Source organism: Pteropus vampyrus, unplaced genomic scaffold, assembly GCF_000151845.1.
Source record: "Pteropus vampyrus isolate Shadow unplaced genomic scaffold, Pvam_2.0 Scaffold40, whole genome shotgun sequence".
Taxonomy (NCBI): domain Eukaryota; kingdom Metazoa; phylum Chordata; class Mammalia; order Chiroptera; family Pteropodidae; genus Pteropus; species Pteropus vampyrus.
The window spans coordinates 6378461-6440213 of NW_011888821.1; the positions used below are offsets into that span (position 1 = coordinate 6378461).

Consider the following 61753-nt stretch of genomic DNA (forward strand, 5'->3'; position numbering starts at 1 on the left):
AATTTGGAGAAAATGTCAAATGTCTACATTTAAGTCCCCTTGTAAATAAGATGCCCAGGGAAATAGCCCCCTATCACCACTCCAACTTTCCCCTCCCCACCAAGAGCCTCTAACTCCAAATCAGGCAAACGTTTATAGCAATAGCATCATCAGTGCCTACTGACAAAGACAACTCTTAGAACACTGTAATGTGTAAGGTCAAAGCTCTTTGTCAGGACCAGCTTCCAGGCCTGTGTAGTCACACAGGGCCTCATGCTCAGAAGGGTCCCAGGCCTGGCTGACGGCTCTGCAGGCCCCATCTGGAAATTCTCCCTCATTATTTGAAAAAGATGCCCTGCATTTTCATTTTGCACTGGGCCCCACAAAATTTTCATTTTGTAGCTGGTCCTGTCCTCTTCCCCTTCTTAGAAGACACTCTGAGAGAAGGGATGCATAAGGGGAAAGAAACGTCTCCAAAAATAAGAACAGACTTCGCAAAGCTTGCTTGGCTTAAGTATTATTTTCCCCATGGGAGAGCCTCCTTGGGCTCCTCAGAAATCCCTACAAAAGGTTAATCCATAAGAACAACATCTAATCCATAAGATCCACTGTCATTTTCAGAAAAGCCTACTTGTCGTTGCAGAGGGGCACATAATTGGTTTTTGTGTTCAGCTTTGGTCTTACTTTTTTCTTTTTCTGTTAATGATGAAAAGCATGTCAAACAGTAAAAATATTTTTATTTTAATTATAGTCATCAAAAGTCCTTATTTTCAAGAGAAAAGATTAGTTTAATGATTAAATTCCCTCTGCCACCATGAGTAATAATTAGTTAACCAAATACGAAGTCTTCTCTCAGTGGAGTTATGACACAGCATTGGAACGCAGCCGACTTCATTTTTAAAGAAGCAATGTGAGTGATACACACCAGCGGATCTGCTGTGGACCTCAGATTCCAGGAGGAGCTCTGCAGGTTACACAACTACTTCTCCGGTCCTGTGTGACCAACCACTGCCTGCAGAGAGATCAGTAAGAGACCTCTCAAGGTCACATGCTAAAGCTTTTCAAATGTTTGTAGATGCTGTGGAATTAATAAGTCACAAATCTATATGAAAATGTTGCTGAATTCATAGTGACCTTTTACTATTGTTGCAAATAACAGACACAAAACTCTAACTTCCACCATGAGGGACTGATCCAAGAGTATTTTGAGTTTATGTTAAAGGATGGGGACCAGCTGAGCCACATGTTCAAGCCTAATTGACTCAGGATGGCATTCAAGACTTTCCAGAATCAGGCAACTGAGAAGGCAGTCATGGTCGGAGTGAACAACACAGGTTCAGAAGTCAGATGGACTGTGCTCTGTGCTCCACACTTAGCTGGTTAGCCTTGGACAAGCGACTTAACTTTTCTAAGTCTTAGTCTCTTCACTTGTAAAACAAGGAGAATAACAGTACCTACCTTATCATCTCAGTGGATATCACCCCATTATACCCCAGGACACCTTGATCACAAAGGAGGGGGATCCTGGTGGTAGAGGATTCTTCACTCCATAGAGGGGGAGGAAGATGCTGAGCAGAGCAAGCTGGCTCCAGGACAGTGGTGAGCAATGTGCCCTGCACATGCTTGTAAAAGTCTAACTTTAGTGTCTGCATGTTGTAAGTCTGCAATAAGTACTACTTATTTATTCCTACAATGGTTAAGTCACTTGCCCACCTGTCCCTAGCTGGTTAGCTGTCCTAACCTGTGATCATTGAAAAGCACACTCTGGCCCAGTGTTTCTCAATCTTTCCGCTCATTATCTTTTAAGATATTATTTTTCCTAATTGCCTTCCCTACTGAAATTTTATTACCACAGATATATTGTCATTCTATTTGTGATGATTAATTTCACACGTAGACTTGGCTGGGCCATGAGGTGCCAGAGTTGTAAACTCTACCCCTGACATACAAACTGGGGGGTGAAGGGGTTTTAGGCTCCAGATGAGAGGTTCTTGGGCAAGTGAGACCATGGCACGTGGCCTCTTGAGGCCTCGTCTCTCAGTCCTTCCCTTCCAGGCAGGGCTGGACATTCAGCCCCACCTAGAAATCTCTTTCTTTGCTCCTTCCTCATTCCCTGCAACCTACATCTTCCCTCAAGTTCTTAACCCAAACTCTTTTCATTCCTCTGCATAAAAACCTCTAATTTCCTCCTTTCCTCTCACAATCATCTTTAAGACATTTTTAAAACCAGAGCTCAACGGATTCGCAGCCACAATCTACTTTTGTCTTCATCGAGGGCAGAGAGGATCCAGGCATCAAACGCTCCTCAGAAGTAAGGGGCTGTGTTTGGTTTCTACCCTTAGAGATGCCTCATGTCCCAGAATGGGTCGGACCATGTTAAAGCAGTTGTCATGATGTTTCTGAATTAAAATTGGTGGGATATCTGTACCCTGCTCTATTCTTCATCTCGACCCTATGAGGTCAGTTCTATTATCAACCCCATTTTAAAGATGGGGTGACTCAAGCACAGAGAGGTTAAGTAACTTGGATGAGGTCACACAGCGAGTAGGCAGCTGGTTGCTAAGAGAAATTACAGTGGCCTACCTATGGCAGTCCAGCTAAGGGGAGCTGAGGTATGCTGGGGTCTGCCTTGGGTCAGGAGAAAAATGATGCTTCATCTCACTCCCAGCCCAATGCCAAAGGCCTAAGGATGACAGTCTGCCCTGTGTCCTTGTGGGCAAAACTGAAACTTGCAAAGTGACCTGGAGGGGAAATAGCTCTGGTTAACAGAATATTGAAAAGCTAAGGAAAGGTTTAAAACTCAGGAGAATTATTGTGACAGTGACATGGGGGAAAAAATACACTTTGAGCTGAAAATCTTTCTCCAGGGACAAAACTAAAATATTTAAACACAGTCTGTTAGAATCTACAAAAGTCTGCTTCCCCAGATACTAACTTTTGGCATTAAGTATTACCCAACACACACACAGTAAATCTAGAATGCACAAAATAATATTTACAGATGATGAAGCATTTATATAGTACCTGGGAAGTTTTTTTGTTTGTTTTTATCATAAAGCAATATAAGTTCAGAGTATGAAAGTCAAACAGAACAGAAGGGAATAAACTGAAATGTAAAGGTCTTACCCTGATGCCAACCACACATTTCAACTCCCCAGAAACAATTGCTTTTCTATGAAGTCACAAGAAAATATTGTGTGCTGATGTTTTTAGACAAATGGGATGACACTATAAATTATTGTTTTGCAATCACTTTTTTCAGTATATTATAACGTATAGTGTATATCTTGCCATCTATAGTTTTTAGTAGTTGTATGATATTTCACTTATTTAGGATGCGTAAAGAAATTTTGACAAGTCTAGTAATTAACATTTCATAGAAATGCCTGAGAAATGATAATTCACAAAATGATATGATAAATAAACATCTTCATATACAAGCTCCCCACTAGAACATAAGACCTCTTGGTGGCAAAGGTTTTACTTGCTTTGTTTACTGATGATCCCCCAGCACTTAGTACGGTGTCCGACTCATAGCTGATGCTCAGTAAACATTTGTTGAGTGAATATTTCTTCATGTATTTATGTATCTATACAGATATTTTAAAATTCTATATATACATATTGACCAATCACCCTCCAAAATTATTGCTTCACTATATACTCCCATCTGTTTTGTTTTGATCAGCTGAGGCCTTCATCTTTAGAGCTCAGAGTACTATAGTGAATACTTGTGTCATAGTTTCCTGTTGCTGCTGTAACAAGTTACTGCAAATTTAGTGGCTTAAAACAACACAGATTATCTTTTGGTTCTGGAGGTCAGAAGTCCAACATGGGTGAGTAGGGCTGTGTTCCTTCTGGAGGCTTTAGGGGAGCATTCATTTCCTTGCCTTTTCCAGCTTCTAAAGGCTGCATGCTTGGCTCCTGGCCCCTTCCACATCATTCCAACCTCTGCTTCCTCGTCACATCTTCTCTTACTCTGACCCTCTTGTCTACCTCTTTCCCTATGATTACATGGGACACATCTTGATAATCCAAAATAACCTCCTCATCCTGAAATCTCTAACTTAATCACATCCTCAAAGTCTCGTCTGCCACGTAAGGGACGTTGTCACAGGTTCCAAGGATTAGGATGGAGACATCTTTGGGGAGCCATTATTCTGCATACCACAGCTTGGGAATCAACACTGCATTTCAGGACTGTCACTTTAACAGGCACATCCTAACGAGGAGTTGAGTTCCTACTTACCATGTCCTGAACTAGATCTAAGAAGTACATTAACTAGCTTGGTGGTCTAGCACCAGTTCCATAACCTCCCTGGGCCTCAATTCTCTCACTTGCAGAACTGGAAAGAGTAATACCTGTCTTATAGGTGTCCTGTGAGCAGAATATCTGCAGACATCTCTTTCCATTAGCCAACACTCAGGAATTATTATATGCTGTTTTAATCTTGACAAAATATAAATAAAATACTAGATTAAGCAGTAACGAGGTAGAGAAACAGATGCTCTTGTAGACTGCTGGTGTAAATGTAAATTGGTACAGGTATTCTAGAGGATAATGTGCCACTATGAATGAAATGAAAAAAGCCTTATAAACGTTCTTTTTACGCCAGTAATTATCCATTTCTAAAGCGTGTCTTAGGGGCATGGTTAAATTTATGTACAAAGATGTTCAGTGAAATATTATCCATAATCCTGGGGGAGGGGTTCGTAGAAACTGTCAACCCCAAGAAAGAAGATACCTACTAAGAAGAGCTTAGTAGGTGACTAGGCTCAAGTTTAAAAACAAAGCCTAAAATATTTTATTAAGAAACTAGGTAATTTTTTGCCCTTCACACTCTTATGTATTATCAAAGCTAGACTTCAAACTCAACTTGATCTATGTCCAAAGCACATCATCTTTCCCCTCTGTCACATTTGACCTCACTGAGTCTCATTTTCTCTTAAGTACAAGTGAAATAAAATATCTACCTCAATGAGTTATTGTGAGGGTTAAATGAACTAATTTAAAGACCTTAAATACCAACATAAATAAAAGTCATTATTTTCTCTCGTATACATAAAAAATGAAACTGTAAAACAAACAAAACAAAACTAAGCATATCAGTAGTTTCTAAATAGGGGCCTCTCACCCAAGCCCGGTTTCAGAGAAAAGCCTGCTCTAAAGCACCTGAACTATTTGTCTGCACTGTACTCTGGCTGCTTGAGCCAACCCTTATGAACGAGTTCCTGGAATCGTACTTCCACCAATAGGACTGAGACTGTCCTTGGCCAATCAGAGCCACAGAGTTGCATCTTCATTAGCACCTTCACTGACCACTCAGAGCAGCTCCATTCTGATTAATCAGGATAGTGCTTTTTGGACTAATCAAACTGTGAGGTCCCCTCAAATTCACTTTTCTTTTGCACTGAAGATTGTGTTTCATCTGCTGGGGCTGAAACACCAGTGTTGAGGAGCCATGGAAGGCCCTTGCCAGAGGGCCACCTGGCATTGAATAAAAGTGTCTTCCTCACAGCACCCCAGGTTGGGGGCTCCTGTTGGCCTTGAGTTCACAGGAATAACCATTAGTTGACAAAACAAACTGAGTGTCCACTGATAAAGGATTAGGTAAACAAGTACAGTACACCCTCATAACAAAAATCTCGCCATACAAAAGGATTTCATGAAAGGATATTAAACACCATTTTCAGAGGTTTGTCAAATGTTGGTGACAAATTTGAGGTTTAAATCAAGGTTACTTATGTCAGTAAAAGAACTGTTGGGAAAGTGTGTATATATATTCGTATACATTTCATGATGTTACAGTGGTTATTTATGAGAAATGCAATAAATGATTCTTATTTCGGCTTATTTTCTCTATTTTCTAATAATGAAGGTTGGGGAAAAGGGTTTTCCACATAGATTGACAGGCATTTCTAGGTGTAGAACAAATACTACCTATCCAAGGTGGCCCTCTAGAGGAAGGCGAGATGCAGCTGTTGTGGGGACACCTGGTTGTGACTTTAAATAGCTTATTGTATTTAAAACCTTTCAAGAAAAACAAGAGCCCTGAGATTAGTAAACTATTCTGCTTGTTCAAAGCATTTTAATTCTAGTAGTACTTAGAGGTGTGACAAAACTCTTAAAATTGTCAAGATCAGGAAACTAAGACCCTTGGGTTTAATTCTCTCCTGCTTTTTGGTAACATTTTGGTAGGTCCAGATCCCGGCAGCCCGACTCAAATCGATGCTACCAGACAGGATGGAATAATTGAGGGCTTGGAGGACTTGAGCCTAGTCACCTACTAAGCTCTTCTTAGTAGGTATCTTCTTGGGGGTAGAACCTGAGGCGTGAAGGCGACACCTGTCTAGAGCACCTTCCAGTCACTACGAATCTTCGGCCTTACTCGGCTCCTCTTCGGCTCTGTTCGGTGAGCGCGTAGCTTCTTGGCCTCGGTTTTCTTCGGCTACGTTCGGCCTACGCTCTCCTCGGTCTCGGCTCTATTCGGCTAAGCTCCGCCTACTCTCGCCCTCTCGGGCTCGGCTCTCTTCGGTTACGTTCGGCCAACGCTCGCCTTCTCGGGCTCGGTTCTCTTCGGCTACGTTCGGCCTACGCTCGTCTCGGCTATCTTCGGCTTCCTTCGGACGACGCTGCTCTCGCGGTCAGCCTCTCTTCGGCTGAGCTCGGCTGAGCTCGGCCGACGCTCGTCTCGGCCTCGGCTCTCTTCGGCTACGTTCGGCCACGGCCCCGGAAGGGCGCCCATGGAGCCGGGACGGTCGGCTCGACTGACAGCTATGGCGCCGCTGCTGGAGTATGAACGGCAGCTGGTGCTGGAACTACTCGACACGGACGGGCTGGTAGTGTGCGCCCGCGGGCTCGGCGCCGACAGGCTCCTCTACCACTTCCTCCGGCTGCATTGCCACCCGGCATGCCTGGTGCTGGTGCTCAACACGCAGCCGGCCGAGGAGGTGCGGCCGCCCGCGCGGGGCTGAGGGGACCCCGGGAGTGCTGGGGGCTTCCTGAGCGGATGCAGGCCCCGGCGCGGATGCGCAGCCTCTGAGGGCGATGCAGGTCCCTGACGCGGTGGGGAGGGCGTGGAATGGGGGTCCCTGAGGCAGATGCAGGTCCCCGGCACGGTTGCGAGAGGTCCCGAGGGAGATGCCGGTCCTTGACAGGGGTGTGAGGACACTGGGAGGGGTGGGAGGGGTCCCGAGAAAGGTGCAGGTCCCTGACATGAGTACAGGGACAGTGAGGGGAATGGAGGGACTCGGAGTTGTAGGGGAGTCATTCGAGGAGGATGGGACCGAGAGGGAGACCTCTGGAGAACGGTAGGAATAGCGAGGGAGTCCCAAAGTTGACTATATAAAGGGCTTGCTGAGGTCCAAGGGGTGGGAGCGGGGATGGCGGAATCTCAAGGTAATGGGGGGACGTGAAAGGAGATGCCGAGGCTGGAAAGAACCGTGTGGGGAAAAGGAGACTGGGGGGCGGGGGTTCACCAGGGCTGTGGAAGAAGGGGCATAGGATCTGAAGGGAAGGGAGCTGGAAGTGACCCCGGGGAAGATACCTGGGGTTAAGGAGGAGGGAGGACACTGAGGAAGACAGAAGGGAAATTACACCTGTGCTGGGGATGTTGAGAGGCAGTACAGCCTGGTCTGACAAGTTTGGTGAGCCCCTAGATAGAGCGGGTGGCCAGGAGGAAAATGTCAGTCGAGAAGAGTGACCGCAGTCTCCTTGAGGGCAGGGACCCTGTCCAATTCATCTAGGTATCTCTGAGACTTGGCGACATGGGACTTAGCACAACACAGGTCCCCAGTAAAGGTAGTATCAGAATGGAAGGAGTAAAGGGCCAAGGGCTCCATTGACATGATGAAAGCCCCTCTAGGGTGGATGGAGACGGAATAGGCTAAACATTGCCTGAGGAAAGGGTCCGCCTGTTACCTTCTCACACAGTACAATGCTGGCTTTGGTGAGAAGTATTTTCTAGGTTGCAGAAGTCTTTTAACTCAGGATTTTAAAAGCCTTTTTTTTTCCTGTTGTTAAAATGCTGTGACAACTCAAGTGCAGTGATATTTTGGTATAAACCCCAAAACAAGAAAACCTTAGTTGAATGTAGATTGGCTGGTTGATCAGCATAAAGTAGTAAAGTCTGTGTATCTCTGAGAAAGGCAGCATATCATTTTAAATACAAATACCTGTAACCTATTAAGAATTGCCTTGTATTCAACAGCCTCCTAATCAAGTTTGGTTTCATTTAGGAGTATTTTATCAATCAGCTGAAGATAGAAGGGGTGGAACACCTCCCTCGCCGTGTGACAAATGAAATCGCAAGCAACAGTCGCTATGAGGTTTACACCCAAGGAGGTGTGATATTTGCAACAAGTCGAATACTTGTGGTTGATTTCTTGACTGATAGAATACCTTCAGATTTAATTACTGGTAAGATTTTGAAATCTTATCGTGTATAATTTTGCACTTTTTTCTGTCTGCCCCATCTGCTAAACTCAACTAGAACCTTCTTGTGGATGATATTGGATGTTTTTGCTCAACATTGTGCTTCTAGCCATTAGGACAGTATCTGACACATTTTAGATGCTAAATAAATATTTGTGGCCTGAATAAGTAAATAAACGTAAGATTGACCTTGTTTCCTATTCCTATTTAGTAAATACATGGTAATTGGGTGGCATTTGCTTCTAGAATCTACTCAAATTTGAAATGTTTATAAATATATATTTCCTAAAATATTTGGTTTTCCTCTTTAGAGAGCATTTAATTTCATGATCTGAAATTAAACCAAGTTGCTTAATTATTTTGAGGAGAATGGTTTAATTTTAGCTAGAATTAATAGAGAAAAGGAATTTTTATTGTTATTTGTTTTTTTAAAAAACCTTTTCTGATTTCCCCAAAGCCAATTTAGGGGCCCTATGTCTGTGCCCTCAGGTTACCCTGTGCTTCTCATCGCACTCAGAACACATTATATTTGCCGAATTTTTGGTCTCTCTCACTCGTTAAAAACCAGCTTCATAAGCACAAGGAATAACTTGTCATCCCAAGCTAAGTAACTGGGAATTGTAGGATGAATGATGCACGGATATACTGTGACCTGTAGTGAACTTCTGGAAGGCAGAGGGACTTAGAGTATTCATAATTGTACTTCCCACTGTGTCTATCATATTGCCCTGAACCTAAAAGACCTTCAAGAAATAGTTTATGAATAAATGTGTTAATGAATGCTTTATGTGGTTCATGGTGAACTGATTGAGAAAAGTTTTATTATAATTTTTTTACACTATTTTTTTAATTGAGATACAGCATATAACATATTAGTTTCAGGTGTACAACATCACGATTCTGTATTTGTATTATTATACTTTCGCAACATTCATAATTGTTGTAAGCACTACCACACCCCGTGCAGTCAGAATCACCTGACTTTGAATGGTAATGCCACCGCTTACAAGAAAGTTACTTAATTTTTCATTAGTTTTTTTCACGATCCCCAGTTTTCTTATTTCTTAAATTGAGGAAATAATCCCTCCTAGAGTTATTGTAAAGATGAAGATAAAATAATTTGCTTAATATAGTGCCTGGTACATAATAAACAGATAATAGCAAAAGTAGTAGTGGATTTTTATAACCAAAAGTCTTAATACATCAGAAAGTTTTTTACTATTTGCTGCTTTTTTATAAGTTTAGTTTTATTTTTAAGTCAATAAAATGAAAAGAATATGTCTTGAATCTACCACTAGATGTCAGTATTGCTCTTTCAGTAACAATTCAACCTAATTAGGCAGAGCAATCTGAATCAAAGAAATGTCCAAGGTAGAGTTTGTAAATAATTCCTAATTGAAAGTTAATTTCTGTCTGACTCAGTTTACTCATCTGTAAATTGGAGACAGTAGCTTCTTCATAGGTTATCGTGAGTGTGAAATGAGATGATGTATGTAAAATTCTTAGCGTCATGCATGGCACGAGGTAAACATTCTGTTAGTTTAGTGCAGAAGACAGATGTAAAGAAGTAATTACAGTACAGTATGAGGTACGAAACATTAAAGAAGCATAAAAATTTAAGTAGGCTTTTGTGGGACTAAAATTACCCCAAGAAATATGACCTGCTGTTTGTTTTGTTTTTTTATTAAAGGAAGAGCAGGCCTCAGGTGGGATCACTGAGTAGGAAAAACCTGTCTTTGTTCTCAGACACACAGGACTTGGAACCTTTGGTTTCCTATTACTTGCTGGATGACCTTGATCAAGTTGCTTCCCTTTCCTGGTCTCATAATAATACCTACCCCTTAGAATTATTGTGAGGATGAAATTTTTAAAAACATAAAAGTACCTAACCCCAGTGCCAGGGATATAATATTAGTTCTTTTCTCCTTCCTCCTTCTGAGTTCCAAACAAATGACCTTTTGGAGCACAACGTTTTCTTAAATTGAGATTTACCTTTAGAAGTCAATTTTTATTATTTTTATTTGTATATAATGTTTCAATCTAGGCCAGCAAGTGTGGCCCAGTAGAGCATTTGGAAAAACCTGCCTACTAGGTACAGAATCTCTTCCAAGTGGTAAATTAGTTATGTACATGTGTCGGAGTGATTAAAAATTCTTTGTCTACAAATTCTAGAATAACACTATTAACTTTTACTATATTTGAAAAACAATTTGCTTTAAATACCAAAAATAGTAGAATCTGAATTGAATTTATTGACCTATTAAAAGGGGTCATAAATTATTATTAATGTCATTTTCTAGACACAGAGTAATGAGAACTGAAGCAAAAACAGGCAAGTACATTTATAACAAAAATATGATTTATATATAAGGTAACTGGCTTGATTTAGGTCTAAAAGACTGAGAATCATCAAAGAATAAAGTTTTGGATCTAGAAATGATATCTGTACACTCATGCCATCTCATGTCGCTCCCTAATTTATCACTAATCACACTGCATCAAAACAACATACATGTATGAAAGATAATCTGATCCAACATTCGTTTTATAAATAAACTTTTTAAAATAATTGTCCTTGTTTTTGTGATTCAGAGTCATCATCATCACACCCCTGCCAAAAAACATATGTACTAAACATATTCATTAAAAGTTTTTATTTTAAATGGACTGATTTACCTCTCAATTGAATATACTCTGATTCTGAAAATTGAATTCTTCTAATAGGTAAAATAGATAAAATGGTGCCCAAGCTTCTAAAAAGCAGCAATTTTGTGTTGTCTACATCTGATTCACATATATAAGAATTGGTGACCCACTTAGCTTTCAGAAATACTTCCTCCACTGCGCCAGACACATCCCAACTCAGGACCTTAGCTCAAATCACTCCCTCTGCGTTGAACATGGTCACAGAGCTCACCTCCTCACCTCCATCAGTCTTTACTCAAAGATAGCAAAGCACTACCCCTCACATACGCTCCCTCTCTTCCTCTGATTCATTTTTTTCTCCTTAGCACTTACCATCTTATAACCTACTAAATATTTTACTCACTTATATTGTTTATTGTAAGTGCCATGAGGACAGGGACTCGTTCGTGTTCTTTAAGGCTATATCCGCAGCCCAGACCAGTGCTCGCCCATGCTCAAGTAGGCACTAAGAAAAATGTGGTAAGTAAATGAAAGGGAGCCTGAAAATGCCATGTCAATTTTGTAATCAAAATTATAATTTCCTTCCTCAGGCATCTTGGTGTATAGAGCTCACAGAATAATCGAGTCTTGTCAAGAAGCATTCATCCTTCGCCTCTTTCGCCAGAAAAACAAACGTGGTTTTATTAAAGCTTTCACAGACAATGCCGTTGCCTTTGATACTGGGTTTTGTCATGTGGAAAGAGTGATGAGAAATCTTTTCGTAAGGAAGCTATATCTGTGGCCAAGGTAAATAGCATCATGTGATAAATTTCTGAAAGAGGATCTCCTGTTATTTAATTTTTCACTTTAATGTAATGTAAAATGTACTACAATTGGACTTGATACATGCTAGTCAGGTTCATAACAAGTATATCCAAATATAAATACTGTATGGTCACCACATTTATGATTCATTTAAAAGGAGAGAGATTTGATTGTTATCTTTCTAGTAGCCCATTAAATCCATCCAAATGCAGCCAGTTTGTCCTTTCTTGTCCACTTAGCGAAACCCCCAGGGATCTATCTAGCGACTCACATACATAGCAGCTGTAGGTGGACTACAAATTTATTGGCTAAGATGCTCACTTCCACTTTGAAAATTACCCATCAGGGAAATAAAGCACAAAGATTTTGAAGAATTACTGTAAATTTCTAGGAAAAAGAGAAAGTTTCCATTTTTAAACATTTAACAACCTATGCTAATAGGTATTGTGGTTAGACTATATGGTATTTAAGAGTTGTAATGATCTTTTTCTTTTCTTAATTATACCTTATTTCGAGAATCAACATACTTTTCTTAGAAAGGTCCAGATTGTGAAGATATAGGCTTTGCAGGCCATGTGGTCACAGTTAACTCTGCTGTCATAGCATGAAAACAGCCAAAGACACTACGTGAACAATGGGTGTGGCCGTGTTCCAATAAACTATTCCTAAAAACAGGCCACTGGGTTTGGCCCAGACCATCATTGGCTAACCTCTGCCTTAATTTGAATAATTTCCACTCATTGAGGTTAAAAGTATTCCTGAAAACATTGTCATTTTGCTTTCCATTTCTTAATTCATTTACAAAAAGCTATTAGAGTATTAAGCCAAGACCAGAAATACGTACCTGTTGAAACTCTAGAAAATATTTGAAAATTATTTGTCTCTTTAGGTTCCATGTAGCAGTAAACTCATTTTTAGAACATCACAAACCTGAAGTTGTAGAAATTCATGTTTCTATGACACCTGCCATGCTTGCCATACAGACTGCTATACTGGACATTTTAAATGCATGTCTAAAGGAGCTGAAATGCCATAACCCATCACTTGAAGTTGAAGATTTATCTTTAGAAAATGCAATTGGAAAACCCTTTGACAAGGTACTCTATTTCTTCTCATTTTTAAGCATGGTTTATGTTATAATTTTTAAGAATGCAGGGTATTTTAATATGTACAGTGTTCTTAAAAGGAATTTGCTGTTATTTATATTTATTTTGGAGGTGATTTAAAATTTAGCTTATTTGGTTTACTGGAGAGTAATAATTTGTAGTGAAATATGTGAATTGACATATAATGCAACTCTGATTTTTACAGTGATTACCTCTTAAGTATAATTTAAAAAGAGGAAAAATAACCTTTTTGCTCTGAAATGACATTTGGATATCTACAGGTAGAAGATTTTTACATAAGAATGCTTCAGAATTTATGATCTCTTGTTTGGAATAAAAATAATTTGGACGAGTTTTCATTACTGAGGAATATGAAACTTGTTCTGTCTTAAAATTACTTTCTGAATTGAGAAAATGGTAAGACTTTAGTTCAAGGAATTTTTATTCTAATTTTTTTCATCAAAGATTAATATTAATACAGATACATAAAATGTCTAAGATTGAATTATAGACCCAGAAAATGCTGACTTTTTAAGAATTCCAGGCAGCTTTTTTGTTTCTTTTATATTTTGTTAGAATAAGTTGCTGTCTTTTAAACTCTGAATCAATCTTTTTGTCACCAGAAATAATACAAAGTGATTATAAAGGAAAAATTTAGCTCCTCATTTCTCTGATTCTTCCAAAAAGTTATTTTAACATGAAATAATGATGCATAAAACTAATTTCATGTGTTTCACTCCTCATTCTTAAAAATAAAGTTTATTGTAATTTAATACATGGTGAAGCCAAAAAAGAAAAAAACAAAAAACAAAAAAACTTCACGTTCTTTTAATAGAATGTGTATGTCCCCAGAGAAACAAAATATAGCCTAATATGTTTTGTACGAAATCTCTGTTTATCATCCCCTGGCTAGTAAAAGTCAAAGTATTGTTTTAAGTATTCTCTTAGTAACCAAATCTAAATATAGATGTAATTTACATCTTTTTAGAAAATTGAACTTTTGCAGATGATTTTACAAAAGAGGCATGTAGTTATATGTTCCAGTTTGTCTCAGGGCAGTCTGCCTGTTGACGATCTGCCTATTGTCCTGGAGTAATTATGAACAGTATCATTTCATTTTCACAAGATTCTTGGTTTAGACAATAAATTATATGGTCATCCAAATAGTACTTCTGCTCAGTATTAAATTTGTTAGGTAAGATGGATATAGTGATACTGCTTCCATATCATGCTACAGATAATATCCTTTTTAGTTACGGAATCAGTTTGTGAAGTAAATGGGTATATATAGCTGTGGATATGTGGATACTTATGTAGTATATACATAAAGTTGTTCTGCATTTTAGGATCATAAAAAATATTCAAAGTTAGTCAATTTATTAACAATTTAGTCGATTAACTGTTAATTTAACCAATATTTTTCCATCCTTGAATAACACCTTAAAAAAACTAAACAGATGTTTTATACCAACAAATTAAGATATATTGTTATTTAATTTGATGTCATGTAGTTTCCCTGGTTTTCTGCTGAATCATCCAAATGGGTCCCACAACTTCATCTGTCTAGGATAGGGTCACAGCTAAACTTGGCAGAAATTGAATGTGTCTGAGCTACATGCTTCGGCTCTTCCTAAAAACAAATATTTGATTATTTGATGTTTATCAGGCCTTTTCTCTTCTGACTAATAATGTAAATATGGATAATTATGAATTGACTCTACCTGATCACAAAGATTATAGTGATAAGACATTCTCTGTATTTGAAAAATTAAGCATCATTATTAGAACCTTATGAACTGAAATTTTCTATCCACTTTCTTGGAAGATAATGTTTTGGATTTTCTTTTATTGTAGTAAAATAGACATAACATAAAACATACCACTTTAACCATTTTTAGGTATACAGGGGACAATGTTTATTGAAAGTATAATCTATATTATTAATACTATATTGAACATATTTTAGCAGTACTCAATTTTATTCTTGTTTTAGACAATCCGCCATTATCTGGATCCTTTGTGGCACCAGCTTGGAGCCAAGACGAAATCTTTGGTTCAAGATTTGAAGATATTACGTACTTTGCTGCAATATCTCTCTCAGTATGATTGTATCACATTTCTTAATCTTCTAGAATCTCTGAGAGCAACAGAGAAGGCTTTTGGTCAAAACTCAGGTGGGAGAAAAAATAATAATATTATTTTATTCTAGGAGCCGATTTGAATAATGTTCTAGTTCTGTTGGAGAATCAGATGGGGGGAGTTCTATATTCACCTACATGGTATACTAAGGTTTAAAATGACGTTTTATGTTCATAGCACAAGGATGTAGATTCTACTGATAGCTAATGTTTCTGCCTACTTAACTTCTATATAATAATAAATACTCACATCCATTCTGAGCAGTTTTATTTGTAGAAAAGACTGACTATATTACAGGCATTCCCCAAATAAGTCGTGTGCCAGAAGTTTAGTTGTTAAGAACTTAAAATTCATTTTCCCCAAAGAAACAGCAAGTTAGCATGGGATTTCATCAGCTAGAGTGTGAAGACTAAAGAGAAGAGGTTTGTAGGGAAACATGCACATGTAACTGGCCACCATCTTGCTTTCATACAGCCATGTCCGCCTCCCACTGTTGTGGCCTCTCTCGGTGTTTGGCTAGGTCAGTGATTTTCAAAGTGTGGTCCATGGGCCCCTGAGGCCAAAATTTAAGGTGACTAATAATTTTAACTGCTTCGACAGGGACATTCTTAAATACTAAACTACAGATGCATAGAAATGAAGCATACGTTGACCGCTAGTACACTTTGGTTCCACTGCCTGATTGTGCTCAGGCACCAGCAATGTCATCCACTGGTGCTTTTGCACCATCAAAGGAAAAGTCACATAATGAGTTAGTATTATTATGAGAATAGTTTTGAGGTCACAGACCCCCCTGAAAATATCTTGAGACCAAGGATCTGTAGCCCACACTTCGAAAACCACCGATCTAGCCCAACAGTGACAGAGGCCACAGTAAGGGAGAAGGTATGGCTCGGAGGAGAACAAGATGGCCGCCAGGTGTATATAGAGCTTGTGTGACCATCAGAGAGTCTTGAAAATTAACTATAAATTGAAGGTTGGTTTTTTTTTTTAACTTTTCACATTAGGTTGGCTATTTCTCGACTCTAGTACCTCGATGTTTGTAAATGCTCGAGCAAGGGTTTATCGTGTTCCAGATGCCAAAATAAGTAAAAAAGGCAAAACGTCTGAAAAAGTGGAGATTAAAGAAGAGCAAGGTATTTTATGGGCTTGTCTTTAAAAGTGTTTTTTATGGAATTGCTTATGAAATTACACTATAATTTTAAATATCTTTTTGGCCATGTGAAAAGTGTGTGCCTGTAGGTTATATGTAATACATGTAATGTACGTTAGAAAGTTTCACCATATGAAGCCTTAGAATTCATTACCAAAAGATTCCAAATAACAAGTGCCAAGTATCGATCGAGATATTCTTACTGCTACATAAGAACTGTAGTTTTGTTTTTGGTTTTGGTTTTGTTTTAACTTAAGAGTAATTGCTATTTGGGGCACTTAAAGTCTTAGTGGAACATCCCTTTAGCTTTTAAAGAACATAAGTATACTAGAATGAAGCAAATATAGATTTTTATTCCAACAACACTCATCTACTAGATATAATAAATATTATTGTTTTTTAATTAAATTTATTGGGGTGACATTGGTTAATAACATTACATAAGTTTCAGCAGTACAGTTCTGTAATACATCATCTGCATATTACATTGTGCACTCACCACCCAAAGTCAAGTCTCCCCATCACCACATATTTGACCCCCTTCACCTTCCTGGTCCTCTCCCCACCCCACTTCCCCACTGGTAGCCACCATACTGTTGTCTGTGTCTATCAGTTTGTTTGTTTGTTTTAGTCATTTATTTGTTGCTTTCTGTTTTATATCCCACATATGAGTGAAATCATATGGTTCTGTCCTTTTCCATCTGACTTATTTCACTTATCATGGTACTCTCAAGCCACATCAAACCAAAAGGCTTCTGCACAGCAGAAGAAACTATCAACAAAACAAAAAGGCAACCAACTAAATGGGAGAAGATATTTGCAAATGATACATACCTCTGATAAAGGGCTAATATCTAAAAAATATAAAGAACTCATACAACCCAACAACAAACATATCATTGGTTTTTTAAGGCATAGGATATGGTTAGTATTTACTCTCTAATTCAAAAGTCTATTTCAAAACTTAATTAAATATATTAGTGATGTAAATAAAAGTTTAATTGTTGTCTACAGCTATTTCATGTTCAAGATTGTAAAAAAAATGGGGATTTTTGAAAAAATGCTGTCGTTTTCTACTGATTCCTTTATTTTGTATAGCAAGTGGTATATAACATCAGAGTTGACAACTAACACGAAATCATCTCTTATTAGTGACTGTGAATATCAGTTTCTATCATGGCATTATGAAACCTGTATTACTGTTAGTTTGAAGTGTCTTTTCTCTTTCTTTCATTTCTACCATAAGGATACCTTTTTCAAGAAAGCAAATTCTATGTGGCATTATGAAGGAAGCTCAAAGGAATGAGCTTATGGAATGATGCTTGTGTTATCTGTTGTTTTAAAAGCCTTTGCAATACTTTATGGATAAAGATTATCTCATAGAATGAGATCACCCTCTATTTCTATACAGAAAAGGAACTGGTCCTAGAAAGCAGCCCAAAGTGGGAAGCGCTGACCGAAGTACTGAAAGAAATTGAGGCAGAAAATATGGAGAGCGAAGCCCTTGGTGGTCCAGGTAGGAAAAAGGGGATGATGACATCTGCTTTCAAAACCAAGAAAAGGAGTCTTTTTGAATGGCTCTTTAAAAATAACTTACTATTTTGTTTATAAAATATAGATAGATAAATGCCAAATGAACAGAAATCCTAGCGGCAACCCCCTTTTTATTTAGTGTGATTTTCTCCAAGGTGAATCATTGTAAATCCACGAAAGCAGATTTTTTTACTAGTTGCATTCTCAGAACTTCTATTTAAAGATGTTGCTAATCTCCACGTACATATTCACCAGGCTTAAAATCTGGAATCCCCAAGGAGAAAGCTAGAGTCTTATGTTTTATGTTCTCAGCAAGTTACCTTTTAAAGAAGCCTAAACTATTCTGTGGAGTAACATTGACTGAGTCCTAAAATAATTGCAAGTTTTAAGCCTACTCCATTTAAATATGAGTAGACCAATAAATTAGCACAGTAGACTAAACCTGCACTAAATTTAAAAAATAAAGCCAGATAAAAAATAAAAGAAAATAGTTTTTAAATATCTATTGAGTCTTTGAACTATCACAAAGCAGTAGAGGCAGGCACATAATCCTTATGTTAATAAATATGCAGGGGATATCATTCCAGATCTTATGGTGCTGTGATTTTTGTTTTTAAAGCCTACAGCACCCAGTATTCCTAGGTGGTCTCCCATCCAAGTACTAACCAAGCCCAACTCTGCTTAGCTTCCGAGATCAGACAAGATCGGGCACATTCAGGGTGGCATGGCCGTAGACTGGTGCTGTGATTTAAGACCCAAAATCATACATGCTCATCTAGAAAAAATAAAAAATATAAAGAAAAAAGAGAGGGAAAAAAATGATGACTAGTAGCCACTGTTAACACTGGCATATTTCCTCCTATTTCTTTTTGATGTATTTTCTATTTCACATTGGTGAAGTCATAGGTAGATATAATTTCTGGATATAGAATTTAATGAGTCAAATGATATTAATATTTTTAAAGCTTCTAAGACCTATTACCACATTGATTTAGAGAAAGTTTTTATCAACTTTCTTTCTAGCAGTATAAGAGCTTATCTCTTTCACTTAGCTAACAATGACTAGAGTCAGTTTGTGTGTGTGCATGTACATATATGTATAACAATTTTATTAATTTGATTGGAGAAAAATATCTTGTTTTAAATCTTAATGTTTGATGAGCTTGATATCTTCTCAAGTGCATTTCCTCTTTTGTGAATTTAGTTTCCTTTGCCAATTTAGGCTGAGTCCTCAGTTTGTATCAGCTTTTTATATATCAGAGATACTAACATTTATCAGAGCTGTTGCATAAAGAGTTGTTTTTTGTCTTTAGTTTTTTTAGGCACAATTTTTATTCTTAAAGAATCAATCCTAGCTTATAGATTTAAATCTTCTCTGAGATTCCTTTCATTGCTGAAGCTTGGAAAATCATCTCTAGCAAGAAAAATGAAAAATAGTCACCTTTTTTTTATAAGTTAATATTTAACATTTGACTCTGTAATCCATTTGGAATTTATTTTGGTGTATAAGATCCTCTGGAAAATTATTCATTAAAAAGAGCTTCTTTAAATCTTCCATTATACGGTGGCTCTACTTTCATAAGGCTCTAAATATTTCTGGTTTCAACTTTACTCAAAAGATTCAAGTAATCCCGCCAGAGAGGAAAAAGCATCCAGTAAGCATCTAAGACCCTTTTTAAATAAATTGTAAATGTTGTATCTTCAACGCCAAGGGGTAAGATGTGTCTTCCTCCTGGGGGAAGGGGCACAGGGACCTATGGGTAATAGGAGAAGTGAGGTAATAGTAACATGACATTGTTTTCTAAATTTAGGTCAAGTACTTATTTGTGCAAGCGATGACAGAACATGTTCCCAACTGAGAGAGTATATTGCTGTCGGGGCAGAGGCCTTCTTGCTGAGACTCTACAGGAAAACCTTTGAGAAGGACAGCAAAGCTGAAGAAGTGTGGAAGCAATTCAGACAGGAGGACAGCTCAAAGAGGATTATGAAATCTAACAAAAGACCCAAAGACCCCCAAAACAAAGAAAGGTCTTCTGCCAAAGAAAGGACTCTCAAAAAGAAAAAACAAAAGTTAACTTTAACTCAAATGATGGGGAAATCTGAAGAACTGGGGGAGGAAGGGGACAGCCAGGAAGGATGTCCTAGAGACTTAAGCAGTAGCCCGGAAAGCTGCTTGCAAGAAATTAAGCACGAGGAATTTGATCTAAACTTGTCATCTGATGCCGCTTATGGAATCCTGAAAGATCCCCTCACCATCATCCACCCACTTCTGGGTTGTAGTGACCCCTATGCTCTGACCAGGGTACTCCATGAAGTGGAGCCGAGATACGTGGTCCTGTATGACGCCGAGCTAACGTTCGTTCGTCAGCTTGAAATTTACAGGGCGAGTCGGCCCGGGAAACCTCTGAGGCAAGTTCTAAAGAGAATGCACTGTGTCTTGAAGGCTTCGCTGTCACTGTTCTTTAGGATTTAACCCAGAAACTATACCAGTTGCATGTGGTTTTTCTAATAGTTAACATTCTGTTGCCATGATGTTGGTTAAGTGTATGAAACCTTATTTTGCTTTCTGATGAACCTGGGCAGTTCGCACAGGAAGGAAGTCCAGTCTGGCATCTCAGCGAACCCAAGGCCTGCTCGCGCGCTCGGTCCTTGCCGCTCTGCCTGCGCACCGTGTTCTTTTACCTTGCCCTGTAGCTTCCAGGGCACTATATCTGAAGAAACCCAGGAAATGTATAATATCCTGACTTCTCCCACAATTAATATGACTCAGCTAAGTAATTTCAGCATTCTAAAATGTCTTTCTTACACATTTTAAGAAGCGACTCTAAGTTACATTACCGTAAACCTAAAGTATTAGGGGAATTATTGCACTAAGTTTTCTTGAGTTTCAAGAAATATCAGAAGAAAAATCTACAGAAATGTCAGATGAGAAAATGATGCCTTGCAAAGAATATAGTGTTCTGGCTCGCCAGTTATTTGAGGGGAATAAACAGCAAAATTAATATCCTGAACTCAGCCTGAACCAAAAACAGAGCCAAAAGAAATTTTTTCTAGCACTTTAATTAATACAGCCTTTCCTAGTAGAGATGAATGGAGGAGGTGGATCAAGAATATTGCAGGATGAAGAGATTAGATGAAACTGGTAAAATAATTATAGGCTGGCAAATTCTTCATACTTTGCTGTTGATCAGCTTTGTAGATAACTTGTGTGTTCTTTGTTGCCTGAGAATACACTAGTGTGATATTTGCAAACAAAGTGTCAGAATCAGAAGGGACCTGGGAGTTCAACTGCTTGCTCTATCAGTGGGAAACTGAGACCCAGAAATGGTGAGTGACTTGCCCTCGGCCACATGGCACATTCGGGGAACTGGACTCATCGTCCAATGGTCTCTTCCCTGTTCACACTTGGAAGAAATGTAATCTAGGGAAATGGAATCTAAAAGAACGCCCAAGGGCTAAAAAGGGAAAATATCTGATAGAAGATGAAGAAAAGGGACAGAAGAGGTGCTTAATTTGTCTTCTTAGCAATAAACAGCATAGAAAAGCAGAACTTGTCTAATAGAAAAGCATATATCAAATTATTTTTTGAGGAGCCTGATATAATTCGTATGTCTTCAGTGTCTGCATGTTTATGTAAAATGTGTGATGACTCGGTTCTGTTAAGACACAAAAAAGAACTGAGAAATTATTTGCAAAGATAGAGGTCATATAGATTTCATTTGTTTATTTTTCACTAACGTGAACTTTCATAAACTGGTTCTTATAACTACCAGCCAACTTTGTTAATGCTTGTTTGGCAGAGATGCAAAGAAAAATTGAAAAAAGAGAAGCCAGTAAGATTTTGTGTTTCCTAATTTGTTTGTAGTTATGAGGAAAGAATTATTCTATCCCTATAGTTATATTTCAGTGTTTATCTAAACTCTGTTCCTCCTTTTGGCGAAAGAAAAAAAAAAAATCCATGTGGTAATAAGACCTTTAACAGGTGGGATTTGGGCAGCTTAATTTCAGTAAGTATGTGATTAATGGAACCTTTCATCCTTAAGTCAAATATTTATTATTTGAACACTTCAGGTTGCTGATTTCAAATGCTGTGCTCTTGTTTTCAGGGATTAAAAGTTATATTCTGCAGATTAAAAGAATTCTGTCTTACCTTACAGGGTTTACTTTCTCATATATGGAGGTTCAACTGAGGAACAACGCTATCTCACTGCTTTGCGGAAGGAAAAAGAAGCTTTTGAAAAACTCATAAGGTAACAGAGATCAGTGCGAAAGCACAAAATACATTGAAGGCCCTTCGAGATCCAGAGGCCTCTCTGGGGGTGGGGGTGGGGTGGGGGTATCTAATAGCCTTCTGGGAAGATGGAGCGGGGAAGAAATTGGGGAGGGTCACGTCCAGATAAACCAGGACATGGATCAGCACCTGTGTCCTTTTCCTCTTCTCTCTCTTCTCCATCTTCTCCACTTGCTTTCCGGTGGTTTAAGAGAATAATAGAAAAGCGATGAGAACTGCTTTGCTGTTTATAAAGAAATATAACATCGAACGTGAGAAATGTAACCTAAACACTACTTTTCTAAGAAATATGTTCTTAAATATCTCCCCTCCTCCCCCATGAACAAAATTTTTCCCATCCTTTAAATTATGGTTTTTTTTCTCTCCTTGTACAAGTTCCATTGTCTGTGGGTAGGCAGCCGCTTGGCCATTTACTGGGAAATACTTTTATAACCCGAGTCAGTCCAGATCAATAGACTCACTCTGGGAAAATATTTTTGAAAGGTGTAACATTTGTCAGAATATATGTACATTTTTTGAGAATGAGTGCCCTTTAATGTTCCAAATCCAAATAGAAAAGGCTTTTCAGTTTAACATAAGGAAGGTGTTTCTAAGTGAGACGTTCACAAACTGGATGGCTACCTCTCACCCCTGCAAGTGTTTGAGAAATCCGACAACCTCCCACCAGGGATGCTGTCAAGGGAATTGCAGCTCGATGAGGGAAGATGGAGCAGATGATCTCTAAGGGGCCTCAGAAGCCAGGGCAAAGGCCAGGTAGAGCATCCTTGAGCTGAGCCAGAAAAAGCTAGACCAGAGGAGACCATGCCCTGACTGGATGTGACCAGACCAGACCCATCTTCCAAGCCTCAGACAGTGGCAATGTATCAATGACAACGAGAAGGTAGAAATCATTTTTAGTGGCAGTTAGCCTGCCAGGGCCCTAGACAAAATTTCAAAATGGATAACCATCATTCAATACTAGCTGTATATGCATAAAATAGCCCAGTTTGTCCAGGGCGTGCATTCCTGGAAATGGGGGTATTTACTGAATCAGTGCCACTGAGTCCTTATGGAGGGGCTCAGCACAGTACATGGGCATCACCTTTCCCTTCTTTTCCCACCCTCTGTGACTGCGACATGCCTTGGCCGTGGATTCTTCCAGCTACTAGTCATACAATTATTGGTCAGTCCTTTTGACCTATGAAAATATATTTTGTATTAACGTGCTCTATGGAATGGTTTATATGGCATATGTGTGTATATATGTTTTTTGAAAAAATATTTCAGAAAGCATTATAGACAACCAGGTTTATATAGACTACCTTTTAGTGCCTCTCTGTGTCTTCCAGACCCTCACTCTTTCAAGCTCAGGCAACAGATATTTATTGAGCATCTATTATGTGGCAAGCCCTGTGTGAATAGTAAAGTGCTGAAGTTACAGGAAGCAGAAAAAGTCTCTGCCCTCCTACAGCTTATCTTCTAGTGTAAAAGACAAAGCTTAAATATTCTAATAAATAGACATGTAGAGGGCTGCTGGCTGCAAAGGTAAAAGAGATGGCTGTGATAAGAAAGTGTGTCGTAGAGACCCAACCCAGTGTGGGGATCAGGGATGGCTTCACTGAAAAGGTGACGTTTAAGTTGATAAAGGAAGAATGTGTGCTAGTTGCTAGGTAGACGAGGTGGACGAGGGTGTTGTGTTGAACAAGGGTGTGTGTGAAGGCTCAGAAGAGCAAGAGGCCTGTGAAGGGTTTAGGACTTCGAATAAACAAAACAGAAACAAACTCATAAATACAAAGGACAAATTGAGGGACGCCAGATGGGAGAGGAGTGGGAGGAGCGAAGCTGGGTGAAAAAGGTGAAGGGATCAAGATGTACAAATCGGCAGTTACAAAATAATCCTGGGGACGTAAAGTACACCATAGAGAGTCTAGTCACTAATAGCTATGTAATAACTGTATGTAATAACAGTAATAACTGTAATAACTATGTATGGTGTCAGATGGAGACTAGATTTATCAGGGAGATCACTTTGCCAGCTATATAAATGTCTAATCCCTAAGCTGTACACCTGAAACTAATATAATATTCCATGTCAAGTATAAAGGAAAAAATTTTTTTAATTTTTTAAGGCTTTAGGACTTATAAGGAGGCTGTTGCAGTTGTCTGGTAAGATGTGGACCCTGTCGATGGAGAGGAGGGAACAGATATAAGAGATAGTTAGGAGGTGGAAGAAAGAATTGGTGATACTGGATGTGGGCCAGAACCTCCTAATCATTCCTTCACCCTTTTTAAAACATCCTCTGCCTAAGGCTTCTCTGATTAAAGTAATTGTCACCAAGTTACAAATGAGCACATAGAGCTAAAATACTCAGATTATGTTATTGGTAGTCTAGGGTCCCCAAGACTACCCTAAGGTTAGAAGGACCCATGGGAATCAGAAAAACAGGTATACACACAGTTATGGTTTATTACAGCAACAGGACACAGGTTAAAATAAGCCAAGGGAAGTCCAGGAAAAGCCAGGCATAAGCTTCCGGGTGTCCTCTTCCAGTGGAGTCACAGATGTGCTTAATTTTCCCAGCAGCAGTATGTGACACCACACACAAAGTGTTGTCAACAGGGAAAGAAGCTCATCTGAGCAATGAGGTGCAGCGTTTTTAATGGGGGTCAGTCATGTAGACACAGAGTACCCACGTGACAGACTCCACCCCAACCCCTGACCCCAGTGCATAAACAGGTATTCGCCATAAATCACATTGTTAGCATAAAGCATCTGCTCCAGCTGGTGCTATGTGGCCCCAGGCCTCGGACACACAAAAACCCTTTTATCAGGCAGAATATTCCAGGGGATCAGAGCTCATTTCCCAGAGGCTGGCGAAGGCCCGTTCAGAAGGAGACAGGCCTTTCTTAGGAATGTGCAGAGTTTGAGCAGCCCAGGCCTACTGAGTTACCCCAGCCAAAGGCACCTGGTCTAAGATGAAGAGGAGGACACCTGAAAGGCTGAGTAGGCTCCAGGCTTCCTTCACAAGGCTGCCTCTTCTCCAGTACGTCAGGGAACCCAACCCCCAAAAGAGTACATGTAGGAGATTGTGGCAAGGTGTTGGGGACCCATGTTCTCCCTGGTTTATACAATGTGATTCTGCACATCAAAAGGCTCAGTAGTGAGATGTGGATAAGCCCGGCTCGCATTGGAAAGCTCACTTGGCAGAACCTCGAATACAGACTGTCTCCTACTTTTCAATCTATATAGTAATTTCCATACCAGATTTTAATGTAATTTTATTCATAGTCTGGCATAATTTTCTAAACTCTCTCAATGCCGATTGCCTACTTATTGTAAGTCAGATCTTCCCATATTACACAGAGGTCAGATAGTTACACTATTTAGAATGTTAAGATATTTCCTTTTCCAGAAAACCTGGGGAATGTGAGAAGTGTTTGTTTTGAAAAGCAAAATATATGTGAAGTGCATCGCTGTAAGAGCATTTGCACTGAGCCCGTACTTACAGGAATATTTAATTTGAGAGTAAGATAATGTGCTTTTGCCAGGATCTCCCTGCACGATGGTGTAGGAACAAAACAATGCGACTATTTAAATAGAGAAGAATGAATTAAACTGGCTAGCAGCGAAAGGGTCTTTTGACGGGACTAAAAATCAGTAGACTCAAGATCAGTAGTACGAATGACAAGTAAAGAGAAAAAAGATTGCATTTCTAAGTATTGATAATAAAATGCTACCTGGGTAGAAAAATTAGAATAACATTCTGAATATACATAGTTTTGGAGAGCTCACTGTTTTTCAAAGGAAGGTTATTTGAAATGTCACAGTTAGAAAATACGATCACAAAATGGATTAGCATCAGGGTTTGAATCAATGCCCATTTGAAGACTTTGAGTTCAGGGCCTCCTCCCTATAATGTCCTGTTGTACAAGCCACTCAGATCTCATCGAAGATGTCAAAGCAAAAATATGAAACCTCAGTACTTCAGATTAAGTAGAAATAGGAATCTGAATTTTTAAAAATTATCGTGTGCCTATCGCATAGGGTAACTTGAATAATTAAGTTAAATGTTGAAAGCAAGGGGCTGAATATTTATAATTATGGTTAATTCTGTTAAATAATTTGAGTTGCTGGTTAGGAAGACAATATTTTCTTCACAACCGTGGTTTCATTTCAAGACTCTTCACGGATTCAATTTGCAGTTATAACATTTTATGGTAAACTAGCAGTTTTATTTAACAATATTAATTGAAACAGTTGTAGAATCACTTGAAAATAACTGTTCGTTTTTAGCATAATCAGGGATAATGAGGGGATGAGGTTACCACATTATAAGAAAAGTACATTTATAATAACAACTAACATTTACATAGTGCTGATTACATGCCAGGCACTGTTTTGAGAGCCTTACATAAATTGTATATTTCTTACAACAGTCTTTTGAGCTCGGATTTATTATCCCCATTTTAGGGATGAAATTGAGGCACAGAGCAATTAAATGACTTGCATGAGGCCACACAGCCAGTAAATAATTTCAAACCCAGGGAGTATGGAGCATCTGGAGTCTGGTCTGTAACCTGCTGTATAGCCACTCACAGAGTAGAAATTAATCAGGAAATTGGGCTGCCCCATGTGTGATATGTAGCATAGCCAATAAAGTAAATAGAAATAAAGAGTATAGCAGTCATGAGTGGCTCCCAGAGCCATTGTCATTGCAAAGAAGTTTTCAGCAGACAACACTTGACACTGGTATTGAGAACAAGGAGGAAAAGGGGAGCTGAAACTATTGTGTGTCCTCTTATGATCTATGTATAAAATGTTGTAACTTTGCATTTGTTATCGTTTCAAATAGTATCACATTTAAATTTATGATGTCTATTCTTGAGCAGTTATAGTTTGGTGGTGGTACCCTGCTCTAAAACTACCTTTAGAAAATTCGTCCATCTAGTTTCATTTCCTTCAACTGGAAAATCTTCGTTTTAATCCTTGTCGGAATTATTAGTTAATAGTGAAGATCTCTCTCTTCTGTTTCACCTTACCTTAGTTTCTTTTGTTACAGTTCGTCAGTTCTTTTTTTTTTCATGTTTGCTTTGTTTTTTCAACTCTGTTGCAAGCCCTACAAAGGAAGAGACCAGCTTTAAGCATCTTTTCTGTCATACCTTGCACAAATTGGACACATAGTACTTGCTGTTTCATGAATTGAATATGGCATACTATACTTGTTTTAAAAAATAGGACAATAGCAAACCTGCTTACTTTTCTTTGGTTATTGAGGATCTTGTCATGATTATAGTTCCTGATTACAAATCTTAGTTATGACTGCACAGTCCTGTCGACCTACCAGGTATAAGGTACTGAACTACCTGAAGACAGGAATTATCATGTAATCATATTTATATCCAAAGCACCTGGCACAGCACACAGTGGCACGCTGTGAAGGTTTTTAAATAAATGTGCCAGTGAATCAACGCTGCTGTACCGCATGACCTGAGATGTTGATTTCTTTTGTTTGTTTAAATCTCTGTTGGAAATTTGTTTTCTTGTATTAAAATTGAGAACATCTAATGGGGCCTCCCACCTGGAGTTTTTAAAATCAAAGTTCTATGTATATATATTTTCATTTTCTTAATCATTGATATTTTTAACCATCCCTATTTATGATTACTCTGGAAATATAGGAATATAAGTGATTTAAATTATTTGTAATATTCAATAACACATTAGCATGTTTTATTAAAAATCTCAATAATCTCTCTCTGGCATTTTAATATGCTTATTTCATGTCTGAAATTGTTTAAGGGACCTATAGCATAGAAAATAACCAACAGCTTTTTAACTCTGGGAGCTCAGAAGTAGCACCCAGCCAAGAAGTTCTTTCTTCTTCCTTTACTCATCACGTGGGCATAATTACTTCTAATGTATTTCTTGTATTTTCTTTTACCACTACAGTCATGTAAATAATTTAGAAATGATTAAAATCTGGAATTTTGAAATTTGTTCAAAAAAAAGTTTAAACTGTTTTTCTCCCCCAGGGAAAAAGCTAGCATGGTTGTCCCTGAAGAAAGAGAGGGCAGAACCGAAACAAACCTGGACCTGGTGAGAGGCTCCGAGTCTGCAGGTGTTCTCCCAGACACCCGCAAGGCAGGTGAGTCCCACCCTCCGCCTGCCAAGGAGGCTGTGAGGTTCCGGAGTTTCTGCAGAGACTTGTTTTTTCTCAAGAAACTTAAAAATGGATGTCTGCTCCCATACCCTGGTCTTAGAACTGCCATTTATTAACCATGTGTCCTTCCTGAATCTGAGGCTCCTCATCTGTGACAGAAGTGGGGTTGTGTTCCATGTACCCCAGCCTGGAAATTAGATACGGTCTAGTGTCGCTTTTAACTGTGGTTGGCGAGGCTCAGAATGTATGTTTGCAAAGAAACTTGTAAATGGTGATTAGGTTCTTAACTGGAAGAAGCCAGTTTAACTCATAGATAAATAGATAGAAGTTGTTTGCGGTGCATCCCCACTTCTCTTTCTGGATTTGTTTCTTGCTTCTTGGCACTTCTCCAGATCCCAGGTGTGTAGTACACTCGTTGCTGCCCAGTATCCAAAACGTGGCATTCACCTAGACCTGCTGGATTCGAGTGTGCCACGATCCAGGAACAACCATTTCCCACTCCCCACTCCCCATTTCCCTGTAACAGCAGCTGGAATAAGCCACATAGCATGAGAAAAGCAATATTTTAACCTTTGGTGGGGTCAAGCACAGTTAGAGCAGTGGGTCTCAGAATATTTAAGAATAACCTCAGATGCATGTTAAAACTGTGGATTCACAGGCCTCAGTCCATAGACATTCTGATTCAATGGCTGTGAAATAGGATCAGCATCTCAGGGGCTTCTGATAGAAATGGTCCTTGGATCATCCCTTTAGGAAACACTGCCTCAGAGTATCTAGGTCTTGTGAAGAAGATTCTTACTAATTCAAGTAGGTCGGTGACATTTCATGCAGAACTTCAGAATGTAAAGCAGTATGAGGAAGATAGATTTGAGGTATGGGAACCACACAGAAAGCTATTTATAGAAGTCTGTCCTTTTGAGTTTAGTTCTCTAAGCCCTATGTTAGTTTCCTATTGCTACTGTAACAAATTACCACAAATTTAGTGGCTTGAAACAGCCACTAATTCCAAAGTCCAGATGGGTTTCACTGGGCCAAAATGAAGGTGTCAGCAGGGCTGTGTTCCTCCTGGAGTCTCTAGGGGAGAATCCCTTTCCCTCCTAGGTTCTAGAGGCCACCTGCATTGCCTGGCTCATGGCCCCCTCCTCCACCCTCAAATCCAGCCCTGCTCTGACCCTCCTGCCCTCTTTCACATTTAAGACCCTTGGCCTTGCTGGAGAATCCAGAAAAACCTCCCAGTCTTGAGATCCATATTTAATCACACTTGTGAAGTCCCTTTGCCACATAAAGTCACATATTTACAGGCCCCAGGGATTAGGATATGGACATCTTTGGGGCCCATTATTCTGCCTGCAACAGCCGTTGTATAGTCCTTAAACCAGCTTATTAACATCACCTGGAAGCTTGTTAGAAATGCAGAGTCTTAGGCCCTATCCCAGACCAAATATAGAAAGTGTTCTTTACCACATGATTTCACTCATGTGTGGCATATAAAACTGAAAGCAACAAACGAACAAGACAAACAAACAAAAACTCAGAGACACACACAACAGCAGGGTGGTTACCAGAGGGAAGGGCGGTGAGGGTGACGGGGAGGTAGGAAGGGTAAAGGGGGTCAAATCCATGAGGACAGAAGGGGACTGGGCTTTGGTGGTGAGCAGACAATGCAATATATGGATGATGTAGTATAGGATTGTACACCTGAACCTTATGTAATGTTATTAACCAATGTCACCCCAATAAATTTATTTTTTTTAAAAAAAGAGTAAATCTGGGTGATAGGAATAGAAAAAGAAGAATTTGCTCCTTAACACCATCCCAGGTGATTCACATGCTCACTGGAGTGTGAGAAGCTGTGTTCTGAAGTGCTCTTATTTTCTCTAGCTGCTTCCATTTTCCCATCTCTGGACTCATCTATAAAAGCACTCGAAACTCCAAAATCGTTCACAGCAGCTCATAAGGCAGCTTATTCAGCAAGCGTTTTTAGGCATCTGCCATGTGTGAGGCTGTGTCCTTGAACTGGGGAGTGAGTGACCAGTAGAATACGGCCAGGGCAATGATAAGGGACCATAGGGGGACTGCTGAGGGAGGACGAGAGCACGTGCTGGTATTCGTGAATCGTCCTGAGTAAGGACCGCCCATAGATTCTAACCTTCCTATTAGTTTAGTTTAGTTGGTGCCTTTATTTACTCTGTATATAAACCTTTTTGAAAATGTAGAAAAATGTGGAACAGTAACACATAGTATTATGCAACCATGCATCAGAGGTTAACAACAGAAACAGATTTTAAAGTTTAATTGTTATATTCCATCTTCGAGAGCTCGTTCTCAGTGACATTACTTAAAATGCCACTTTTTCTTAATAGGTGGCCAGGAACAGAAGGGTACACAGCAAACTATAGTTGTGGATATGCGCGAGTTTCGAAGTGAACTCCCATCCCTGATCCATCGTCGGGGCATCGACATTGAACCAGTGACTTTAGAGGTTGGAGATTACATTCTGACCCCAGACATGTGTGTGGAGCGCAAGAGTATCAGTGATTTGATCGGCTCTTTAAATAACGGCCGCCTCTACAGCCAGTGCATCTCCATGTCCCGCTTCTACAAGCGGCCAGTGCTTCTGATCGAGTTTGACCCCAGTAAGCCCTTCTCTCTCACGGCCCGCGGCGCCTTCCATCAAGAGATCTCCAGCAATGACATTAGCTCCAAACTCACCCTCCTCACCCTTCACTTCCCCCGGCTCCGGATTCTCTGGTGCCCCTCTCCTCACACAGCCGCGGAGCTGTTCGAGGAGCTGAAGCAGAATAAGCCACAGCCTGATGCAGCGACAGCCATGGCTGTGACAGCAGATTCCGAAACCCTCCCTGAGTCAGAAAAGTATAATGCTGGTCCCCAAGACTTCTTGTTAAAAATGCCAGGGGTCAATGCCAAAAACTGTCGCTCCTTGATGAACCACGTTAAGAACATTGCAGAACTAGCAAGCCTGTCACAAGACAAGCTGGCAGGTATTCTGGGGAACGCTGCAAACGCTAAGCAGCTCTATGACTTCATTCACACCTCGTACGCGGAGATTCTCTCCAAAGGAAAGATGAAAAAATGAACAACGGTGGCTGTTTTTTAGCCCATGATTGCGCTTTTCAGCTGCTCTTTGCCAGCCATAATAGGTCATTATTAATCATTAGCTCGGTATTTCATTCTCTTCCAATGTTTTTAATGATTGTGCTGTCTGTTTCCTAGGTCAGTGGACCAGAAGCCAAGATTCCTCCCTGAACTTTGCTTTTAGGCACCCTTTACCTTGCCCATGCCAGCTCTCCTCCCTTCCTGCGCTGCCCAGGCCAGGGTTCATGTGTTCCGTTTTTCAGTGAGGTATGTCAGGATCAGGTAAAGTTTCTACAAGTGTTTATAGAAGGCCACATTTGAGACAAGCTGAAATTTATGTTTCCTACACAGACAGATAAAACACACAATTGTGTTCCTCCCCGCTCTCTTCACTTCCGCTCTCTGTGGAGGGGCCCCCGGAACACTGGGGAGACAGCTCTGCCGTTTCGGACCAGATGTCTTTACTACATCTTCCTCAACCACACACTTCTCCCGCCTGTCTGCCTCTACGAAAAATTCATGGGAACTTCCGCCTACTAATTTAAGATAGCCACCCCTAAAACTGGCTGATTCATTTTCTAGTCACCTGAATAGATGTAGATGTAGCACTCATTTGTTCAAAACCAGTATTTTTAAAACATAACATGAATTACATATTTATAGAATTTGATGGTTTAAGTGAGGAACCCTTAAAATTCTGTTTTTACAGATAGATATTAAACCTCCTAAATCCTGGAGATCTCTAGGAGCCCAAATGGCTAGTTACAGAGTCTCTTAAGACAGCAGTCCCCAACTTTTTTGGCACTAGGGACCGTTTCACTTGCTCGCCTACCGATCACCTCCTACTCTGCAGCCTAGTTCCTAATAGGCCGCAGAATGGTACCGTTCCGTGGCCCCGGGATTGAGGACCCCTGTCTTAAGACTTCCTCTTTTCTCAGACTCTCTTCACACATCCTAAGACCACCAGCACTTTATCATCTTGAAACGCAAAGTAAGCTCATCCTCTCTTTGATTCTCTACTTCTCGTGTTCCTGTGCCAGAGTATGTCGTCCTTGCATCTCTGTGTGAGGACGAGCAAACGAGTGGCCCAAAATATAACATTTGGTTTTCCTTCCTTGAGTTGAGATACAAGGACTATAAGTAAATGGAAATCAATGCATAGATTATATAAAAATTCTAAAGAAATATAGTTAAAAATTCATAAGGAAAATGATCTCATTCTAAACCTTCTGATTTAGTTTAGCTTTTTTACTGGGGTGTACATACAGGGCATTCATAGCATCTTTGTGCCGTTTTTAAGCTTTTATATTTAAACATTATTATATTAGATATTACTCACATATTTACTAATGAGTAGTAAATTTTCTACCTCAAGAGCTGATATAGACATCAGTTCTGCTAGCCGTACCACATAGTTTAATGTTTCATCAATGTCAACATGTTTTTATTTGTCACACTGTTTGAACTCAGAGGACCGTGTAACACAAAATGGTCTTCAACTTTAACCAACGTACTTTTAACCATCCTTTCCAAACTGAACCTCTCATATTGACATCTTGATTTCTTGGTATGTTAACATGTTAATACTGTAAAAGTATATGTGAGTTTTGAACTCTATTCAAGGGGTGCTACAAGAATGAATTGAGGGGTATCAGGAACCGTACTGGTAATCGTAGAACTCTCTACAGTGATTTGGAGAGTAGAGAAGAGGAGAACAAATAAAAATTAGTTTAAGGAAGGAAAAATAAAGATTTGGTCTACTGATTTTGTCCCAGGGCTAAGAATATACCTTTGCAGATAAAAAACGAAAATGTCAGGTATACATATATTAGCTTTCACTTTTGTGTGTATGTCTTATTTAAGAGTTTAGTGAGAGTTAAAAGTACATTAAAGTAGACATGCCACCTCAAATAGTCATGATTATTATAATTTTTTTCACCCTATTCTAACACTTCTGCTTGAGTTGTGTAATTTCTGTTTTTCTCTTGTATAATTCCACCAGCTTTTTATTGTTCTTTCATTACATAAAAGGAAAATCCTAACATAGCACATTCTTTGATAAGAGTTTCACTCCAAGTTTTCAAAAACGGCTCTTTTTAGAGCGACCCTTTTAAACAGTCCTTATTATCTAGTACGACAGAGATAAGTGTCAATTGCATTTAGAGAGCCAGTGTCCTCTGACTCTCAAGTGCTGCTATTGCCATCGTACATGCTGGACATTAGAAGACAGACATGTGGTCTCCTGTGTATTGGGATTACGAACTCTGACATGGTCATCGTAGGTGGAAGGCTCTCACTGCCACTTCCTCTGCCAACAAAATAAATATAGCCCATTGTGTCCCCAGTTGTGGAAAGCCTTCAATACAACCATCATATATTTACTTTTATCAGATTTTTTTTTTTTTAGAAACTTTTGCAATATAAGAATTTTTGGCAAAGGAACTTTTGCCACACAGTTGCAAAATTACTATATCACTTTATTTCCTAGCATCATTTTGTTTTGCCTTTTTCTTTCAAGACTGTAAATACCCAGTTTACTTATGAACTCATACTTAGCTTTTTTAAAACCTTTTTTAAAAACTTGAGATCAATATTATATTTTACAATTTTTTTGCATATAAATTTGAGCATATGAAATATTGCAAGAAATAATTTTCAGTTTTGTTTGTTTAAATGGTAGTGCCTCTCTTGATATTTCCTTAAATTATACAAAAAGAAATCATTTTTAATAGTGGCCATAAATAATATCCTTTTGGCAATAAGTTGCTGTTTTTTCAATCTGAGGCTTAGGAGACTATGTTTGAATACTTCCAAAGTGTAGGTTCCCAGCTCACGAGGGACTGAAAATAATTGTCCCATTTATCAACCTATCCGAACACAGAGGGTTAAGTCTAGATTTGCTTGTGTTGAGATAACAGAGTATGGAATTAATAAATGGCCTTGAGCAGGAAAACCTACACTGAAGTGGTCGGGGGGAGAGACGCAGACGCTATTAGTCTTTGCTTTTGTTTTTCAAGCATAATTTGATTTTCCTTTGGCTCAGAAAATTCTTTAGGGAAATTCCCTTCTCTTTGGTGTTCAGTGTAACCTAGAAATGTCCTCTTAAAAACCAACGTTTTAGGAAAATTCTTTTCTCAAACTTGAGTACATGAAAATTTATCCGGTCCTTGACATGAGTTGTCATTTTTCTTCATTATTCGCTTTCTTTTTTGGTTTATAGCTCTTTCCTGTTCAATTCTCAACTTCAATGCTTAATTTACCATCTTTATCCACAGGTTTTTGATAGCCTACACCACTGTTGTTTTTTAAAAGTTTATAAGCCAAGATTTGGACGAGAGGGAAACAGAACATAAGTTTATAACAGAGTTCGTGTGTTCGTTTTTAATAAAATGTGTGTTTATTCAGTATTTTCCTCAACGTTTTGTGGGCAAAGTAAAAATAACAGTGTATAGTGAACAGGCATAGATTCCCAGTGCTTTATATTTACCAGTGCATTGGTAAATATAATCTAAAATTCAGAGAATATTTAATGTGGTTTATTTTTTGTTGTGTAGAACAAATGATTAAAGCTGAACTGCTCTTAGAAACTGCTGTTGTGTTTGACGTGCTTGGTAAACTTACTTTCTGAAGCTTCAATATATTTTCAGTATTTTTATTTTGTACCATATCTCTTTAAGGAACAGGAAAAAAAACTTTCCTTCTGAAAATACTCATTTGTTGACATGTAATGAATATGTGGTGAGCACAATGCCTGGGACATCTTAACGGAGATTAATTTCCTGCCACCCCTGACTCATGCATTTTTGTTCCTTTAACGTCAAAGTTAGAAGAAGTGAATTATCCTTTTGACACATCTGGAATTTATTGTAATCTCTTAAACAAGTTTAATTATTAGTTAACTAATCGGTTCATTTCTATGACTTAATTATTTTTGCTTCTGCTTTAAAGTGTAGAACCAAATCCCTTTTTAACAAGGCGTAGGGCAGGTTATTTTTCAAAACGTTTTAATGTCAGAATAAAAACTAGTAGAATAATTAACTCTTTCTTACTAGTAGTGATATAATTCACATTTACTGAGCACTTGTGCATTATCTCATATCTTCATAACAAAGCTATAAAGGCACTGTCATTTAAAATCCTCTTTTACTGTGGTGAAAATGAGGCTCAGAGAGGTTAAGTAATTTGCGTCATGTCACCCAGTAGTAAATGGTGGAACCACAATTTGAACTTAAGCAGTCTGACTCCAGAGCCCATGATGGAACACTGGTGGCGAGCGGTGGGAGGAGAGTCGGGGACTGGTTAGTGTCCACCTTCACGTATCTAAATTCAGATCTGTCACAGAAACAGCAAAGTGGTTTTGTCCTAATGCGTCTCTGAGTTAATTAAAAGCGTCCAGAGCAAGTATGCGAAACTTGGAAAGAGGTCAAAGAGTACCGTGTAGAGTTGAATATTGTCTAGTAGCCTGTGCTGCCTGGGGATTATCTGATTTTCTAGGGCTGTGAACCTTTTGCTGACTAATTAGGAAGGCTATTTTGCAACTTTATTAGAACAGACAGGTTAACTTGTAGAAACCTGATAGCAATACAAGTTTACCCCAATTTTCAAAAAAGTTTGCATTATGCCACTTCGCCTTTATGAAAGCCCCTACATTATTACCTATTTTTGTTAACTAAAAGAAATCTAAAGAGGGCTTTCACTTTTACAAAAATAAAGCGAAAAGCAAAAACAGCGTTCAGTGTTTGTTTTGCAGCGAGCCATGGTAGAGGCAGCAGGCACCAGAGCAGCAAGAGTGGCCCCACCAAGCTGCTTCCCAGGGAACTACACTTAGGATCCAGCCTCCAGCCGCCATCGCTTTGAACCCCGTTGGTGAGCATCTGCGCTTCATCTGGATCTGTGTTGTGTGTCCGTTAGTAAGATGTGTCCAAAGGTACCAGAAAAGCCTAAGAGAGCTCAAAAGGGTGTACCGCTCAGTGTAAAACTGGATGTAATTGAGCGTTTAACTCACACGGAACAAAATAAAGACGTCCGTGCTTCTGTTGAATTTGGATCCGGGAATACTCAGAAATGTTTCCATAGAAATTAATGGCAGTTGCTTCTTTGCTTTACACCATCTCGGCTTAGAAAGATTTCGTAGGAGCGCTACCTTCAGATGGAGGGGAAAACCTGTGCAGGTGATTCTTGTCCAGTAGCATCGCAAAGGTTGTTGCCCGGTGGAACATTAGTCAGTTTTGCATTTTTATTTCTACATTCCTTTGACTGATCACCTACAAATCTCTTGGTCCCTGAATTTTCTTTTGAATCAGTCTTAACATCTTACTGGTTTCCTCATTTATTGAATCAAATAAAATCTTTGACTTTTCTATTTGTATGAGAGTTATGTTTGTGATTTTCTGAAAATTATACTTTGCAAATGGTATTGACAACATGAGTTCACATATAATGATGAAACCTTATGTCCAGCCTCATTTATCTTAACGTTAAACCTGTGATCTAGAAGATGGATAATACACATCTGCCTCTACGTGCGTGTGTGTGTATCTACCTGTATATACATTTAAGAACTGTACTTTGATACTCACATCTTAGTATTAAAAGCTATAAATTGATCAAATATTTAAGAACTATGGACTCATTTTAAGATGCTAACTCAGTGGACCCCTGTTTCTCATTTTGTTTACAAAAGCGCCACTGAATATTTAATGAAGTTTTTTTTTTCTGTGTAGCCATAACTATCAGTGTTAAAGAGACTGATTGATGCATGAGAAAGAAGAGGGATTTTAGACCTTCCCAGGGATCCATTTGCCCAACGAAGGTATTTCTACATCAAAAGAACACTGCTCCCTGAGGGCCTAGAGACAGGTAAACAAAGTCAAATTGTCATTTCAACCAAGGGATGAATCCCAGTTTCTGGGATTCATGAAAATAGTAAATAAACCAGGCGTAATGAAATGATGGCACAGTATATTTGAGATGATGGTATTCGGAGACACTTTTTCTGTAATTATAAGCTCCAAATTTTGGTGTCAGTGAGAGAATGTCCTTCACTAAGAGATTTGCTTCCCTGTGCAACTCGGTTTCTGGGAAGAGCTACACCCAACGGAAGCTTCAGGAAGAAGATGGTTTAGTAGTCTAAGGGAAGCGTGACTAGGCAGGTTTGTTTTGGGCATAAATTTATTGCATAGGGCAGAGGGCTCTCTCTTGGCTGATGCTGTAACAGTCTCTGCCATCAAGGGGCGTTCGGTCTTGCAGCGAAGACAAGTCACACAAAAAACATGAACAAGTAAAATAATAAATATGCCACAGGAGAGGTATATAATAAATATGTGACAGGAGAGGTGTATAAGTGCTCTGGAGGTCAGAGGAAAATGTCATATCCAGTCGAATGGCCTCGGAGAGAAGGTAGAATTCAAGATGCGTTTTAAAGAACAGCTAGGATTTTATCAGAGATGCAGGCGGTGTACTTCAGTCCACTTCCACAGTATTAGCAAAGAAATGAATGGGAAATCGATTGGTGGTGTTTAAAGAAAGAGCCATGAACAGTGGGATTGGGGCAGCACCCTGGGGCCGTACGGTAGGGGTCTCAGGTGCAAGGCTTGAGGAGTTTGTCCTTATTTTAGTAGAAAAGTGAATGTTTAAGAAAGGGAAGGACATGATAAGAAGTCTGTTTTAAAACTTTGATCCGGCAATAGTGAGTTTGAAATGGAAAGGACCTGATACTGATCGAGCACTTATACTGTGCCGTATACTTTATGTGTGTTCCCTCATTAAATCCTCACATCCCAAAGTAGGGATTAACCCTGCTTTATAGATGAGGAGACCAAGACTCAGAGAGGTTAAGAAGTTAAAGCTACTGTAGAAGCACATGACAAAGATGGGGTTCAAACTCCAAAGCCTACCTTCTTTCTACCATACCTTGCTACCTAGAAGCAGGGACTGGAGATGAAAAGACCATTACAGAAGCTGTTGTAACATTCTCTACGCAATAGGTAATGATAGGCCAGAATGAAGATTATGGCTTTGGAAATGGAAAGGAGAACATAAATGGAAGAAATGTCAAAAGGCAGCCTATGGGATGTGGCAAAGAAAACAGATGCCTAGGCAGAGTCTAAATAATGCCTGGCCTTTAAGTTTAGGCTCAGGAAATGATGATGCTGTTCACAGAAACAGTCTGGAAAAGGACTTGATTGTGTCGGGAGGAAGATTAAGTTCAGTTTTGATCAAGCCGATTTGGGATAGCCAATAGGTGGACAGTCTCAATTTAAGATGTAGTAGGCATCTGAACAGAAGTGAGAATTGAAGACATCAGATAACTGGTTAAAGCAAAGAAATACGAAACAGACAGAACTTTAGAAAGTGCCTAAATTTAGGAGGTGAGAAGATAAGGGAAACAGATTCTGAATCATGCAGCAACTAGAATCAAAAGCAGGAGAGAATTTCAAGGGAGTGACTCACAGGGTCAGGAGCTGAGCAGAGTGAATGCTACTGGCCTCAGGGTGCGGTGATGCAGAGAGCTCTGGTCATCCTGGATGATGGTCCAGGGAGCCCACGGGCACATGCCCCATTGAGAGGCTAGGGAAGCCATGGGACAGGGAGGGGTGCAGGGAAAGAATAGGGGACCGGCACATCAAGGGTGACTTTGTTGGTTATCAGAAGAAGGCGTAGAGTCTGGTGAAAGAGAGAAGGAAGACGCTAGAGAGAGAACAGATAATTATGAAACCAAAACCCAGTTTAGGGAGTCCTGGGAGTAGAGTGGGAAAAGATTGGTTTTACTTTTCTCTTCATACCAGCAAAAATACTGTTTTTGTCTTGATTTGCCCCTTCTTAAAAATCAGCATTTATGGTACCAAGTACCCCCAACTTGGAATGGAACCGGTAAGTCACAGTAAGTAACACTGAGCCCTTTTCTAAAGCCTTCTATTTTAACAACAAAGTGCTGCCGTTTTGCAATGAGCTCTGCTTGTGTTTAAACTGGCAGATGGAATGATCCCTAGGTTTGTAACCTTGCTGTATAGTTTTATTTATTATTTAAAGGATCCCCTTCAGTACTTTATGAAACCAAAATATGTGCTGGCTAATATCTGGAAACTGAAAGTCTCTGTCAACCGCACTCACTAGCCAATCCCAAGACTTGGTAATAATGATTTTTATTTTGGTCCTACCGAGCTTACTGTAACTGGGGCAGCTGAGTTGCTATGGTGATTTGTTCTCAAAACAGCCCTTTGCTGCAATACATTGAAACAGCAGATGAATCTACTTTATGTTGACTTGATCATGACATTAATGCTCGTTGAAACATCCCCCACACTCCCCTTAGGACTTGTGTGTAGGACTCTCAGATCAGGGCCAGGAAGGTACTGGCTAAAAGAATTGCAACTTCGGCTTTTAAAACCTGGGCCTTCACAATTTCTGCCACTGAAGGCTGTTGGCTCACAGCCCAGAGCTCTGCCACGGGGGCGGGATGCAGCTGGAAGAAGGTTCATTATTGAAGCAATTCTGTGGTTAATTGCTCCAGTGTGGGCATAGTCTGAAAGTTGTGACTCACGCCCCATTCTGTCACTAATAATTGGGGGAAGGGGGGACAGGATGTACAGAAAAGTCAGCTGCTGCTTCTCATTCTTCTTGCAAATCTGTGACTCTCTGAGATCTGTCCTTGAGGTGTGGAAAGGCAGGCAGATCTCGACGCCGAGACGCGGCACTCCTTGTCTTCACCGGTAGGGGTCTCCATTGAGTCACCAGTCCTAACCTAGCTGCGCCGGAGTCACCGGACACTTTAAGGATGAGTGCAATTTGAATGGGGGTGTGTGTATCTGCCTCTGATTCTTGCCTAACCATGACATGGGAGAGAAAAAAAGTAGCTGTCTGATTTCCAGCGTGACTCATTATAAACAAAGGGAGGACAGACTGACTGCCTCTTATCAGAGCCCGAGTGTGCGCCCTAGGACGGGGTGAGTCAGACTGCAAGTCGCAAGTCTTTTGTTGCAGGGATTTCCTCCCCCTTCTTCGGAAGAGGTGGAGGGGGGTGAGGGTGGCGGTGGGGGTGAGGGAGCACTCTGGTTTCTTAAATGCTCTCCGTGACCCCATGGTAAGCCCCGGACTTGTAGGTGAGGGCCAATTCACTCACAACCTCACAAAGCGCTTCCAAGTTGAAGATAAAAACCGGCCATACCCACAAGGTAACTTTTTTGGAGTCGATAGAAATGGTAGGAATCGTCCGGTGAGTTTCACAACACATGCAGATGCCACCAGTCATCAAGGTGTACACTTTAAGTGTGGGCAGTTTATTATATGTAGATTATACCTCAAAGGCTTTTAATAAGGAAATAAATACAGCTAACAGTTTAGTGGGGGGAGGAAACCCAGCCAGCCCATTTTTGTTGTGATTTATCAGGAAGCTCTGCACACCTCCTCACCCCCTCATCTGTTGCTTTGTTTGGGGGTGCAAACACAGACAAAGGAGGCATGCTTGAAGGGCTCATGATGTCATGTCATCTAACGCTGATATGCTGATCCTAGCCCCCCAGAGTGTGTGTTGGTAGGTGAGTTGTTTATTTTTACTAAATGGAGACAGCGTGGACAGGCATATAAAGCAAAGGTTGACAACAAATTTGGAGCTGAGGGAGATGTTGGGTAGCAAAGAACAAAAGAAGCACCTTCACTGCGCCTGCCCCCACCTCCTCCCCGGCAGCCAGGAGACCGGAGAAGTCTGTTTATGCCTCAGGTGTCTTCATATTGCAGCACATGCAAGTCAGGTCAAGCCAACAGCAGGACCGCACTCGAGAGCCGGGCTGATGGGTTGTGCACTCAGAACCCACACACGTGAAATGACTTAACACTCAAAACCCAGCAAACCAGAAAGCAAGTCAATTTAGGGGGAAGTGATCACATATGTGCTTAGATGGCAAAAAGAATGAAGTCGTTTGGCAGGTAGGGCTAATCAAAGAAAGAGCAGCAGTGAGGGCAGGAGTGGCCCAGATTTTTTAAAATTAAACAACCTTACTCGGGAGAATATGAACATGTGTTTATGCACGGACTTGCTTATGATCTTCTGAAAAGTACGTGAGCATTTTCTCCTTCCAGATAATAGGCCCTTAGTGGACAGGAAATGTGACTCTTCCTCTTGCTGTAGAAATTCTCTAATACCCGCTCTGACCACTGGCCTTATGGAAATGTCTTAATTATTTCTTTAAGTTTTCCACATGTCTGTTCCTGCTACTGTCTTTTGATGAACAGAGTCAATGTACACATCAAAGAGATGAAAAAAATGACACTTATCTTAACGAGAGGGTCATCAATGTAGGAGGGTTTTGTCGTAATCTCTGGGTCACTGTTGCTAAATCTTTGTGTCAGCGGGGGTTGGTGGAGGGGTGTATGCGTGTTATTTTCTGATTCCCTGGAACTTGTATATACTTTGAAGGTATGTGCTTGCCACAGCAAGAATGGCCGAGTCCTTGATTTCCAGAGACAGTCCCAAATTTCACCTATTCTTTCGACATACCCACATAAAAATGTTCATGCTTTTTTAGGTCACTTTTCGCTATATAAAACATGATCTGTAGAAAGAATGTGCCACCGGACAAGTATTTTCTCTTGCAATCTAGGATCTTCAAAATTATGATTTGGAAAACAATGCCAGTTCACTCAACAAACATTATGAAGTGTCCACTTTGTGCCAGAATAGTTAGAACACGGCCCAGAGGTTGGAGTTAGTTATAGGTTGTCGTTTTATCCAGATCTTAGTCTGGAAAGAGGAGCCAGCTTTTGTATTTGTAATAATGGAATTACAGTAAAGTATTACTTATATTTAAAAAAAAATAAATAAAGACACTCACTGCCTGGAAATGAGCAAACCTTCAAAGCTGTGATATGCATTACCGAGTTCTGGGGTGCTATGAGCATAGGTTACAGAAGTTGTAAAAGTATACTTCATGGCAAACTGCCCAGCAAGGCCTTATTTCACATTTAATGCCTTGTAGGAATAAGATAGCACGAGAGAAGTCTCTCGAGCAGATGAGAGAGCTTAGTTATCTTGAAAAGCCGCAGAACCCATATCCTCAGCTGTTCAAGGTCTTTGGGCTCTTCACTGGTTTCGCTGAGTGATGTCAGAGAGTGATTTTGAAACGGAAGAGAATCTTTTTAAGAGGAAAGGCGCTCTCCAGGTAGGTCTGTTTTAACTTCCTGCCTTAGAGTCATTTAGGCGACACCTTTGTATATGGCTTTTAGTTGGAGCTCCAAACCTTAGATCTGTCCCTTCAGACTGAGTCTTCAGTCTATCATCCAGATTCAAGCTTCATAGGTTTCCTCTAATTAATAATCTTGTTTCCCTATCATATTCTAACTTTCGTTTAACTTTTTTTTTTTTTTATTGGACCGCCAGTGAACAGAATTGGAGTAATCATATCCTTGGTTTAAGAAACACACTCACACTTGATCTGCACATGACCTGCTTTTGTTTACTTAGCTTATTATTTTTAATAATCGAGAAAGTACTCATGAAGTTACCACCCCCACAGAAAAAGCTAGAGCCTTGCCAGTAAGATTATAACTTACATCTAAGTATATAGATTTACCCCCATCCTGTTTCTCTGCTTCTCCCAAGCCAAGGTGAACCCTCATCCTGATTTACGATGTTCTTGCTTTCTTTTTTTATCTAGTCTCATTGTTTTTTAATGTATTATACATATTCCAAAAAGTGTGTGTGTTGTTAACTAATATTAAGATTCATCTATCGCCACACGTTGCCATCATTCGTTTTGGCTTCCCTCTAATATTTTATTACTCGAACACACCACAGTTTATTCAGCAACCCTCTCATTCCTGGTCATTTAGGTCATTCACAGATTCTTGATATTGTAAACAGCACTTTTATGAACATTCTTGTACCTGGTCTTACACACGTGCAGACATTCCTCTTGGGTGTGTACCTGGGAGTGAAATTGTTGAGTTAGATGGTGTACGTGTATGTTTGACTTTAGGGGATCATGCCAAACCATTTTCCGAAGGGGCTGCACCAGCTCGCACGCACATCAGCGATGTGTGTGAGAACCGATGCAGCCGCTCGCTCACCAACACTTGCTAATGTCAGACATTTTCGTTTGTGCTGATTGGTTGTGTATAAGTGAGCACCTCCTTAAGGTCCTGATTTGCATTTTGACCCATGATGCCGAGCATCTCCTTGTATGTGATTGGCCAGGCCAGTCTCCTGTCTTCTGAGAGGCATCTGTTCATGCTTTTGATTCATTTTTTTTTACAATCACTTGTGCTCTTCTACTGATAGTATAAACAGTGGATTAATACATATTTTGTATGTTATGTGTATTGTATACTGTATTCTTACAGTAAAGTAAGCTAGAGAAAAAATGTTCTTAGGAAGAAAAAACATACTTACAGTATTTATTGAAAAAAAAAAAAAATCCATGTATAAGTGGACCGACACAGCTCAAGCCCATGTTGTTCAAGAGTCAACTGTACTGCGTTTTCCCCCGTAACATAATCTCCTCACGTTTGGATTATGGAGAAGAACGTAGAAAATAAAAGAAAACAGCCACGGTCTCATCATTCAGGTTTTTCTATATACTTATGCATGTGCAAGTCTCCTGGTACACACACATCTCGTTCTCCTGAAAGGCCATAACCCTTCGTCTGGCCACCAGTTCTCTGGACATTGACACGTTCCAGGCATTACCTTCCCTGTATTTGCAGCTGTTCCCCAGGGCTAGCATCCCTGCCTCAGCTCCATCTCAGATCATCAGGCATTAGATTCCCATAGGAGCGCCAGTCCCTGGTGCCAAAAAGGTTGGGGACCACTGCTTTAATAGGCAAATGTATAAAACAACTCCTACTCAGCCACAAAAAGGAATGAATTATTGATACACCTCTTCCAGCATTGGTCATAACCTTAAAAAACAATGAACTTCTGGTAAAGAAATTTTACTTAGAATCTTATGCAACTATTAGAAAATAAGGGTGGGCAAAAAACTATATCTAGTACTACTAGCCAGAGGTATATTTCTAGCATTTTTTCTGTATGTACATAATTTATTTCGTTTAAAAATCTTCCTATATATACTATTTTGTAAGGGATTTTTTTTGTCTAGCATTGTATACTTTTTCAATGTGATAAATGTTCTGCATTATCATTTGAGTGGTAGAGAGTACTTCCTTGCCTGGGTGAAACCTAAAATATTTATAAATGTGCATCACGACCACAATCAGAACGGATGTTGGCTCGTGCTGTCATACACTCACATCAGCCCTGGACTTTATGAAACCATTTCTCTACTGATGACCTTTACGTTTCCAATTGTTTCTTATTAGAAGCAGCAACAGCATGAGTATCTTTTACACTAAACCTCCGGGCATATCCATGATAATGTTCTCAGTGTAAATTCTCATAAGTGGGAATTCCTAATCGAAGGGTAAAAATGCATCTTAATTTTTTGATACATACAGCTGAATTGCTCTCCAAAAACGTTCTTATCAGTTTATATTCACATTAGCAGGGTGTAGGAGAGCCTATCTGCCCACACCTTCACCAAGAAGCGTATGGTTGTGATTTCGTCATCAGTATGCTAAGTTCAAATGCCATTTCACCATTTTAGTTTGTATTTCTTCAGGCACAATTGAGATGAAATTTTTTCATATGTTTCTTGGCCATTTGTTTTTCTTGGCCATTCTTGTTTCTCTCTCTCTCTCTCTCTCTCTCTCTCTCAAAATCTGTGTGTGTGTGTGTGTGTGTGTGTGTGTGTGTGTGTGTGTTGCCTACTGATGTCATTACCCATTTTATCTAGCAAATACTTTTGTTTGTTTGTAAGAATTATATCCGTTGAGAGGTTTAACGAGTTTCATAAACATCACAGACATTTTTCTGAATTTGTTTTTTGTCCTTTTTCCCAAGCTTTTGCCTTTCAGATTTTTTAAATTTTATATGTTGTCAAATCTTCCAGTATTTTAAAAATTCCTTTTTTTGTTGTTCAAGAATATATAAAATCCACCCGAAGTTACTTCTGGTATTCTTGTTTCATTTTTTTTTACATTTAAATCTCTCTTCCATTGAAAACTTATGTCAATTTATCATATGAGGTATGTCGCTAACGTTTTTCAAAAACAGTTAGCTGCTGGTTGCTTAACACCATTCACTAAAAAATATTTTCTTTACCTGTTGGTTTGAATTAGTACCTTTGTCTTATGCTGTATTTATGTTTATACTTGGATAGGTTTCTGTGCTCTCAATTCTATTTCTATTATTTTGACTGTTCCTATAATCAAATCTTATAAGTTTAATGATCATTTTATAATAAATTTTAATAATTTATTGGACAGATGCCTCCCTGTTATGAGATTTTTATTGGCTAGCTGGCCGTCCTCAAGCATTTGGTCTTCCAGATGAACATTTAAGACTCTTTCGGTCAGGTTTCCCAAAAAAAGTTATGTTTAGCTTTTTATTGGAATTACATTTATTTGGGGGTGGGAGGGGTAACAATGTACATCCCTATAATATTAGGAAAATTGTTTGTTTTACTTTTCTTGTATTAAAGTCATTTTTCCTGTTCTTCAGTGGTATCGTATAGTTTGAGTCGTAAATGCTACACATTTCTTGCCAAGCTGATTCGGTTTTTTGTTGCTATTGCAAATCGTGACTAAACTCTTATCCCTCCCCAACCCCTAGTCATTCTGCTGCATTAATTTTCAGTGGATTTTATAACTGACCATCTTATTCATTTTCATGGATTTTCAGTCAATTCTTTTGGGTATTACAAATAGAGCATCACTTTATTCAAAAATAATAGTGACAATTTTGTCCCCTTTTCAATATTTATACCTCTTTTTCTATTTCTTGCCTTACAGCATGGGTTCAGGAATTCAGATGCCCATGGGCCCCAGACAATAACAGATATGAGTGAATTGGGCCAGGTGAGGCCGTCAGCAAATGGGAGAGCACGGATCTTGTCCAAACAGGGAAGGAAGTTCTTATTCAGCTCCAAGCCATTTCTGCCACTTGGGAAATTGGCCTGTTTCTCCAAAATCGGAGAGATGGTCAGATTTTTAAAAGAGATATGTCACAGATCTTTTTAAATGTGTAACATATAAGCCTTTTAAATGTCGAAAATGAATTCAAATGTTTGTTTCAAACATCAGACAAGGCAAATATAGAATACCTGATGGTCAAGTTCAACTCAGCCTTTCACTGTGCCCCACCTTGGCTAGAACTTAGAATTTAAGAAGATATCGAGTTGTAATGCCAGGCAGTCTTGCCTTATCCCGATTTAGTAAAAAAATGCTTCCATTATTTGACCAATTAGCTGTTTTGTAGACTCTTGATCTATTATTTTTCATAAAAAAAAAAAAAAACCGCCTCTATCTCCAATTTAACAGGAGTATTGTAGGAAAAGAGAAATATGAATTCTCTTAGCTGATATGGTTTTGTTCTTCGACCTGCGAGTATTATGAGTCCATAAATTTTCCAATATCAAATCATCCTTACATTTGTGATTCATGGAATTAAGCTATATTTAGTCATGTCGTATTATTCTTTTAAATATACTGTTGTATTCCATATTGTTTTATTTAATGGTTACAAAATAGGAGTAAGAAAACTTTGAGGACTTTTGTTTTGTTTTAGCAGCGAAACTCCCTTATTGCCTCTACCCCGGAGCCACCACTATCCTCTACTTGTTTGCGTGGATAAATAGTATGACACGTTACTTAGAGGGAAGTGAGAAGCTCTACGACTTCATTGCATCTGCCCAAACATGCTTGCGGAATGACAGATGATTATTTGGCTTTTATTTTGATGGGCGAAAAAGGTTTAACCTAGATTATTCTCAGTAAAGAAATCTTGGGGGGGGTTTTAGAGGCTCTTTGAGGAGAGAGGGGGAACGAAGTCATGGGAGGGAACCGAGATGTCTAATAGTGTCCGCTGCGGTTCGTAAGTGGTTCCTTCCCCTGGTGTCCCCCAAAGCTGTTGACAAAGTCTGCATTTGTCTTCGGCGTGCTGTAGAGCTGGGTCTTTTTCGCAATGTGACAAACTGCTAAGCAGCATCATTCTTAGACACATGCAAGGACGGCTCCTGCCCTCGCGTTAGAGACAGGCCCTGTCCTGTCCCTCCCTCAGCCACACTCTTCCCCCACACGCGAGGAGATGGCAGGGCCGAGGGGACAGTCCTGCAGGTGGGCGCAGGCCTGTTCGTGTTGGGGATTCTGGGGTCCTTAGTGCCTGGGGCTTGTGCCCCTGCCTTCTAGACCATGTTCTGAATGGCCTAGGATTCTCTACCTGAATGGCCTGAGCCTGCGCCCAGGACCTTTTTCCTAGGTCCTTTCTCCCAAGGGTAGCACCAAGCTGCAGGCATTTGCACTCCTGGGCCGGAGGAGTCACCAAAGAGAACTGACTGTGTGCAGGATGGACAAAGGCTGCACGTGTATGCTAGAGGGTCCACACTGCCCCGACAAGGCCCGTGATGTAGGGCACAGCCGGCGGCCCCAGGGAAGGGCTTTCATCTTTCCATATGCCACCCGATAATATCTTAGGTTGCTGAGGAACCTGGGAGAATTCTTAGTTCAAACTTGGCTCCTCGCATGGTTAAGAAGGTATATTCGTCAAGAATATAACAGTTTTTAAGCACAGTTAGCTTCGCGTATAGCTCAAGTCTGCGGTCAAGTCTCCTAGGACTGCTGTAATAAAGCACCGCTGCTCAGGTAGCATAAAGCAATAGAAATTGATTCTCTCACAGTTGTCCACAGTTCGGAGTATGGAAGTCCCAAAATCAAGGTATCAGCAGGACTGTGCTCCTCCCACAAGCTCTAGAAGCGAGTCCTCGCTCACCTCTTGCGGCTTCTGGTGGCTCCCAGAAAGCCTTGCTGTGCCTTGGCTCGTAGCTGCATCTCTCCCATCTCTGCCCCCGTCGTCACATGGCCTTCTTCTTCCGAATGTATCTGCGTGTCCTCTCCTCTTCCTAGAAGGACACCAGTCATTGGATTTGGGGTCCTCCCTAACCCAGTATGACCTCAACTTAATAATTACATCCTCATCCTCCAAAACCCCGTTTCCAAATAAGGTGGCATTCTGAGGTTTCCAGTGGATGTGGATTCTGGGGGGGACACTGTTCATTCCAGTACACTGTCCCTAAGTAAGTGTGGTCTGTAATGCTCTTGTTTTTTCCCTTTGCGTTTGTTCTGTCTTGCTGTCTTCTCAGAATTTGGTTACCAGGGTTGGGTTAGCTTTGCAAAATTAATTGGGACACTTTTAAACCTCCTTTATATTCTGGAACCACCTAAATTATATAGAAATTATCTTTCCCCTTAAGGTGTAACAGACTTTCTCCACCCCCACCTCTCGATCATCTAAGCCCATATATTTCATCAAAGTGACAGAGAGTCCTCTATCAGTTTCTCCCATGACTTTTTGTCCAATTGGATTTTTCTGCCTCTTTTCAAGTAAATTATATTGCCTCAAGTGAATTACATTTTAGTTAATATTTTATTAGCATAAACTTAAACACAGTATGTATGCTCTTAACTTTAATCTTCTTCCATATCTTTATTTTTAGTCCCTTTTATATTCTAACACTTTTTTTATTTATTTTTGTTGTTTTTCCTTGTGTAACCATGCCAGAGGTTTGTCTGTTTTATGGGTCTTTTAATAAAGCTAGCTCTTTGATTTATTATCAATGCTATTATTTTCTGTTTTCTAATTTGCTTGTCTGCTTTTATCTTTCATTCATTCCTTCTGTTGTCCTATGATCTATTAGGTTTTAATATCAGTTTTGTAGTTAATTGTTCATTTTTTCCCATTTTTATAAGTAACAAAACCATTTAAGCTTTGTCCTTTCTCCAGTGAGTAGCCAGAGAGATGGATGCACTGTGAGAACATTGTAGCTAGAAGAATCTGGAAATAGAGAAGATCAAAAACACAAGTCTCGGTTGGGATCCAGCTCTGCATCCAGAATGCCATTTGTTCAGACAATGCTGCTGTACGCATTGTCTCTTTTCCATTGCTGCTTCCTGCTGAATACTAACTAGAGGGCCAAGGTGGTCTTTAGTTGCTAGAGACCGAATGTTTGTGCACACCCCGCTACCCCCAATTCACATGGTGAAACCTACCCTCCGAGGCAATGGTGTTAGGAGATGAGGCCTTTGGGAGGTGATGAGGTCGTGAGGGTAGAGCCTTATAAAAGGTTAGTGTCCTTATAAAAGAGGCCCCAGAGAGCTCCCTTGCCCCTTCTGCCATGTGAGGACAGTGAGAAGATGACCATCTATGAACCAGGAAGCAGTGTCCTCACCAGACACCAGATCTGCCAGCACCTTGGTCTTGGACTTCCAGCCCCCAGACTTGTGAGCAATACATTCCTATTGTTTGTAAGCCGCCCACCAGTCTATGATATTCTGTTATAGCAGCCCGGAAGGACGGAGGCACTAGTGAAGGGCTGGACTCCATCTCTCCAGCAGTGACGCTGTAACTGTGACCCTTCAGACTTTATCCCAGGGGATTCAAGGCCTCGCTGAGTCAGTTTTGTCTTATCTGGGGGAGGCTCTGGGGCCTCCGTGCGGATCATCTGGAGTTGCATCAGCCAGCCCAAGAAGGCTAGGGCTGCACGACAGACAGCCGCATGAGCGGGGCGTGTTTCCTACCCTGGCACAAGTGCCTCCCCCAACCCCAACCTTCACCTCCTTAACAAACGCTCCTCTCCTTCTGGCTCTGGAGAGACTTATGTAAGGACTTGTGAAGAAGCATTGAGATATAGACCACAGGGAGCCTGTGATGAGAGGTGATTGAAAATATGAATTGTTGTTGTCAATAAAGGTTTAAAGATTGGATGCTGTGAAGAGTGAAACATACTTTCCAGCCAGACCAGGCTGAGTCTTCTTGTAATGCCTTGTAAAGGCTGTTTGAAGGCTTCCTGGAACCTCCTGGAACCTCAGCAATGGACTGGGGCACCTGACCCTGATCCCTGGTCTCTAAGCAGAACTTGATGCAGGACAATGTAAATAGCCACTGGTCTTTTGCAAGTGGTGGTCAGCACAGAGGAAATACAAAATTTAAGGGTGGGAAAATGGGGCTCTCTGCCAAGCCCCAATTTGCCAGACCTCCCTTCCTCACTGAAAGCAGATCTTCACTCCCTAATCAATTCTTTGTGGAGTCTCAATGCTAGCATTTCCTTCCTTAAATGATGAGTAATAATAAGCTGAGCATTCCCTATGTGCCAGATATTGTGCTTAGCTTTTTTTTTAAAAAAAAAAAAAAACTTTATGGGGATAGAATTTACACACCAACAGCTTGACATGTCGTGAGTGTCCAATTTGGTGATTTTCAGAAAATTAATAGAGTCGCACAGCCATCATTATCGTAATCCAGTTTCAGAATATTCCGTCACTTGCCAACACTCCCTTCAGACAGTCAACCCCCATTCCCAGTCTCACTGAACTGCTTTCTGTTTCTACAGATATGTCTTTTCTGCACATTTCATAGAAATTGAATTGTGCAATATGCAGTCTTTGCATCTGGCTTCTTTCACTTAGTATCATATTTCTGAGGTTTGTGTGGTAGCATGTGTCAGTATTCCATTGTGTGGATACACATTTTGTGTCTCTGTTGACCAGTTGACAGACATTTGCATCATCTCAGCTCGTTAGCTATTATGAATAACCCTGCTGCGAACATTCACTTACCTGTCTTTGTGTAGACATATGTTTTCATTTTTTCTGGATAAATAAGAGTGGAATTTCTGGGTTGTATAGTAAATGTATGCTTAACTTTTGAAGAAACTGGCAAACTGTTTTCCAAAGTGGCTGTACCATTTTACATTCCCACCAACAATATATGAGGGTTCTAGTTTCTTTGCTAACACTTGCTATTGTCTGTCCTTTTGATAGTAGCCATTCCTGTGCATATATAAAGATATCTTTGTTGTGCTCAGTTTTAAATTAGGAAAGGCTAGGTTATGCTGTGGTATGAAACAACCCCTAAACCTTATTGGCTTAAAACAAAACAGGTTTATTTCTCACGCTGCCTGCCCAGCAATGATTAGAACCGGGGAGAGAGGAGGGGTATCAAAGACACTCAGAGACCCAGGCCGCTGGAAACTCCTGAATTTAAAAGATAACTTGCATACCAACTCTTAAAGCTGCCACCTGGTAACGAAAAATCCCTTTCCCTCATATTTCGCTGGCCTGTCCTACAGTCATGATGAACTTCCCAGGGAGCGAAAAGTATAGTAATAATTTATCACATGCATAGAGGGAAAGGGGAATCAAAGTATTTGTGAGTAGACTAACGACTTTCATAAATACTAAGAGGAAGATACAACTGTCACTGTTTTACGGATTAGGACTCTCAAGCTCAGAGCCCAAGTGCCTCGACGGAGGGTCTGTAGCTAATAAATTGAACCAAGGCAGTCCAACTCTCAAGCTTGCCTTTTCAACCACTACATTGATGTTTTCATCGACATACCGCTGATTATAGATGGACTTTTGAAAAACTTGGGCATAGGCTTCGCTCGATCCCACAGTGGAGAGGTCACAGGTCTAGAGAGATCGGCATCGCGTCACCAAATGCTTCTGCATGCCAGTGCTCGCTGTAGACTGTGGCCCATGTAATCATCTCTTAAAGGTAGACAAGACCCCTGGTTCTGTCACCAGCTTCATACCTACAAATTATATTTCTCTGCCCATCCCCTACACATATGACGTTTTTGGTCTCAAAACTCAAGGCCTGAGAGCCCTGTGTGATTGGGTCTGATAAAAATCAACTCCTCAATTGGAAACCAACAAAAACACTGGGAGAGGGTCTTTTTTATTGCCTAGGGCATGGCAGCAGATAACCGCTGGCAGGCTTGGCACCACGAAAGGAGGGTGGCTGTGGCATTCTACAGCTGAGTGCCAGGTGCAGCGCAACGGTCAGCGGCACAGGCTCCAGCATCGGACTTGGTTTGGAAACCAGGTACCAGGCGGCCCCCTGAGCCTCAGTTCCCTCCTGTGTAAGTGGGAGTAACGGCACAGGAAGGTCCGTTTCATAGAGCTGCTAGGACTTAACCAGAAAATGTAGGAAAAGCACTTAGCATGGGGCTGGGAACTCATGGAAACAGGAAGTTCTCCAGGCTTGGTTCTCAGGGATTTGCTGGTCTTTGATTCACATTCTTGACTGATGTCACCTTTGGATAACCTTACCTACCTCTGGTCATGCCCTACTCTGTCAGCACTGGTTCAGGGACATAGGAAGGGGAACGGAACTCAGGAAGAAGATGATGAGCAAGAGAAGAGGATACGAAGAGGCCAGATAGGAACGGGAGAGACAGTACTTTCCTCGAGGGTAGAAACAGCACAGGGCTGTGGCTCAGAACACGGTTCTGCCTTTTTTACTAGCTCTGTGACCCTGAGGAAGTCACTTAACCTGTCCAACCTCCCGTCTAGGAGAACTCACGGGGTGAGATTGTCAAGGCAACTTTAGTTTTGCACCCCGTTAGGACGTCACAATTTCGGAGGGTGAGGTCTTATCCTGGCTCTCGGTGAAAACAGCAGAGGCACCGTGACCTTTTTTACTGTTAGTTTTTCTTAAGTCCAGTGCTTTCTAAGTCATAAATTAGTCTCATTTCTGAACATCGGGATGGCCTGTCCAATGTGCTCTTCGATACTTCCGACTTTATTTAGAGACAAGCCTCTTTTCCTCTTCCTCCACCTGCGGCCCACGGTATGGGAGGAGGGGAGTGAAGTCAGCACTGTCCTCCCCAGCGTACGTGCACGGGCGTGGGGAGAGATGAAAAACGCGGGACAAAAGATGGCCTTGCACCCTCCGGGAATGCTCAGGTGCCACACAGGGTAATGAGCAGGTATTGGAGCAGCGATAACCACCAGCCCTTTCACGCGCCTACGAATCTGGTGACCCACCTCCAGCCTCTGTCCGATGAGAGTTCATTGCCCTTCCAGGCCACCCTGTGAGACAGTATCTAAGGTGGCCCATCAGCCAGCTTGCTCGTGTGTGGTTCACGGACGGTCTGTAGGAAACCCCCAGGCCCTTCTCCAGGTGGAGCTCTGGGCATGCGAGCCCATGTCGGCCTCCGAGCCACGTCTCTCACCCTCGGGACTGCTCAGGAGTGTGTCAGACACAGGTCCCTGTGCCTCCATCTCCTCAAATACAGGTGCAGGAATAGGTTAACTGTCTCTGCTTTGTGTGTTTGATTCTTGGGAGGTGAATGACAGCATGGGAATTGGAGGGAAAAAAAGAAAAAAAGGCCTTCGTAAAATCCTCTCTTAAAACCTATTGAGTCTTTTCTATCCTCTTTGTGGATTAGGGATTTATGAAACTGGAGAGATTAGAATTGTGAAACCAGTTGTAAAGTATTTGCTGTGAGAGCCTACATCTTCATCCAGCAATTCGCTTTGCAATTTCATGTCTGTTTGATCTTGGCATCTCTCCCTGACTTCCTAATTGACCATCCCGTTACATGTAAAGGGGAGATATTTATTATTCATACTTACCTTGCGGGTTTCTTAGGAGATGCAGTGACACAGTCGATGGATACCACGTGCTAAGCAGAGTGCCCGACACTTACAGAGACCTCAGATGTTTGTTGACATTATTCTCTCTGAAGCCCTGGCACCTAGCTGAGGATGCGACACATAGGAAGTGTTCAATAAATGTTAATGAACGACTTGTAAACAGCTAACTGTATTTCAAGGCAGAATAAAATCAGTGCTGAGCGAGTATGTAAGCGCCGTATCGTGGCAGCCAAATGAAGTGGCAGGTAATTCTGACGCGGCACAACCCGAAGAAGCTTCAGCAGGAAGGTGGTATTTGGGATTTCAGCAAACGGAGGCAGAAGCAGGATGGTGCCTATTTCTAGAAATGCCCAACAGGGCAAGAAAAGGGAGTGCAGGCTGAGCTCTCACTGGACGGCCTGGGATGGTAGTTTTGGCCACATCTGCGTTTGATTAGGGGGCAGGCTCTGCCTTAGGGATCTTTCAGCGGCCAGTGATACAGAATCAACTTTGACCAGCTTACACAGCCAACGGAAAAGATTGGCTCATAAAAGTGCAGAGTTGAAGAGTCAGGGTTCAAATGATGTCACCAGGGTCTGTTTTCAGCTCCGCTTTCTCCCAGTGCTGATTTCCTTCTCGGCCAGCCTCCCCCTCAGAGCAGTGCGACTTGGCCGTGGCTTCCTGAGGGTGCCTGCCTCCAGCGCAGATCCAGAGGGAAATCCCGTGTGTCCTCGTCCTAGCATTCCCAGCAGAGGTCCTGAGATCCATTGCCATTGCCTTGAGCTAATTCTTGTGGCCATGACTGCATGACTCTTCCTAGTGGGGAGTTATGGGCTTGGGCCAGCAACAGGCAGTAGAACCAACAGATACCTACCCGCAAATACTTAATTTTTACTACAAAAGGCCGGGCTCTGTTGCTAAGCTGCCTGACTTCAGATCCTGACTCACCAGCTGTGTGACCTTGGGCAAGGCATGTCTTCTCTCTGTACCTCAGTTTCCTCCACTGTGGGAGAGAGCTTTTACACAGTGCTTAAGATAACGCCTACAGTGACCTGGCCAAGCCCTGAGTCAGCGGTAGCTCTTGTCATTGCTATATCAGCTCAACTCTGTTCCACCGCGTGATGGTTTTCACAGTTATTCCAGATGTTTCCCCCAACTCGTCCATCACGGTGATGTGATGACTGCACCTCACAGGCTCACCCCTCAGTGCAATTCAGAGCAGAGCCACACCAGGCCTGGGACACAGGCTTCCCACCGTAGAGATGGCCATGCTTAAAGGGGGCCCTTGTAATTCGTGGCGCAGGGTCTGCCATGGAAACCCTAACCATCCCTGTGCCCCACGGCGTGGGGAAAACCGAGAGGAGGTCCTGCCACTCGGTCCCTGTGCTGAGGGAGTTTGCAGTCTACCCTAAAGGCCCCAAACGCTCTGTCAAATACAGCCTGGACCGGGACCGTTCCCAGGGGAGCTGCCAAACGGCACAGCCCCGGGCGTTTGTACAGTAATGTCCCTCCTCCACGCGCCTTCTTGGTGATAATGTGAATGAGCGTTTAGAAAAAGAGATGAAGACAGAATCGGGCCGGCTCCCAGTGTGTGACTCACCCGCTTTTTTCTCCCCATCCTAGGCCACACTTACAACGAAAGGGGACAACCCTTCCCCGTTAGTACCAGCAGGGTAACCCGAGAGCATCCATTTAGCGTGTCTGCCCCTGTGAAGAGGACCTTTCCGTGACACCGAGCTGAGTGCGTCCCGCTCTATTTATAGGCGCTGTTTGTTTAATTTGAGTCCGGTCTCTAAGAATAAATAATGAACTCATCCTGGGGACAAGCCAGAGCCTACAGCTCTGAGACGACCCCGTAAACCCCTTCCCCTTTCCTTCTGGTTCTGGAAGGGATTCCATAGTTCTTCGAAGGTGAGCCACTTTTGTTTGCTGGGCTGGGGTGGGCTTAAGACCCTGGCGTGTTTGGAGATTTGGTTTTAGGGTGGTTTTTCATGATGGTTTGGGGGATTTTTTTGTGCGTCTGATTTCGGACTGGCGATGGAAAAACAGATCTTGGACCTTTTTGTTACCCCCAAAGGAGGGACGGAGACAAACGTCTTGAGCCCTTGGCTGGTTAAACTTCAGACATGAAGAGACCCCTTAGGACCCAGATATCCCTCAGTAAGGAGAATGTGGCAACGGAGAAGAAAAGTCCCTACCCTTCCAGCCCGCTCCTGACCGGTAGCGGAGACTGGGGCCAGGCCTTCTCACCGGGTGCGGTCCCACCCCCGGGTTGCTGTTGGGTTCTTTTTCTGAGTATGTGATGAGGACCGGGAGCCATAGCTCACTTAAACTTTAAGTGTCTTACCGCGAACATGGTGCACAGTAGCCCACTAGTTTATGTTGCACTCTACGCATCCCCCGGGCTGACCTACCGTTTTAGCGACTCAGAACCGGACCCACTGAGTCACAGGGAAATGATCTAAATGGGACCTTTGGGCTTGGTTCGGTGTATTTGCATATTGTCACTTCCTCCATTCCCCCTTTCCAGGAATTTATCTTGAGCAAGGTCACCAGGCTTCTCTGGGAAGGAAAAGGGCAGTGTCCATTCATTTATTTATTCTCTCAATATCTGTTGACCCTCCACTCTGTGCCAGATACTATTCTAAGCACAGGAGGTGCCTTGGTGAAGAGGACAGGGGGGTCATGTGGTGACAAAATCTGAGGCACGTACATGTCAGGCACACAGCTGAGTGACTAGACACAGGAGAGAACTAAAGAGATCCATTTTTGCCCTTAAGAAAACAGATTCCAGTGGGGAAGATGGGTATCAACCAGACAATCACCTAAATCACCTAGATATCATTACAGATGTCAGGGAGTCCTGTAGAGCAAAGTTCAGGGTGCCACGTGAGAGCCTAAGAAAGGGATCAGCCTGGCCGGGTGAGCAGAGAATCAATCAGCAACGACCAAGAACACTTGAGTCGCCTCGGATGGCGTGGCATCTACTGAATACAGAGACAGCTGCTGTCTCTCTGTGGGAGGTGTGTTTCGAGTTTCCATCAGCTGTCCTGGGCCATCCAGGCTCCCACCTGGTCGTCCTGAGGACGGTCACAGGCCAGCAGGGTCTGGCAGCCTCGGGGAGCGTTTATATCCATGGAGAGCAGGGAGATTCTCTCACAGTCATCAGCACGCTGAGGTTTTGACATTGACATCCGGGTCTGCAATGGACAGGGTGAAATATTCCTCTTCTTATGAGACATTCTTCTCACGCTGCCCCATTAGATAAAGTAGTAAGCGATATCATCAGCAAGTGCATTTTCACGCTTTTAGTAATGAAGAGTGGTCTTGTCACCATACTCAAAGACCTGAACAGAAAGGTGACCCCGTGTCTCCGTCTGCAGTTTCATGTCTGCAGAGGTTCCCATGCATTGGCTTTGGAAAGGGAACGCCTCAGAAAAGCAGCTGGCGCCTCCCAGATATCTGTCTGTGTTCATTTGGGTGCAACTCCGAGCAGATCTCTTCAGCAGAGAGCTCAGTTTCTTCATTTGAAAAATATTAGTATATTTTGTCTCTTTTATGCCCAGTGTTTTGCTATGCACCATGTTAAAGCCAAGAAAAATATAAGAAATTGCCCTGCCCTCTAAAAGTTTCCAAACCCATTCAGAAAAGAATTTCATTCATTAATCCAGCAAATACTGATTGAGCACCTACGATGAGCCCGACGCAGAACCGGGAATCGCAAGGCCCACACAGCAGAAGGCAAGCACCGTTCTTGCTTCCAGGCTACTAAAGGGAGAGAGAGACTCAAACCATCAGCGAACCAGGATAATTTCAGATGGTTCTACATATTAGGCTGGTCAGAGAAGACCTCTCAAGGGCGTGACATACGAGTAGAGCCTTGAATGATGAGATGGTGCCAACCATGAAAAGATTTAAGGGAAGAACATTTGAGACTGAGAGGAAAACAAGGAGGAAGGCTCTGAGGCACGGAGATGGTCGGCTTGTTTAAGGAGTAACAGGAGGCCGGCTTGGCTAACCCTGCAGCGAGGGGGCAGGTGATAGGAAAGCCAGGGTACAGACTGGGGACTTTATTTGAAATGCAGAAGAAGCCTTTGGCAGGTAAACAGATGGCATTTCAGCCCGTACCTACCTATCTACCCGTGGGAGATTCTGATGTCTCTGTGAAATTTTGAGAGTGACGGACCTGGGCGTCTTAGAACTCTGAACCCTAGGTAAATGTATAGATGGAAAGAGAAGAAAATTAATGTTGGCCTGTTTCTAGATAAGAAAGCAGAGTCACCCCTAATGTCAGAGGCTTTCCTGAATAGAGAGGATGAAACCGCAAAGTGAATAAACCACAAAACAGTCTTCTGCTTGTGGGTCAGCATCCATTCCATCAAATCTCTTTTGGGAAAACCCCTGCTTCCTGTTCTTGAGAATTTGGTTTGGTCCAAGTGAGAGTATTTTTCACCTCCTGCCCCTACACCAAAGTGATTGGCTCAGGGATGGGCGCAGAATCCAGTCAGAACCAATGAAACATAAGAAGACATTTCTTGGGACCTTCTGGCAAAAAGACGTTTCCTCTCTTTTCTTGTATGAGGATGTGAAGTTTAGATCCACTGCAACCATTTGTAACCACAGGGGAAGATTCTGGAACTGCTAGGGGTTGTGGGGGAGCACAGCATTGTGCCTAAGCCAAAACCATGGAAGGCAGAGCCAAGACATGGAGAGAGCTGAGTCCCTGTGACAGCATCAAGCCCCTGGATCCAGCCTCCCCTGAAGCCTGACCTATCGCTGGGCTTTGTAGTGGCCTCAGCCAATGAAACGTTCTTTGTTATGTAAACCAGTTTAGGGATTTCTGCGTCTTGTAACATAAAGAGCCCATATGATGCAAATCTTAGAATAGGTACACACAGCGAGGGCCTCCTCTGCACCCCGGGCCTCTAGGAGGAAGTCAGCCAGTTCCAGAACCCAAATAAAAGGTCTTGCCTCCCACTTCTCTATTTCAGGGTTTCCATGCCTCCTGTCGCCATAGCACTGTGACTCTCTTGGAAAGGCAGAGGAACCAGAGGAGAAGGGGCCCGTTTCCAGGCTGTGTTGCCACGTTTCATGGTTGGGGAGGCATGGTGAGAGAGAGAGGCGGCTCCACGCTTGACATTTCGGGATAGAGATAACGGGGTAAAAATAAACTCCCAAGTGCCTGTAGTCGCGTACGCTTCTCTAGCTTCACAGTTCTTATCTCTCCCCCACTTTGGGGACAGAAAGGTTCCTTTCAGGTCAGGGCACAGCTTGCCTCTCTCCAGGTCATGAACAGGGCAGAGGAAGTATAGGCGGTTGGTTAACATCTGCCCACGCCTGCTCACCTCACCCTGGGAAGGCAAGTGATTCCCTCCATCCTGCAGCCCCATTTTTTATCTTGCAAATAACCTTTCATATCTCTGTCTTCATCTGATGCTTCACTGGCCGGGTGAGATGAGCGAGGCCAGGGGCCGGGGTCTCTGTTTTCCAGATGAGAAAGACGGGGGGCTCAGAAAGATGAAATGTCCAAAGTCACACAGTGAATCAGTACTCCTGTGTCTGATCAGAACCCGAGGGCCTTTTCTGCCTTTCCACCTGTGACCCGGGGTAAAAAGAGTTTGATTTCCTTTGTGCGGGTGCCAGGTACAGCCACATAGGCTGGGTACCACGTGACTACAGGAGGGAGCCTCTACATCACCTGCGACATAAGCATCATCACATGCCCCCGACAACCCCGCCCCGCGGTCCCCTCCCAATCACACATTCTCAGAGTTTTGTACATATTTACCAGTGAGTAGAGCTACTTGTTTACTGTAGAGTCGCCGCAGTATTGAGGACCAAGCCTCAATTCTGCCACTGACGTTCACAGAGGCTCCCTGAGGCCAGTGATACAAGTATTTGTGCGTGCCAGGACTGCTACAAGGATTAAGCAAGCCACTGCGTGCAGCACACTCGGTCTGCATTTACTACGTGCTAATCTGCAACGTGGAGCTTCCCAAAACAACAGCTTTTGCTGTGCCTGTGTCTGTGTGTAGCGACAGTGCCGCTCACCCATGTCAGCAGAACAGGCCCTTTAGTTCTTTCCCTCTCGGTGGCCAAGGATTTGCACCGAGCCGTTTCATCAGTTAGGGCTCTTGTGGTTGCAAGTGACCGAAACACTGATCCTAACTAGATAACATGAAAGGGGAATTCGTTGGCACCGTGGGGAGCTCTAAAGGCGGCCAGGGGCAGTGCTAGCTTCAGGCACAGCTGGATCCAGGGCTGGAAACGATACCATCTGGATCGGGTTTCTCTGCCTCCCAGTTTCTCAGCCCCCGTTCCTCCTCGCGGTGGCAGAAATGGCTCCCGCGTCTCATCTTCTTAGGATCAGGGCCAGTGGGAAAGAGCCCACCCCAGCATTCCCAGCAAAAGTCTCCGTGCATCTCACTGCGCATCCCCGAACCCGTCCATCCATATGGCCAGAGGGATGGGACCCGCAGAGGGAGTCAGGCCTGGATGGCATGCCGCTTCTAGAGCCAGGGCTGAGTCCACTCCACTGAAACCCATATCTGAGAGATGGTCGTCCAAAGGGAACCCAGGCATGGTAGCCAACAGAAACGGTGTCCTTGGCACCTGCCTACCCTCTATGGCCTTGTGTCCCATAGTGGACATTGATGAGTTGACTTCTGTAGTCCCAGGGAGCAGAATGGGCTACAACTGGCCTGCAAAGCCCAGCTGAGTGCCTACGACAAAAATAAAAATTCTCATCCAAGGTTGCCTCAGTGCCGGCTTCTGACCAGCTGGACCAGCCGACCTTGAACGAGACCCTTCCCTGAGCTTGACCCTCAGCCTGCAGGGTGGAAAGCCAGCATCCTGGACTGGAGACTGACAAGCTGGGGACTTTTCTGTCATTAGGTACCAGATCCCTGCTCCACCTCTGTCATTAGGTACCAGATCCCTGCTCCACCTCAATTGCTATTTACTAATTATTTTTTGTCTTTCCTCGAAAAAGGAATCAGCCATAAATGGGGCACAGAAAATAAGCGCAATGAAAAACAACACTGTTCTTAAACTGCAGCTAGTTGCTCTCCTGTGCTCCCAGCCCAAGGACTGCTGCTGTCCCCTGAAAAAGGACAGCAAGTGTCAGGGAGGTGCTAACGACATAGCCAGCACCAACGCGAGATCCTGATGAAATTAGGAAGTGGGAAAACTTCCCACCCAGTGGTTCCCTGGTGTTTAACACTGTGAGGTGCACGCTCATTGCCTACGACAGAAGATTCTGTCAATCCTGTCACGTGTGCTGTGGGAGGACTGGGGTGGGTCTCGCACTTTGCCTGCGAGAATACGGTTCACCCTGGTCAACCGCAACCACACAGGCTCTCAAAGCCTCCCCTCTCCTCCTCCCCAGGCCTGCAGCAGAGATGGAAAAGAAATGGATAAGAGAGCAAGGACGATGGTTTAAAAAAAAAATAATTATGGTAATTATGTATGCATTTCCAGTGGGAGATTCTGGGAATTATTCCTAAAAGGCTGGAAAGAATTTCTTCTTTTGATCTCTATTCTGAGTCAGAGAAAATCAAATTAAGAAAGAAAAGCAACAGAGGGTTCTCAGTGTGGGGGAAGGAGCAGGACCAGGCTGCTCATTGGGTCCTCAGGGGAGGAAAACGAAAGGGAAAATCCCCAGACGCCTTCTTGCCCAGGTGCTGGTGGCCTAGGAGGTGGGCAGCTGAAGGAACTGGAGGCCAGAGAAAAGCTGAGAGGGGGGGCGAGGTTGCGTCCCCACATCTTTCCTCTGAGACTTCATTCCCTTCCCCAGATGGGCGGGAGGATGTCCCCCTGTGAGCCATTGAGAGTCACAGCTCCTGCAGCTTTTCCCACAGCCCACGCAGCTGGCCAGCCTTCCTGGGCAATGGCCCTGACCTCCAGAGGAGCCTCGAGAGTCCCGGTGACACTCAGAGCCGCCACAACAAGATCAGCCAGTGTAGG

General features: G+C 41.7%; 1 protein-coding gene and 1 pseudogene across 2 annotated transcripts; one reads left to right on the forward strand and one right to left on the reverse strand.

Moving 5' to 3' along the window:
• Positions 1-6703: 6703 nt before the first annotated feature.
• Positions 6704-34908, forward strand: ERCC4 (ERCC excision repair 4, endonuclease catalytic subunit). 2 transcript variants are annotated; one of them, XM_011358387.2, is made up of 11 exons: positions 6704-6930; positions 8218-8398; positions 11650-11845; positions 12753-12960; positions 14963-15143; positions 16116-16244; positions 17673-17777; positions 19606-20203; positions 21952-22044; positions 28098-28210; positions 30589-34908. In XM_011358387.2, exons 1-11 carry the CDS (start codon positions 6724-6726, stop codon positions 31320-31322), a joined length of 2745 nt encoding a protein of 914 aa, XP_011356689.1. In that variant the 5' UTR covers positions 6704-6723; the 3' UTR covers positions 31323-34908. The 2 variants fall into 2 exon arrangements, with proteins under 2 accessions (XP_011356689.1, XP_011356690.1); XM_011358388.2 differs by lacking the exon at positions 6704-6930 and adding an exon at positions 7013-7033.
• On the reverse strand, positions 18412-18530 carry LOC111738585 (annotated as a pseudogene).
• Positions 34909-61753: the final 26845 nt, after the last annotated feature.

What these genes read in the sequence shown, in the direction of transcription:
- ERCC4 (XM_011358387.2), top strand. Translation starts at nt 6,724, where the DNA reads ATGGAGCCGGGACGGTCGGCTCGACTGACAGCTATGGCGCCGCTGCTG. An exon ending in CGAAGCCCTTGGTGGTCCAG is followed by an intron (nt 17,778 to 19,605) that starts GTAGGAAAAAGG and finishes TTCTAAATTTAG; the next exon opens with GTCAAGTACTTATTTGTGCA. An exon ending in GCTTTTGAAAAACTCATAAG is followed by an intron (nt 22,045 to 28,097) that starts GTAACAGAGATC and finishes TTTCTCCCCCAG; the next exon opens with GGAAAAAGCTAGCATGGTTG.